Source organism: Anabrus simplex, chromosome 7 (assembly GCF_040414725.1).
Source record: "Anabrus simplex isolate iqAnaSimp1 chromosome 7, ASM4041472v1, whole genome shotgun sequence".
Lineage (NCBI taxonomy): Eukaryota > Metazoa > Arthropoda > Insecta > Orthoptera > Tettigoniidae > Anabrus > Anabrus simplex.
Window position 1 is genome coordinate 108,587,592 of NC_090271.1, and position 72,089 is coordinate 108,659,680.

Here is a 72,089-nt window from a genome sequence, read left to right on the forward strand (position 1 = left end):
CTGGTGTGACGAGGAAGAATAATGAGGAGGTACAGTACGACAGCAGGACAAACACTCCCTGATCGAAAACTGCGACATTTGACGGGTCTGTACATAAATTCATTGCCTAAGCATTAAATTTCCTATTTTTGAGTAGTACGGACTTCTGCGAACTTGCCCATTGCTTTGTAAAAATTTACAGTTTTTCCTTTCATCCATATACCATTTACATGAACGGGGCCATCTATTTTCCTAAGAATTTTTCGTTCTTGTTTTTCAATTTCATCATTTTAGAGTGGCCTCCTAGAGATGTGGTTTCTGAGGCATAAGAAGCTTCCGAAAGAACGAAAGTTTTGTAATGCCGAAGTTTTGCATTTCGTGACGTCACTCTTTTATTGTAGTGGTTCTATGTTATTCGGCATGTTTCGGGAGTTTGGTGGCTTCTTCTAAATTAGCTTTCCTGTCCAATCCGGATGGTACAATGATTTCTCTACTACTTTTATGGTTTTCGGAGGCGCAAAGGTGCCGTAATTTCGCCACAAAGGAGTTCTTTAACGTGCCAATAAATCTACCGACATGATGTTGACTTATCTGAACACTTTCAAATACCACCGAACCGTGCCAAGATAGAACCTGCCAAGTTGGACCCAGAAGGCCAGCGCTTTATCGTCTGAGCTACTCGGCCCGGCGACAGAAATATTAACTAAAAAGGCACTGGAAAATCAATGCATTATATGAAATTAAGATACGGAAGTTTCACACCTAATAAAAGACTGCAAAGCAACAAGAAAAAGTAAATACAATACATAGATGGGAGATAAACAGGTAAAATTTTATTTAAACTTCCCATTATTATTATTATTATTATTATTATTATTATTATTATTATTATTATTAATATTATTATTATTATTATTATTATTATTATTATTATTATTATTATTATTATTATTATTATTGAGCAGAGAGTGGAAGAAATCAGATGAAGTTGCAAATGTATATCATATTATAGGGGGGATGTTGTTGAAAAGAAATCTACGGAAGTTTAAAACAGAGCAGCTAATAGTAATGGTACACAAGTACATCAGGAGGTATCCTAGACTGAGTTAAAACTAGTAAATATCTCAAAACAGCGCGCAGATACGAGTTTTTCTTGAGGGGAGATAATAATAATAATAATAATAATAATAATAATAATAATAATAATAATAATAATAATAAAACACATTTTAAATGAACAGGGGACCATTTAAATACAATTTACGGGGTGAAGGGAAAATTAAAATCCACAGTCTGTTTCCAGTCATTCAACCGGGTCAGGAATGTAATGAATGAAGCCCCCATCTAGCAGCGAGGATAGGAGCTGTGCTGGCTGCCGAACCCTGACGAACTCCTCTGAGGCAATGATTAATGACTGATAGATGAAATGAAATTATAGTGGAGAGTGTTGCTAGAATTAAAGATGAGAGGGAAAACCGGAGTACCTGGAGAAAAACCTGTCTCGCTTCCGCTTTGCGCAGCACAAATCTCACATGCAGTGACCGGGATTTGAACCACGGAACCCAGTGGTGAGAGGTCAGCGTACTGTCACCTGAGCCAGGGAGGTTCTTACGGGGGTATACGAATAGTAAAACACGTGTTTAATGTTTATTTAATACCAGGAGTACAAGGGCCTATGCCACAGTCTCAAAATACCATGTCTAATTATTAAGGATACATCTAAGGAGGTCTCATGGGACAACATTCTGTTGTTTGGAATATATTTCACATTTTATGTTATAAAAGTAACGTAATGTTTTAGTAGTGGTTACAATAAATGTATATTCTCTCTCCAGTTGCTCCCCCTCCGTGCCTGAGAGAGTATCCTATTCATTCGTTCGAACTACTATCACTATTATGATGGAGGCAATGTCGTGATTCGATTTTCAGGTGCCGGGCTGAGTGGCTCAGACGGTTGAGACGCTGGCCTTTTGACCCCAACTTGGCATGTTCGATCCTGGCTCAGTCCGGTGGCCTTTGAAGGTGCTCAAATACGTCAGCCTCACGTCGGTATATTTACTAGCACGTTAAAAAACTTCTGCGGGACAAAATTTTGGCACCTCAGCGTCTCGGAAAACCGTTAGAAACTAGTCAGTGGGATGTAAAACGAATAGCATTATTATTATTATTATCATCGATTTTCAGGTCTTCGCACTCAGCTGGACTAGGAGCTGATATTTTTAAAAGAATTATTTTCAAAATTCTTATGCAGATCGTAACAGGTTGTTGCTCGCGGCAAGTGCGAACGGAAGCAGATTTGGTGAGCGCGGGGAGCCGGGCCAGGCCGAGCACTATTGATTTAGACGCCTCTCCAGGTCGCGTCGGACCAGAAACGTTTCCTTTCAAAACCTCCTTTTTTTTTTCCCTTGCACACCCCGCTACACCAGCTAACCGCTCGCCCGCACAAGTCTAGGGGAAAACGAAACACGGAAGTGATTTCTTTCATTAAAATGTCTCTTCTGTCTACTAGCTTACCCATCCATGTAAATCCCAGTAAATCAACAGTTCGGAGATGTCTCTTAACTCAAGAAAACCTTGGAACTAGAGGAAAACGTTGCAAGGGGGATTATACAGAAGTCGTCTCGCTAATGTTTGTGACAGACATAGGGGATGAGAATACTACATGGGGTTAAACCCTTGTTAACCACTTGTTGAAGCTCGCTGTGCTTGCAGCGCTGAAACGTATCGTGCGGTTCTCGTCATTTTGTTGTGACGACACTACCGCCAAAACAAACGAAGAACGCTACTCGTGCGTATTAACATTCAGCATATGGAGTGTATATTTCCTGCAGCTACACAGCGCTTCGAATTTTCATAAATCCTAATAGGCCTACAATAATGTGTGCAATTACGTACAGTAAATGTTACCAATTACACAACCCAGCATTTTCAAACTTTCTTTTTGCGACAAGAGGTGTGAAAGGTGATCTTCACTAATTTTGGGTCGCTGAACACGAATCCGTTGTCCGTTTCTACGTATCACGTCACATTCTCTCGCAATAGGTATATCAAAATAAGAGATAGACCCGAATATTGCATATGAAAAGTACTAAAAAATGTTGATAATTTTGTAAATATTTATAATTTTTGTATTATTATATATATTTTGAAATAGTTGAATATTGTCTTGAATTATTATATACAATGAATAATTATTGAGTATAAAATTACAATGAACTATTTAGCGTTAATTGTAATATAATACTGATTTACACAAAACACGTAAACAAACAACTCTGAGGCAATGAAAGCAATTTATTTTGACAATTAAACGTGATTTACAAGCAAACAATGTAACTTTTATTCAGTATATTTATGAATTCATAAATGTGAACAAAATAAACGTTAACAGTCCTAGATGTCCCCTTGGAATGACGCTTGGCTGCCCATCGTCTGACTGCATCAAGTTTGTCTTCTCTTTTCAAACACCAACCGTAGTCGCCCATCATTGGTTCATCCCACCTTCCCTGGTATCTTCTTTCTGCCTCCTTGGAACCTCTCTCCCATCTCTTTGCTAACAGCCCCAAGATTTTCCGGAAAGTGATCGAGATGAGAATGAAGAAAGTGCAGCTTCAGACTCATTCTACATCCCAACTCTTTCATATCATCCGACATCGTTTTCACCATCGTTGTGTGTTGTTCATCCTTTACATTTCCTAGGAACTTCATTATGACGTCTCTTATTGAATTTCATGCAGCGAGTTCCACGGCATTCATCGTCTATTCAAAGTTTCTGTCTTTCTAATTTGTGTTTTACTTTACAAAAAACAATATAAATATAAGTCACCACCTTATCAATACAAAATTATTCACAGTCAGCTAGTAAATATGGTCAAGACCGGTTTCGACCCCTAGGGGGTCATCTTCAGTTGACATGCATAAAAGATATATTTTACAAAAAACATCACATATAATGATTAAAACTTAAATTAAATCGAACTGATCATAAATGTTGGTATGTATGTCTTGGTACATTTGAGCTATTGTATAAAAGATAAAACAACTTATAAACAACAGTTTCTAATTTGTGGTCCATTAAAAATGCCTTCCTTGACTTTTGCATCAGATAAACGTGGAAATTTGCTTGCAGTGTACTTGAAACAGGGGCTACTTTTGTCCAAGGCCTTAACGAACTGCTTCATGATTACCAGTTTGATGTGTAGTGGTGGTGAAATATTCTTTTATGGCTCAACTAAGGCATCATTTGTAACATTTTTCACACCAGGTGTTAAAACTTGTCTCTTGGGCCAGGAAGGTGTAGACCAGTGTTCGTTCCTAGCTCTGCTGTCCCATTCACAAGGGAATTTAGTGTAGCCTGCTTATTGTTCTAATAGGATACCACATACCTTCAAGTCACTACACACATCCCACTGGTGCTCATGATATTTGATTTTATCTAAAACAGTTGCATTGTGATATAATTTTCTTTTAGTGAAACGGTATGTGCCACAGGAATCGAAGCTAGAATGTTTCTGTTATGAAGTAGTACAGCCTTTAAGCTAACAACAGCCGATTCGTTGTTATCATAAAACAGCACTGTGCCACAATGACACATTTTCAGACAGTAAATGGCAAATAACACGAAAACTAGATGTGATACAACAGAACCAATGACATTTCTGAAATCAAGAGACCTTATTTAGTTAAAATAACGTATCAGATGCTTTGCCGCAAAAATCATGCTGGGTAGTGTTATTAGACGTGCTGATAATGTGAAATGTTGGACATTTGCAGATGGACGGCTTGTGGAGTAACTACTTTGCCGTGTTACCAAATAATCAGGTATACATTCTTAATAACAGGTAAATGGATTGTTATTCCTTTGAATAAATGCAAGTGGTTCAAATGGCAGCCTCTCCCCGCTGGGTTTCGTGTTTCAAATCCCGGTCACTCCATGTGAGATTTTTGCTGGACAAAGAGGAGGCGGGACAGGTTTTTCTCGGGGTACTCCAGGTTTCCCTGTCATATTTCATTCCAGCGACACTCTCCAATTTCATATCATTTGATCTGTCAGTCACTAATCACTGCCCCAGAGGAGTGCGAGAGGCTTCGGCAGCCAGCACAGATCGTATCCTCGCCACTAGATGGGGCTTCATTCATTCCATTCCTGACGCGGTCGAATGACTGGAAATAGTCTGTGGATTTTCATTTTCGCACGCAAGTTGTCCATTTCTAAGTGAGAGTCATTAGAACAGATAGTGGATAATAACTTCAGTAAAGAGTACGTAATTGTGTTCATTAGTTCCTCTAAATGTTGTACGTTCGTATTTACTTAATTTTTTGTACTCTAGGTAGTGTAATCTGCAGTAGTTGATGGAATATAGCGATCCAACGGAAATAGAAACAACTTGAGATGGGCTGATAGTCCAGCCACCACCTTGGATAAACGGTCAGGGAAGTGATCTTCGGTTCGAAGTGATTTTGAGTTCGATTCCTGGTCAGGCGAGGTAATTTTAACTGCATCTACTTAATTACTCCAGATCAAAGACCACATTAATAAATATCTTCATTCGCATACATTTACATGCAACAAACCATACTACCAACCACAAAACAAACACGCTATGGCACATACTTCCTCCACGTAGGAGTGTCGTCGGGAGGGACATCCGGCCTTAAAACGGTGCCACATGTAGTGCTGGTCCCAAGTAATTGTGAAGAGGTCAGGAAGTAGAAGAAGAAAAAGAATAATAATGAAGTGCTGATGGCTTTCCACCCAAAAGGCCCAGGACCGAATTCCGATAGACCATAAGGTGAAATCTTCATTTTGATAATCACTTGAGCGTCAGGAAGAGCATTGAACCAAAACGCAAAATGAGGGTGGCTATACTGACAATATAACCACCTCAGTTAAACTGTGAAATGATTTCTTTAATAGGAATAATTAGACCTATAATAATTTTCGATAAGGAACAGAAAACTTTACGTAAGCTTGTCAGCTGATATTTTGAAGTGGTGATAGCAACAATGTCAAAACGCTAGTACAGAATAATCAACACATCACGTAGCTAAAAATGATACATAGTGCATTTCTAGTGCATATGAAACACAACAATTTAGTGCAGCCTGTATAACACTTAGATTCTTACATGTTATTTGTTTAGCCAGGCTGTGTAGCTCGGATGGTAGAGCGATGGCCAACTTATCAGGTTCGATTTGGCTCAGTCCGGTGGTATTTAAAGGTGCTCACATACGCCAGCCTCGAGCCGGTAGATTCACTGGCACGTTAAAGATGATGATGATGATGATGATGATGATGCTTGTTGTTTAAAGGGGTGCAAAATCCACGTCCAAGGCCCCACAGAATGGTACATGTCGCGAGTAAAGTAGAACCATGGTATTTGTCATTTTGGGGTACTAATCAAAAGTAGCGAAACTCACGGTGTTCCACACAAGATGGTACTACTCACAAGTATTGTACTTAGTACAGGTAACGCAGACCTATGGTGTTTCTCAACACAGTGGCGCCACTCATAGCCAATGCAAACCGATGAGTTTCCCCACCTAGGTGTACTAGTCACGGGTGCCGGTCCCACGGGCCCCGTGGTGTTCCTCACATAGGGGGTACTAATCACAGGCAACGCAGACCCACAGTGTCGCTCATATAGTGGTACAACTCACAGGCTACGCCCAGACCCGCGGTGTTGCTCACATGGGTACGACGCACGGGTACTGGAATCCACCAGGCCAAGCTCATGACTACTACTAAACACAAACCCATTTCGTACCGAATATAGTGGTACTACTCGCAAGTACAGGCAACCCATGGTGTTCCCCGCGTAATGGTACGAATCAAAAGTAGTTTCATGGTTCTAATTCAATCATCCCTTGGTCGCCCCTTTTAGTCGCCTCTCACGACAGGCAGGGGATACCGTGGGTGTATTATTCGTCAGACTCCCCCACCCAGAGGGGGTGTGTGTGTGGTCCGCGAGAGGTATTTTATTTCCCTCAAGTCCGCCCTATCCGCCACCTGGGGCGCGCCACGTGGGAGTATCACTTCTCCCCCTGCTACGCCTGCGTAGTAGGTTCGTGGCACGTTAAAAAACTCATGTGGAATGAATTTTCGGCACCTCGGCGCCTCCGAAAACCGTCAAACAGTTAGTAGGACGTAAAGTAAATAACATAACTCTTATTTATTTTGTTGCTAATGATTAATTTCAAAGGCTAGCTATATTTGGTCTAAAGCCATATGCACTTGTGTAGTAGAGCCTAGATTTATAGGTATTAACCCTGAAATTATTACAATTGCTTGGTTAAAAATTTAGCTAAGATTATTAAGGTCATATAGCTCACTAGGAAGTATGCAAAATTTCATGCAATAATCTTGAAAACTGCAGACGTTATGATGTAGCCTAAATGGAAATGCAGTTTTGAGAAAGCAAGCATTAAAAAATGTTGGAGTGATAGGCTGGAGTTGATGTAAATGTTTACCAACTGTGATCACATGGCAGTACATTTTAATTTACAACTCGGTCAGTTTTACAGTTGTCTGGAAAAAATCACAGATACGAAGATGCCCATTTAAGTTTAAGATGGCAAATAGGAGTAATTGCTGGAAAGTGTATATCACCCTGTAAGATGAAAATCGTTTGGTAAACTACATTTTATAACGTTGACATGTAATACACCTCTATCAACAGGAAGATACCTCGTTTAGTTGTTTCACAAGATTGACAACTGAGGTGTGATACCTATTAGAAGTCAACATGGCATCCCAGCGTAGTGAGATTACAACAAACGGGTATATGTGAAGTCTTCTTGGAAAATGAAGGAAGACATCCTATTTCCGGCATACATAGCCCATCTTCGGTGTCTCAGATGGGGACCTGGACAAATTTCGTGTCCCTACATCCTTCCTATCATCACTTTTTTAAATTATTTTTACAATTTGCTTTACGTCGCACCGACACACACAGATCTTATGGCGACGATGGGATAGGAAAGGCCTAAGAATGGTAAGTAAGTGGCCGCGGCCTTAATTGAGGTGCAGCCCCAGCAGTTTCCTAGTGTAAAATGGGAAACCACGGAAAGCCATCTTCAGGACTGCTGACAGTGGGATTCGAATCCATTATCTCCCGAATGCAAGCTGATAGCTACGTAACCTCTTCGTTAATTAAATAACGTGTTAATCTTATTGATTTTCCATCCCACTAACTACTTCTACGGTTTTCAGAGACGCCGAAGTGCCAGAATTTTCCCCCCCAAGAGATATTTTGCATACCAGTAAATCTACCGACACGAGGCTGACGTATTTGAGCACCTTCAAATACCACCGGACTGAGCCATGAACGAATATGCGAAATTGGAGTCAGAAGGCCGGCACTCTACTGCCCGAGCTATTCAGTCCGGTTTGCCTCCTTCGTACCAGGGCTGGTGAAAGTATATAAGTTTCGTTAATAACATGGCTTTTGTATAAAACTTGTTTATAAAGCATATTGATAATCGCTTTTAAAGCAACTTTTCATTTAAAGCACCTTTTCACTATTAGTGATGAGTGTAGCTCGTTAACTGAAGTGGTGGTGGTGGCATGAGCCAGGCCAGGCTATATCGGGCGCAGTAATAGTAAGGGATATCGTTATAAGCCATTTTTGCACGGTGCACGTGACGATCGCTATGGCAACGTATTGATTGTGACGTCAGTGACGGGGAGAAGTCCTTGAATGCACTCTGATCGAAATGTACCCTCATTACTGGCAGGAAGAGGGTGAGATGTGCAATCTTTCCACAAGGGAGGGAGAACTTTCGCACGAATATGGCCATCACGCACAACACTGTAAGGCATATCGCAATTGTTGTGTGTATGGTGAGTCCTCAGCCGTAAGGCTAGTTGGATCAGCTGTCAGATGGCCTAGGCATCACTGAAGAGGAGTAACAAACAATAATAAATGATAATATATTTAAAATAATTATAATAATCGTCTGGCCTCAGCTACCGTGTGCGGACATTTCAATTTGACGCCATCTGGCTGTCTGCTCGTCAACTTCGAAGTTCTGTTTTACTCTAGGCCTACTAGATGGCAGACCGAGTAAACCGAAGCTCTCTTGGGCGTCTATAGCTGAGATTTAATGAATTTTGTCGGGTAAACACCAAATGTGTCACCAGAAATCTTTTACATGCCGACATCGTACGGCATGGAGTTTCGAATGGACTTTTTTCCACCCTTCAAAAATCCAACTACCTCTGCCGGGTTTTAACCCGCTATCTTGGGATCCGGGGGCCAACATTCTACCACTGATCCGCAGAGGCAGCTAATTACAATCAAACACGCCTCATCTCCATAGATTAGATGAAATTGTTCGGCATTATATTTACGCCACCTTTTATTTTTTCACAACAGGCATCGCTAATTTGTACAGAAATCGTGATCATAATTCCCACATTGTAGAAATGCTAATTTCTTAGGTCATTTTTGGTCAGTTTTTGCCCTTTATGTACTTTTAGGTCATTTTCTAAAGTTGTACGGCATTATTTAGTCATTTTATGGAATTTATTAGACTATTTTATACTCTTTGAGTCATTTTCCTGTCCGCCTCTGTGGTGTAGTGGTTAGCCTGATTAGTTGACACTCCCGGAGGTTCGGGTTAGATTCCCGGCTCTGCCACGAAATTTGAAAAGTGGTACGAGGGCTGTAACGAGGTCCACTCAGCCTCTGGAGGTCAACTGAGTAGAGGGGGGTTCGATTCCCACCTCAGCCATCCTAGAAGTGGTTTTCCGTGGTTTCCCACTTCTCCTCCAGGCAAATGTTCGGCTCCATGGCTAAATGGTTAGCGTGCTGGCCTTTGGTCACAGGGGTCCCGGGTTCGATTCTCGGCAGGGTCGGGAATTTTAACTACAATTGGTTAATTTCGCTGGCACGGGGGCTGGGTGTATGTGTTGTCTTCATCATCATTTCATCCTCATCATGACGCGCAGGTCGCCTACAGGTGTCAAATCAAAAGAACTGTATCTGGCGAGCCGAACTTGTCCTCGGACACTCTCGGCACTAAAAGCCATACGCCATTTCATTTTTCCAGGCAAATGCCGGTATGGTACCTAACTTAAGGCCACGGCCGCTTCCTTCCCTCTTCCTTCTCTATCCCTTCCAATCTTTCCACCCCCCTCCAAAACCCCTGTTCAGCATAACAGGTGAGGGAGCCTGGGAGAAGTACTGGTCATACTCCCCAGTTGTATCCACCGATCCAATGTCTAACGCTCCAGGACACTGCCTTTGTGGCGGTAGAGGTGGGATCCCTCGCTGAGTCCGAGGGAAAAACCAACCCTGGAGAGTAAGCAGATTAAGAAAGAAAGAAAGAAGAGAATTTTTCTACATGGTTGAGGATTTTGAAGTATTTACGCGTGTGGTATTGTATATTATTGCAACATTCAGTGAGGATGAATACGGAGACATGAGAATCTTCACAACGCTTTGTCAGTCTGGGAACTAAAGACACTTTGCTCACTTCTTATGTCGGGGAAATGTCCACATTCCAGGAAAGACACCCCCAATTCGTCCAGCTCCATGGCTAAATGGTTAGCGTGCTGGGCTTTAGTCCAGAAGGTCCCGAGTTCGATTCGCGGTCGGGTCGGGGATTTTAACTTTCATTGGTTAATTTCAATGGATCGGGAGCTGGCTGTGTGTGCCGTCTTCAGCATTAGAATTCATCATAGGTAGGGCCCTATCCTCACACAAGCGCAGGTCGCCTATAAGGCGTCAACTCGAAAGACCTGCACCAGGCCTCTCCGGAGGCCACACCCCATTATTATCACCTCCAACTTAAGAAGTCTTCCTCGTGAACAGACGAGATTTTCTTCTGAAGAAGCGGATTAAAGTTCTCTGCGAAACGTAAAGAATTTTTCTTTTTTGCTAGTGGATTTACGTCGCACCGACACAGATAGGTCTGATGGCGACGATGGGATAGGAAAGGCCTAGGAGTTGGAAGGAAGCGGCCGTGGCCTTAATTAAGGTACAGTCCCAGCATTTTCCTGGTGTGAAAATGGGAAACCACGATAAACCATCTTCAGGGCTGCCGACAGTGGGATTCGAACCCACTATCTCCCGGAGGCAAGCTTTCAGCCGCGCGCCCCTGACCGCACGGCCAACTCGCCCGGTAGGTAAAGAATTTCACCTTGTTTTCTTGTCATGGCAAACGCCCAAAAGCTTATTTTAATGTCTACAACATAAATAGGCCTACAAGCTATACCAACTCGAGAATAAACTGATTGTAAAATTTGAATTTATGCAATTTGTTTAACTTTTCGGATCATTTTGCTGAATTTTTGCCGTCATTTTATAGATCACATTTAAACATGTTCAGGTCATCCAAATCCTGGCCCTGATCAGAACGAATATTTCTTGGATAATTCACTGTGTTTACTTTCAAACTTCTGATTCCATACACAATATTCTGTATAAAATAGCATTTAAATACAACGTAGTTCAGTTTCAAGTATATTTGTAAAATATAATGTTACGCATTAAAGAGGTTTTGCGATATTTTTCGGAATATATTATATTCACGGAAGTTCAGAAAAGATGCAGGGGATTATGAATAAAATTCATGAAATGATTATTCAAGTAAAGGAAAATAATACGTAGATGGAGAACCGACACTGAAGCTGGAACTTTACAGCCACAGCGACCCGGTGTCACTTTTAATATGTAAACTGCTATGAGTACGCTGAAGAGTTTTATTTCCGTACCAACTGACCAGTGTGCCCTCATATTTTGATGATGATGTTTTTTGTTTAAAAGAGCCTAACAGCTAGGCCATCGGCTCTTAATTGTGCGAGATGCAAGGAATGAAATTTAAAACTTAAAAATATATTCACTGCATAGAATCTAAAAAGAATGATGATGAAAAAAGATCGTGAAACAGAAACAATAAGTGGATCCAATTCAAAATGCCTTTATTACTGGTATAATGCTTATTATCCAAAGCGGTCTGAAATCGAGGTCACCTGACCCTCATAATGGTATTAATTACTCCCGGCACTAAAAGCCATACGCCATTTCATTACTAATCACACGTTACGTAGACTCATGGTGTTTCTCGCATGGTGGTACTAATCACACGGTATGTCAAACACAATGACACCACTCACAGGAAACACAAACCCGTGGTGTTTCCCACATAATGGCACTACTCACAAGCAACGCAGGCCCATGGTGTTCTTCACATGCACGTAGTGGTGCTAATCACGGGCCAGGTATACTCATAGTGTTGCTCACATAGTGGTACTAATCATAGGCAATGTAGACTCACGGTGTATGACACATTATAGCAACGCCCACAGCGCAACACAAAACCATAGTGTTCCTGACTTAATGGTACTACTCTCAGGTAACCAGACCCACGGCTCTCCTCACATAGTGGTACTAATCAACCGGGCAACGTAGAGCCATGGTATTTCTCATAAAGTGATACTACTCATAGGTACAGCAGACCCATTCTGAACCCAGGGCACCTTTTCTCGCATGCATTAGTCCGCGCAGCCGAGAGCCGCTCCCCCGGTCTCGGTGGGATACACACGATGGTACTAACTACAGGTAACTCCCAAACCCGTGGTGTTCCTCACATTACGGTTCTACTCCTAGGTAACGTAGATCCATGGTGCTCCTCACAATGTGGTACTAATCGCGAGTAACGTCGACCCATGGTGTTTCTCACGTAATGATACTAATAACAAGTAGTCTCATGGTTCTAATTTCATTATCCCTTGGTCGCCCCTTTTAGACACCTCTTACGACAGGCAGGGGATAGTGTGGGTGTATTCTTCGTCTGCGTCCCCTAATATTTTATGAGGGTACACTAGCACTTCACTAATCCTGCTCTCCAAGTTGATTTCCCAGGCATTGCATCCTTGTCAGTAATACTGTTCAGTGCTTTCTCACCACAGTGCATGTACCTTGAGGCAGGTTATGGTAGCGAAATCTCTTATTTACTCAGATTGGCTTGGTTAACAATGCATGCAATTACTCTCTCCATTTCTTTCTTACAAATTGGTCGATACGAAAGCAGGTCTCTGACAGAAGAAAATCCGTCACAAATTTCTCCCTTATTTAACTGTGTCGACCAATTTCCCGCATGCATGCAAAAAGAGGTGCATGTCCTTGAAGTAGCCTCTGAGGGAATGTTACGACATAGTAATGGCCATTCGTACAGTGCTCCTAATGCGTTTCTTCACGTTACGAAAGAACTTGAGTTAGGTCAGGTAGACAGAATGATACAGAGTTCCTTGATCCCAAAAGTTCTCCTGATGTCTCCAACACTGATTGCATTATCACACTGCCTTTTAGACAGGAATTGTGTACGGTTAGGACAACTGATATTAGCGAATTGTCGTTGTTTTACGTACAAGCTAAGGCCTAATCTAGGCTATTTGCAGAAGCAAAGTTCTAGGATCACCAATAGTGATAAAGCTATAGCTAGTAGAGTCGAACCTCCCTTCTGCGGACACCGTTCCGAGGAAAAATGTCCGTTACGAGAGGTGTCCGCTAAAACAAGTTTGTAAAAATAATCGAACATTTGAACGGCAAAGAGCACCCACCTTAAATATAAGCATACATATCTTTATTTTTATTATTCTAAGTCATTTCTGTGTTAGTATTTCATAAAGAGTTATTATAAGTGATTTTACATCATTTACAAGCAGTACAGCTTCGTGAAGTAATAGTGAAGCTTCGTCTGTGTAAATTTAGCACATGTTTTTTTAACTGCGATATTCAGTTCTATTCTTCACAATAGTATTTGAGTTTTCCCGCAGTTGAATTTTTCGGCAAGCTTTCTCACCGAAAGTTCCTTGTCACTTTCTGTAATTACATTTCTTCTTGCCTCGAGATCTAAACACGATCGTCCCTTGTTACTCATGTTTAACAGACAACTGAACTGCTACGGTATTTCTGTCTCACTAATTAGCGCCTATACTGTACTGTGTTGTCCTTCTCAAGTTGACTACCTCAGCTCGACCTTATCACAGACAATCCGAGTTATGAATGGAATGATATAAGAGGGACGAAAATCCCCAGGTAACTTGTGAGTCAACAGACTCTGGCAACATTTCTGGGCAATTAGAATTCTCGGAATAGGCCTATACACCACTACGTAGAACTGGATTCCGATGTGCACTATCTCCCCTTGCACTCGAAATAGTGCAAACATTCAAAAGGGATTTCCTTCTGTCTGAAGAATAGTTTTGAAAGAAAGGATGACATGTGGTCCGGCGTAATAAGTTGTCCTGCAACGTGTAAAGTGTCCGCTTAAGTCAAGTGGACGGGACAAATGGCGATGTCCGCTGTCCGGAGTTCGAGGTGTCCGCTTAAATGAGGCCAATTTAACACTTGTCTTATGTAAAATAAAATCGATTCCGAGGGAAATTGTCCGTATAGGCAGATGTCCGCTAAATAAGGGTGTCCGTTAGGACAGGTTCGACTGTAGTTATATTTTTTTAAGTAGGGCATTCTTTTACATGTAAAACGGGGCCAGTCAGCATTGCTTCGCATACAATGGGTCTGCATATAAGCTTATTTTACTACCCTTTTTCAAATTAGCACCATTCAATTATCCCTGTGTTCATACAGAAAGTAGTTCATACAGTCACAGTGATGAGTTCGTAGCTTCTTTTTCCATTGCAGATAACATGTACTCAGAATCCCCTACTACTTTGAGGAACACAATCTTGAAACCCTCAGATATCGCACGACCAATTGATTCCAGCTGCTCCATTAACAGAATATCGACACCTTAGAAGGACTAAAATAAGTTTTTACTTTAACCAGAGAAGTTTAAACGAGAGGACTTTTCACCTCAATATTAATACGTGTGTTTTAAGAAACAATCATGACCATTGTTATTTTAATTGTACACAATTTTCTCGGTGTTTTATTTGTTACTTTATATATGTAATAGTTTTTCAAATGAAGATGGATTTTAGATAAGCCGAAACAAGTCTAGTTACAAATTGTTCCATCTAAAACAGATGGACACTTTTGTATTGAAAGGGATGATAACAAAGATTTTTCCATTGTAAAGTTGTTATTACTGCTATGCAAAAAAGAGAAACACAAAATAAAAGCAAATAAAACAATAAATTTATTTTCCCAGATTATCAATTTTTACATTCAAACAGGGCTATCTCGACAATTGTCTCATAAGGACCCCATGTTCATATGAACTGTTTTTATCGCAATGACCAGTACTATCACATCCTAGAATATTGCCCTTTCCTCCCGGGTCACCCTATATAGGGACTTGAGACAAAATATAAAACAATATCCTGGAGCAAATATATATTTTATATTTAGCTTTATTGTAAGATATTTAACTTATCAGTAAGCTATGCATCAATGGATTTCCTCACTTTATTTCTGAATAAGATAGTTTCTCCCTAAATAAAATTATACTTCGTTTTCTATCTCGGACCAGGTAGAGCCTACATAATTTAAAAGTAGGTTCAGTTCAATTTGTTTATTTGTGTCGTCGTGAAGCGAAAACAACTTAACAGAAATTCGGTTTCGTATTTAAGTTCAGGGATATCTGGGGTGTACACTGGACTTATAATGTTGAGTGCTCAGCCCGGCGGCTGGTTTGATCCCCAATAGCTCCACCATAAGTTGTCATAGATGGTCTAGGTTTCACTGAAGAGGCATATTAGGAAAATGAGGAGCGAGGTAGTGTCCAGTTGCTTTCCACACCAAGCCAGAAGTTGATATTGCTTAATAGTCTGCCAAGACCACTGAAATGCACGCACCAACCGACCCGATGAGCGACATTTTCACACCATTTATAACAGTGACTGGCTGCATAACGAATAGTGTTAATACCATCAATCATATCTCGGTCACTTTCATATTGGCAAAGCTAAGGATGAGACTGAGACAGGTCAATGAACGGAACGAATGTGTTGTAGCCCATACCAGAAGACATAGTGCTCTGTAAAAACTGGCTCCCGCCTGCAAAAGCATGTAAACCGTTAGGTGGAACTAATGATTCCGTAGTTATTTAGAAGTTTGTGAAAAATGTAATAATTGAGAATATCTCAGTTTTGTTCCTCGTAAGATAAAAACGAACTAAACATTAAGTTTGCAAATTATATTTTGCACAACTATTATTTACAATTATTCAATACAGCTAGTATTATCAGAGTGATTTGGCATTTCCTGTGTTGGTCCTCATAATATTGTTACGCCACAGTCTACTAATCAAATACGATATGGCATAAGCCGGATAACCCTGAAGATACATAGCTTCGGGAATTTCTGTTCAGCCGTCTTTGATGTCGACACAAACAAACAAACAAACAAACAAACAAAACTTGAACCGAATCAACGTTTAACTTTTGTATACGTAATCCAAAAACGAACTATGAGATAAAACTTAAATTGTGCAGGCTAAAATTGTAATATTATTTATATACAGTACTAGCATGTACCCACGGCTTTGCCCGCGTTTATTAATTCAACCGTTAGATGTTTCTTGTTACGGGAATACCCGTGGAGCAGAAAGAGGTTAAAGAAGGTCGCGGGGTGAATGGGTCTATCTACAATATCACGATTAATTTAAAACTTGAACTGAATGTTACATTTCTTTTAGAACTTCAAACTTAACAATTATTCATAACAATGAAACATCAGGTACTATGACAATTTCATAAATTAGAAAATTCAAGACTCAAACATTGACAATTCTGGGCTACAAGCCCCTAGGTTACAAATTTACAATTGGAAGTGGTATTATTTAGTTAAGGGCAGAAATCCCCTAATTCAAGAGCACTTGCTCTCTAAATCACAATATCTAACCTCCCAAAGGCACACTTTACTGTTACAAAACTTTGAAAAAGAGCTAACAGGCCCTCAGTTTTCCCAGCCTACTCAAGGCAACATTACATGAAAATCTGACAATCACTGGCCTCTCAAGGCACTATTTAAAAATTGAAATATGATTACACAGAGGTATCTCGTACCCAACCTACAGGGCCTTTGCAAAAAAAAAAAAAAAAAAAAAAAAAAAGAACAGGATAAATAAACGTCCCGAACACAAACTGAATTGAGGCGAACCCTGCACTCCAGATAATGAAATATTAAAACCTATAGGGCTCTCGGCCAATGAAACAGGGGCTATTCCCAAACTACTGAGGTGGGTCGCATGGAAATTACTTTAACACATTACAGGAGAACACAGTTACCAAAACGTAGTCACCTCAAACCAAGATGAAGGGGAGCTCGAGATGGTAATTCACTCTCTATCTCCGATTTACAGTTAAAGACTTTATGAAGTTTTACATTAGCTGAAAGAAAATTTACATTTTACAAAAGTAGGTTACATAGTTAAAAACTGGGACCTTTCCCTCGAATAAAGCTGCGGAGATAGCAATAAAGATAGAATTTACGTGGCCATTATCTTATAGATGTTCTGCTGACCCAAGAAAGAGGCGGCCCCGCCTCCTGCCTTAACACACACACATAAAGACGATGATCAGTTGACAAGGAAACATGAAAAGTCGCTGTTTATATACCCTCAGGGAAAGTTGGAGAGGATTCTGGGCTAATCTGAATACACCCTCTCAATTTTATTGGTTAAGTTCAAAAGTTACTCTCAAAATCGAACAAGGAGCCTATGATAGGTTGAAAATTAATTGCAGAAATTTTTCATTGGCCAGATTCAAAACTGGCGGAAAGAAAAAGAAGCGTTGCCAACCTAAAAATAAATGAACATAGATTCAGTTATGGACAACCTAGAAATACAAAACTTCTTTAAGTTATGAGTTCTTCCACCTTGCACCAGAGTGCATGATCAGAGTGTTTTGGTAGTGACATCTGTGGAAAAATATCCAAACTTCTTGATGTATAGTAAACAAAACCAGGATAAATTCAAACAGTTTAGGAAACTTCACAATAACACTATTCCTTAATTTTTTAGTGGTGGCTTCTTCCGATTAAAGTTCCAAGTTCGTGTAGTATCAGTTTCACCTTTTGATCAATAGATGAGTTTATTAGGGCAGTTATTCTAAAGGAGCGGTGTTGAGGTGTACCTCCCGGTACATTTCTAAACAATTTATTTAAATGCAAATTAAAACATTATATTTATTAACTCACATCGTTTTGACGTAAATTGCATGAAACGTTATTTTACTTTTATTATGTTGTTACTTTCAATGCTTAAGGTACCAGGTTGTTGGATATGAAACTTAGCTTTGTCAAGACTTAAGTTATGTCGATAGGTAAGAGACCTACAAAACAAAAACGGAACAGATAATTCATTTCAGGTATTTTGGATGTGTTTTCTCTTAGTATAGTACAGGTAGTACTGTGAGACTGAATCAAGACGCAATAAAGTTAATGCAGTGAACTCGCAATTGCGATCAACAGTATTCTCTAAGAAAGAGATCAGCTTCCGGACAAAACTGTCTTTACACCAGTCTGTTTCGAAGCAACTTTGCTGTACGGGAGAGAAATCTGGGTGGATATCTTTTTCATAAGTTAGAAGTAACAGACATAAAAGTAGCGAGAATGTTCGCTAGCACGGACAGGTGGGAACAATGCCATGAGGGTACTCGGAATGAGGAGATAAAGGCTAAGGTAGGAATGAAGTATATTGATAAAGCTGTACGCAGAAACAGGATCCGGTGGTGGGGTGATTTAATTTAATGGCGTGTGGCCTCCGAAGAAGCCGGGTGCAGGTCTTTCTAGTTGACGCCGTATCGGCGACCTGCGCCTCTACGAGAATGGGGCACTGACTGTGATGAAGTCTAATGATGAAGACGGCACACACTCGCAGCCCTCGAGCCACTGGAATTAACTAATCAAGGTTAAAATCCTCGACCCTGACGGGAATCGAAACCGGGACCCTTTGGACCAAAGGCCAGCACGCTAACCATTTAACCATGGAGCCGGACGGTGGTGGGGTCATTTGAGGCGAATGGAGAATAGGTTAACCTAACCTAACCCCATGGCACTATAGCACTGAAGGGCCTTGGTCTACCAAGCTACCGCTGCTCAGCCCGAAGGCCTGCATATTACGAGGTGTCGTGTGGTCAGCACGACGAATCCTCTCGGCCGTTATTCTTGGATTTCTAGACCGGGGCCGCTATCTTTCCGTCAGATAGCTCCTCAGTTCTAAACACGTAGGCTGAGTGGACCTCGAGCCAGCCACAGATCCAGTTAAAAATCCCTGATCTGGCCGGAAATCGAACCCTGGGACTCCGGATAAGACGCAGGCACACTACCCTCATACCACGGGGCCGGCTTTGGAATATATGTTACCCAGCAGAATAATGGACTCTGTCATGGAGGGTAAGAGAAGTAGAGGGGGACCAAGGCGACGAAGGTTAGACTCGGTTTCTAGTGAAAGAGCTATGGAGTTAAACGGGGCTACATAGCTAGTTACAAATAGAGGATTGTGGAGGCGACTAGTAAGTTCCCAAAGGCTTGCAGACTGAATGCAGATAAGTCATATGGCGACGATGCGATAGGAAAGGCCTAGGAGTGGAAAGGAAGCGGCCGTGGCCTTAATTAAGGTGGCCTGGTGTGAAAATGGCGAAACCACGGAATACCATCTTCAGGGCTGCCGGCAGTGCCACTATATCCCGGATGCAAGCTCACAGCTTCGCGCCTCTAACCACACGGCCAAATATGTATCTAGATGATTAGTGTGTTAGACAAGGGCCATGAAGGGCGGGAAAATAAAAGACTTCCTAGGCCTCGAATACTCTAATACCGTCGGGGTTGGAAAAGAACAAGCGTTGACCAAGGGTGGGCGGATATGATAGATGAAAGTGAGGAGCCTGGCACAAGTGGAAGCAATGCCAGGATTCAGCTAAGTGTCCCGTGGTTGCCTACCCAGATTCTCAAGTTAAAAACCCTAGGGGCCACTTTTAGTCGCATTTTATGACAAGTAGAGGATACCGTAAATGTTATTCTATCCAGGGTAAAGATGGTGCACATGGAACTAACCATGGAAAATGGAAAACGTTGATTCCACTCCTCCAGGGGCCTTCATGGCTTGAGCGGAGGGAGGCTTTATTTTTAACTTCGTGAGGTCAAAGCCATCTAATTAATTATTCTTCATCTCTTACGCATGTTATGTGGTGCTGGTTGTATAAACAGAATAATATGTATACTGTTTTTCCCTTTATGTTCCGTTAATGAGCAGCTGTACCGACACAGACGAGGCCGGGCTGGCCGCATTACGGTCGACATCTTTCTGGTTGCGGTAGGTCAGAGATTATCAGACCATTACGTCGTAACCCACACACACACATCCACAACACATGCGGGCGAAAGTAAAGCCAGCCTACTGCTTTCTACAAATCTAACTTGCTTGTGCAGTTTAAGGAATCGCAATTACAGTACATGCTCCGCAGAGTTGTCGGAAGTAGGTCTTAGCCAAATGTGCCGCCAGGCCGTTGAACTCAACAGCGATTTCACCGAGGTCAGGCGCTACCGGCGAATTAGTCGCCCAGGTATTTCCTTCTCCTCTCTCTCCTACGTGTTGTCAAATCTCTAACGTCGCGGCTTTCGGTTCAGAGAGCCATGGATTCAATTCCCGGCTTGTTCCAGAAATTTAGCCGCGTCTGGTTAATTCCTCTCGCTTGGGAACAGCGTGCTAGTGTTTGTCTTAATACCCACCACTTCATATACACAAAACACACCACTCTATCAACTAAAACAGAAACACCCAATAGAGTTACCGTCGTGAAGGGTAATCAGCCGTAAAACAGGGCCATGTCCAATGTGTTATAGAGTTTGTATCTCTTATGAAATCGCGTATGGGTTTTAGTGCCGGGATGTGTCCGAGGACTTTGGCTCGCCAGGTGCAGGTCTTTCCATTTGACGCCCGTAGGCAACATGCGCGTCGTGATGAGGATGAAATGTTGATGAAGACGACACATAGACCCAGTCCGCGTGTCAGAGGAATTAACCAATTATGGTTAAAATTCCCGACCCTGCCGGGACCCCTGTGACCTAAGGTCAGCACGCTAACCATTTAGCCACGGAGGCGGACTGTATCTCCTATGCCACCTTGTAGGAAAGCTAGACGCCGAAGAAGAATTGTAGTTTCTATCAAATTATCCACGGTTCTAGCTCAGTCCCATGGTATTAGAAGACGCTCAAATACATCAAACCCGTATCGGTAGATTTATTGGCACGCAAAAAAATTGTCGTGGCGCAAACATTCTGGCACCGCAGCATCTTCCAAAAACCGTAAATGAAGTTAATGGGACGTAAAACTAAATTATTATTATTATTATTATTATTATTATTATTATTATTATTATTATTATTATTATTATTATTATTATTATTATTATTATTATTATTATCTTTCTCTTTGCCTTTGGCTAGTTCAACTGTTAACAAAAGTTTGCATTTGCTAAGATTTTGTCTGTCAAATTATCGGCCATTAATTTCTTCTTCTTCTTCTTCTTCATTTATCCCGTAATTCCCCTCTTTATACAGCGTCGGTGTTTACTTCTAATCCTTATAGATTAGTGGCTAAGTATGTATTTACCACTTTTTTCTGTGTATGATCAAATTAATTTTTCTTCAGATAGTATAGTTTGTGTGGGTGGTAATTTTCATTAGACAAGTGTGTTTTCACACCTTGTTATTACAGTTTTCTCGGTATTAGGTGTCTAAATATTTAGCCACTGTTCATCTAGGTTCAGCATGAGGAATCTCAAATATAGCCTATGTGCACAAAGTGACCATATACATAAAGAAAGGCAGACAAAGACACCTCCATACAGGCCATGAAGGCCCTTAGAAAAGTGGACGGTAAAGGCTTTCACCATTGTTAACCGCGGCACGTGATGGGCTAGAGTGGTTAGTTCTACACTCGGCCGCCTTTGCCCCCAGAAATTAAACTGGTACTCATTTTGGTGTAGGCTGAGTGAACCTCAGGGCCATGTGCACCTCCGGAAGTGGAAATCTCGTTTCTTAAGTTTTACGACTTTCTGACGGGGATTCGAACCCACGTACTTCCGGGGTCCATATATATAGCCATCGGCTAATCCATGTAAAAGGGACATGAACGAATGTGAGCCTTAAGGGGTATCTCCAAAATATGAACCTGGGGTTTCCTTTTTTTGCCCATCCTTTCTCTATCAGATCCTCATCTACTTTGTCGTTCCGCCTCAGCTTGGGTTTTTCTTCACCTTCTGTTCCACATGTTGTTCGTCCTTGTCACACATCACACATCACACAGCCTGTTCCGGAATCTTCTTGCTGTAAGGTCCCACTTTACCGTATCTCTGACTATCTTCTGTTTTCAATGTGTGTGAAATTATCATTGTGTCTGTGCATTTCAAAACTACGTCTATTTTTTTCCTCAGATAAATTGCAAAACGATCAATTCCACCACCAGTTTCATTTTCGCCTGTTTGATGGTCGGTTCGTTCATCAACTTTCGTAACTATCTGAGTAAAATATATATACAGGAAAGAAAACTAGACCACAAATTATTAGAATGTTCCTCGGTAGAGGGAAGAAGAGAATTTGAGAAGGCTCCAAAGTATTTCTGCACGTATTTCCATAAAATTGAACGTCCTTGTTCAAATTATTTTCTGGTATGAAGAAACATCTGTAAAAAACGTTTCTGATAATTATCACATTAAAAAGTGCAAATGATATTCTTTAATAATATGGTGAGTGTAGTTTTCTTCCTGCATATTCCACACTTTCCAGGACGGTACAATTATTATTATTATTATTATTATTATTATTATTATTATTATTATTATTATTATTATACATTAGACATTATTTCATTTACGGGTCGAGTTGGCCATGCGGCCAGGGGCGCGCAGCTGTGAGTTTCCATCCGGGAGACAGTGGGTTCGAATCCCACTGTCGGCAGCCCTGAAGATGGTTTTCCGTGGAAAATGCTGGAGCTGTACCTTAATTAAGGCAACGGCCGCTTCCTTGCAACTTCTAGCCCTTTCCTATCCCATCGTCGCCATAAGACCTATCTGTGTCAGAGCGACGTCAAGCCATTAGCAAAGAAAACTATTGCATTTCTTCTAATTATTCTTCTTCTTATTTTTTATTATTATCATCATACGGTTGGTTTTACGTCTCACTAACTATTGTACTTTTAACGTTTTCAGGGACGCTGGAGTGTCGGAATTTTGTTCCGCAGGAGTTTATTTTATGTGCCGGTAAATCTACCGACAGGAGGCTGACGTATTAACCCGTCAACACGAGCTCAGAAAGTCAAGACTCTACCGTCTGAGTCAGACAGCTCGGCAATAAATTAGTCACAGTATTCACACATTGCTACAGCCTCCACAATAACACCAGTTACCAGACACGTTTCCACACACTTAGCTGTTCAACAACAATAACATCACACTGCTCAGTTATTGTCAGCAGAGATGTGCTCTGTCTCTTTAGCCTCCACTCGTCTCCGCTAGATGACATAACTACTAAAAGGTAAGAAGTTAGTCTATATTTTTTGCAATTGTAAAGAAAAAAGAAGATGAGAAAAGAAATCCTACTCCATCAATGAAGAGTGGCCTTTCCCCTAATTCCCCTAATGTATATTGGGGTCGGCACTTAAATGCAGCTTTGGTCCAGTTTTACGGTCGTATGCCCCTCCTGATGCCAACCCTGTGTGGAGGGATATATTCAGTATTGCGTGCTTCTGTGGTGGTTGGTTGTGTGATATGTTGTGTGATACCATGACTGCGGGTTATAATGCGCCCTTTCGTCTTTTAATGCAGAGTGAATGGATGAGCGAGTATCTAACACGTCACCTCCAAGATAGAAAGGTCTTGAAATAATTAAAATGGAAGAAGAGTGTATAGTAATAAAATCAAGAAATATAATGTGAAAAGTGGTATATTAAGATCAACAAAAACACCTAGTCCCTGTGTTAGAAGAATTACGCAGAAATATGCAGTTAAAATCCACGGTCCAGTCGGGAATCGAACCCGAGATCTTCTGAACCGATAGCCGCTACTCTGAACATTCAGCCTAGGAGCCATACTGTGACGAGTATAATATAAAGGAAAGCAATGTTGTAGATTTGCATGTTAATAACAATAAGTAATGCTATTTGTTTTACATCCCACAAAATATCTTTATGGTTTTCGGTGACGCCAAGGTGCCGGAATTTGGTCCCGCCGGAGATCTTTCACGTGCCAGTAAATCTACCGACAGGAGGCTGACGTATTTCAGCACCTACAAATACCACCGGACTGAGCCAGGATCGAATCTGCCAAGTTGGCTTCAGAAGGCCAGCGCCTCAACCGTCTGAGCCACTCAGCCCGGCTACTTGTTAATATTGTGGTCATAACCACGGGACCTCCAAGTTTAGATGGAATCTGATGCACTAGATCGTGGTTAAATATTTTGATTCCCGGGGAATTTAACTTTCATTGGTTAATTTCGATGACTCGGGGGCTGGGTGTGCGTACCATCTTCAGCATACCGGGTGAGTTGGCCGTGCGGTTAGGGGCGCGCAACTGTGAGCTCCGGTAGATAGCCTAGTTGGTTCAAATCCTACTGTCGGCAGCCCTGAAGATGGTTTTCCGTGGTTTCCCATTTTCACACCAGACAAATGCTGGCGCTGTGTCTTGATTAAGGCCACGGCCGCTTCCTTCCCATTCCTAGGACTTTCCTTTCCCATCGTCGCCATAAGACATATCTGTGTCGGTGCGACGTAAATAAAATAGCTGGCTTCAACTCGAAAGACCTGCGCCAGGCCCCTCCGAAGACCACTTCAGAAATCAACATGTATTTGTCGGGATTCGAATTGCGGCCACTTCGGTGAAAAGCCAATGACTATCACGTATTACGTTCCCTTCAATGAGCTCAGGGACTGGGCTGTACTAACTGTTACATGCCACTTTACCGTACGGTTCCTCAAACACTGTGTGTCAACAAAGAGGTCAATCAACTGAGCTCTAGTATAATCTGGTGACGATGAAAAATTGAGTACGCGCATATTTACGGTATTCGGTTGGTCTCATAATTTCCGTAACGAACGACGGAATAAACGACACACTTTATAATTTCCTAGCAAAGCAAGAAAATCGTATAGTGTCTACAGTCCGTGCCAAATGGCAAGCGTTTTGGCTACGAGGGGATACTCTAAATTATCCAGTGAAGCGGCTGTTATGTTGTCACGTTATCCCACCCACTCTGTGTGTTATGCTCAACGGAAATGTCACTCCGTTAAATATTACAAGCGACTGGCCAAAACTTTTAATTGATAAAAACCACCGCAAGCCCGCCTCTGTGGTGTAGCGGTTACTATGATTAGCTGCTATCCCCGAAGGCCCGGGTTCGATTCCCGCCTCTGCCATGAAATTTGAAAAGTGGTACGAGGGATGGAACCGGGTCCACTCAGCCTCGGGAGGTAAACTGAGTAGCGGTGGGTTCGATTCCCACCTCAGCTATCCTGGAACTGGTTTTCCGTGGTTTCCCACTTCTCCTTCAGGCAAATGCCGGGATGGTACCTAACTTAAGGCCACGGGCGCTTCCTTGTCTATCCCTTCCAATATTCCCATCCCCCCGCAAGGTCCCTGTTTAACATAGCAGGTGAGGCTTCCTGGGTGAGGTACTGGTCATCCTCCTCAGTTGTATCCCCGACCCAGAGTGTGAAGCTCCAGGACACTGCCCTTGAGGCGGTAGAGGTGGAATCCCTCGCTGAGTCCGAGGGAAAATCCAACCCTGGACGGTAAGCAGATTAAGAAGTAGAAGAAAAACCACCGCAACGGAAACAGCTTCATTTGATACATTAGTTCGTTTGTTGGCGAAGATCGGTAAGGCATCAAGCCTTTATCGCGTAATACCGAGTCCTGTTGGTGGAAATTAATTTCACCATGAGAACGTTGGTCGTCAGGGTAGGAGAGGTGGTGGTATACAATTTCTAATCACTAAAAGCCTGGATTCATTTCAAAGTCTCGCCATGTTGTTCACATGGAGTGAGGGCATATAACGCTGTTCATGGTGATTAGTCCGTCAGATGGCGACGTTAAGTCTTGAGCAGACCCCTTGGGGTTATTCGATAGGAGTAGACTATGTGCCGACACCGGGCTTCACCCTTTCTCTTCCTCCTCCTCCTCCTTCTTATCATCATCATCATCATCATCATCATCATCATCGTAACATACCCAGACGCGCAGGTCACCACCCTTGAGTCAACTAGAAAGACCTCCGGATGTCACACATCACATCACTACTGTATTATTCATTCGCATATTTTTAAATGCTAAAATGTTAACATGTCCATCTCTGTGGTGTAGTGGTTAGTGTGATTACTGTAGCTGGCACCCACCGAGGCCCGGGTTCGATTTCCGGCTCTGCCGCGAAAGTTCAAAAGTGGGGCGAGGACTGAAATGGGTCCACTCAGCCTCGGGAGGTCATCTGAGTAGATAGGGGTTCGATCCCCAACTCAGCCATCCTCGAAGTGTTTTTCCGTGGTTTCCCACTTATTCTCCAGGCAAATGCCGGGATGGTACCTAAATTAAGACCTGGGCCGCTTCCTCCCGTCTTCCTTTTCTATCCCTTCCAATCTTCCCATCCCCCAACAAGGCCCCTGTTCAGCATATCAGATGAGGCCGCCTGGGCGAGGCACTTGTCCTCCTCCATATTTGTATCCCCGACCAAATATCTCACGTTCCAGGACACTGGCTTGAATTGGTAGAGTTGGAATCCCTCACTGAATCTGAGGAAAAAACCAACCCTGGACGGTAACTTGACTAAGAAAGGAAGAAAGTGTTAACATTCCTTGTCAAACTTTTCGGTTTCGCGATGCTATGTTAGAGGTTGCACGAAAATGCACAAAATATTTTTAATAACAGTGTTAAGTCAATTCCTGTCTCTCTGCAGTGGACGCTGAACTCGAACTCGTTTGCCCACTCCTATACCTGTGTTTCAGGTCAGTGCGTGCTAATTTTCATAACGACATCATAGTAAATAATGTTATAGAATGTATTTCCTGTTAAACTGAGAGTGAACCATTAAAAAAAATACAGAAACAGTATTAATATTTATTTATAAAATCAATATTATTCTTTCTAAATTAAAATAATTAATCTGGATTTCATCAAGTATTAATATTTGTCTATTTTTAAATTATTTCGTACATTTATAAAATAATGGTTCCTTTAAATACAGTTCTGTAGAATTAAAATGAATGCCTTTCTACAACCTCTCCAACCCATGTCGGTGCAGCCCTGATAGGCTTTGGTCTACCAAGCGATGACTCCTGAGCCCGCAGGCCACGAGGTGACGCGGGTCGGTAGATGCAAAATGGGTCTCGGCCCATAAGTGACCACGGATGGTCTGTGGTCCAACAGGTCTGCACTCTGACCGGCCAACCGAGCAGATGAGGGGTGGCCACGGCTCTACCGTGCTCTAAGGCGAATGCCGGGGCAGTTCCTATTATAGGCCACGGCCGCCAACCCCTTCACCTTCTCCGAGAATCTCCTTCACCGTAACAAATCTCCCCGCCTGAGAGGCGGCGTCACCACCTAAGGCACCCGCCTCCCCCTTCAGAGGAGAAATGAAAACATTTTAGTAGTAGTAGGTGACACGTGGTCAGTGCGACTGATCCCGTCACCATTGTTCATTGCTTTCTAAACCGGGCTTGCTATATCACCATCAGATAGCTCCTCAATTACTGTTCCTACATCACCGAAGTGGTCTCGAATCAGCTCTCAGATCCAGGTAAATAAAAAGCAGGAATCGAACCCAGAACCTCCGGATAAGAGTCAGGGTTGCTATGCCCATACAGTGGGGCCAAGCTATTAAATAAATATTCTTGTACATTTTTATTGAAAATATACGCATTGCAATACAATGTAGGTTAAAACTTTGGCTATGCCAGGCAGACTGCGTTCCCCAAGGTTTAGTTAAACAGCTCTAAGGCTCTAAATTTTTATTAAAACTATGTGTATTGCAACCCAATGTTATATTTTTTTCCTACAGTATGTTAAAATGTAGGCTATGTCAGGGAGTCTAAGACTCTCCGAACCAAATAAAGCTGGGAAACACTGCGCTAGAGTGTCAGAATTTGCCTCTCAGGAGTACTTTTATGTGCCGGAAGCCAGCGACATGGAACTGACGCGTTTATACACTTCTTAATGTCAACGACCTCGGCCAGGATCGAACTTACTACAGGAGGACAACGACTAGTTCACTGCACCACTCAGGTTGTCATTCAATAATTTACGACAATGTTTTAAGATATGACGTTTATCGCTAAAAACAAGGCAGAGGCGAAGCCATTTCCATACAGGCCATGAAGGCCGTTGGAGGAGCGGAACGTTGAGACTTCCTTTATCCGTAACCTCGGCACTAGGTGCGATGGTGGCTAATCTATGTCCGGCCCCATTTGCCCCCAGGAAATAACTTTTTGTGAAGACTGTGTGAACCCCAGGACCATGTACAGCTCCAGAAATGGAAATCAGATTTCACTTTCCACTTCGTAATGGTGAATCGAACCCACAACTTTCAGCGTGAACCGAGCATGCCCTTATCTCCTCAGATAGGCAGAACCTACTAGAGAAAAATTGTAATAATAATAATAATAATAATAATAATAATAATAATAATAATAATAATAATAATAATAATAATAATAATAATAATAATAATAATAATTGCTTTAAGTCCCACTAACTACTTTTACAATGGGTGAGTTGGCCGCAGGGTTAGGGAGCTGTGAGCTTGTATCCGGGATATAGTGGGTTCGAATTCCACTGTCGATAGCCCTGAAGATGGTTTTCCGTGGTTTCTCATTTTCACACCAGGCAAAGGCTGGGGCTGTACCTTAATTAAGGCCACGGCCGTTTCCTTCCCACTCCCACCCCTAACCTATCTCATCGTCGTCATAAGACCTATCTCTGTCGGAGCGACGTAAATCTAAGAAAACCACCTTTTCAGCTTTCGGAGACGCCAGGATGCTGGAATTTAGTCCCGCAGGAGTTCTTTTACGTGCCAGTAAATCTACTGACACGAGGCTGACGTATTTTAGCACCTTCAAATGCCACCGGATTGAGCCAGGATCTAACCTGCTAAGTTGAGATCTAAAGGCCAGCGCTTCAACCGTCTGAGCCACTCAGTCCGGCGTAATAAAAATATATAATAAGCACATTTCACTGATAAACATAGAATCAAGGATATGTTTTGGGGCTTAGAAGACGAGAGAGCGAATACAGAATTTTTGGTGGTTCCCCTCTTAGTGGCCTCCCACGATATGCAGGAGGTATAGATAATGAATGCATCCTTCCACTCCACCCACAGGGATGATAAAGGTTTCCGACAAATCGAAAGAAAAATAGAGTACTTATCTGATGGTTCGGTCAGCTTCCGCTTCGAGCGCTAGTGCTGTGTCACGTCCGGGGAGCCATCTGGTGACTAATGAACATACCATGTCCACTTCATTATAAGGTCTTAATTTCAAAAAGTTTTTGTTTAAGAATCCTTTCTCGTGGACAGTCGATATTTTCGTCTGATTTCACCTTATTTTCTTGACACGGCATAAGTCCAAAAGAATATACAGTATCATGTCTAAGAGTACTTATCGCTTTCCTCCCCAGTGATCAGAATTTTAATTAACGTTTCGCCTTTAAAATTATTCTCCATTGCTTTGTTTACAGCCTCCCTTTAAAGTTCCAATACATTCAACATCTTCGGAAAACATGCCTTTCCGTCCATCAAAATGGCGGCGTTGTTCCATCCATATGACGTATACTGGTTGCGTGGGTAAGGTGACGGCTTTTTGTTGACGCAGCATTGTCTACGCAAAATTGCTTACGCTAACTCGCAGAACGGACTTTTGTGAAAAATATTTTTTTATTGCTGGCATGTGAGAAGTCGCGCTGCGACGCCCGAATGCGCGAATTTTGGTTCATCCTGTATATCAAGAGGGCAGCAGTTCCCAGGCGAAGGCGCAGGGCTATCCGTACCAAACAGCACATACTAAGGAACTTGAGATGGTACAGCGAAAGGCTGCAAGATTCGTGCTTAACGATTTCAATCCTAGAAGTAGTGTGACAAGTATGATAGAGAAACTCGGGTGGGAGACGCTGGGGGCTAGAAAGAAACGAACACGGTTATATGCCATGTATAATGCCTACACGATTAAACAGAATTGAACAGGCGACTAGAAAAGCCCTGTTGCAGGACAGATCTACATAAAGTAAGAGGTAGATCGCAGAAAGCTAACTATGTCAAATATTCGTTTGTAATTGGGGAAATAATGATTGGAATACATTATCTAAAGCTGTCTTAGTGTATTTTCCCAAAAAATGTAAGATGCTTCAAGAATAGACTTCAGCATTCTGTAAACTGTGTGTACATTTCTATGTGTTGGTGTCATATTTTAATGTAACACTCAATTCACTGTAAATTGTAGTATTAAGGCATCTGAATTATACAATTAAGGAATGTGTGAATTTGTATATGAACGTGTTATATTTACAATGCTATGATAATAGTTAGAGCCTGCGTGGCTCAGACGGCAGCGCGTCGGCCTCTCACCGCTGGATACCGTGGTTCAAATCCCGGTGACTCCATGTAAGATTTGTGCTGGACAAAGCGGAGGCAGGACAGGTTTTTCTCCGGGTACTCCGGGTTTCCCTGTCATTTTTCATTCCAGAAACACTCTCCATTGTCATTTCATAGCATTTATCACTCATTTATAAATCACCTTGGGAGTGGCGACCCCATTGTAATAACAGCTTATATATGTTTCATTCATTACATCCCTGACCCGGTCAATGACTGGAAAACAGATTGTAGGTTTTCATTTTCAAGATAATACATAGTAATTGGACAATTCAATCTGCGCGTACAGTACATGTGAATTTGTACATGACGGTGTTGTAATGTTGAGCTAATAGTAAGCTCAAGCTATAGTACTGTAAGCCGTAGTGTTCAGCACTGGAAATAGTTAAGTTGTATGTGAATTTTAGAATGTTAGTGGTATTTCTTGTGATATTTTATTTCTATAGAATTGCTCGTTGAACTCCTGTAGTAGTAGTAGTAGTAGTACTTCTTGTGTTGGGTAATTATATAGTAACTTTACTTCAATATCATACTACTGTAAGTGGTCATTGCCACCGAGATATTTCCCAATTGCATGTATTTGATAATAATAATAATAATAATAATAATAATAATAATAATAATAATAATAATAATAATAATAATAATAAATCCTTGTAGATGTTATATTAAGCACACTGACACTTAACTTCGTATATAACTGTCCTGATGTAACTTACGACTTACTTACTTACCTACTTTCTTACTTAACTCATTGGATGTCCACCTTCGCAGTGTAACGGTTCGAGCTATTAGCTGCCGTTTCCTGGGGCCTGCATACGATGCTCGGTGCTGCCAGAAATTTAAAATTGGCTAGAGGACTGGTATGCGGTTAAACAAGTATATGCAGATCACCTCAATTGGGAGTGTGCCTGGAAAGATAGCTGCACCAACTCGGACGAAGACACAGGTTTACATACTTTCTTTCAGTGCCAGGCGATCTTGCATATTCTCGTACGCAAATTAGTTATTTTTATCGCGTACTCTGCATCCCCTTTAAGGGGAGTCATGTCAGGATCCATGGCTAAATGGTTAGCGTGCTGGCCTTTGATCACTGGGGTCCTGGGTTCGATTTCGGGCAGGGTCGGGAATTTTAACCATAATTGGTTAATTCCGCTGACACTGGGGCTGGGTGTATGTGTCGTCTTCATCATCATTTCATCCTCATCACGACGCGCAGGTCGCCTATGGGAGTCAAATCAAAAGACCTGCACCTGGCGAGCTGAACTTGTCCTCGGACACTCCTGGCACAAAAAGCCATACGCTATTTCCATTTCAAGGGGAGTTAGGACTTAAATATGGCTATTTCTTACCAAAAAATCGAATTATCAATTTTAACCTTAAAAAACTCACCCAATTCTTCCTCTTACAAATCCCGATATCACTTTTTCCCAAACGCCATTTTAAAGTTCTAAATAGCGGATTTAAAGAGTAGCGTTTTGGGATATATAGAGCAAGCGCTCGTTCGATTATTTTTATTCGATTATTCGATTATATTTCCCAATATATTACTTTTCGATTATTCATTCAAATGAATGAGGAAATCGAATTGTGAAAATTATTTCCATCCGATTACTTTTTCGATTATTCATTCGAAGCATCATTCCAGTGAATGAGGCAATCGAATACTGAAATTTTTCATTCGATTATTTTTCGATTAAGGCTATTTCTTACAAAAACTGAATAATCAACTTTATACTTTTAAAAACATCACCCAATTCTTCCTCTCACAAATCCCACTATCACTTTACCCAAACGCCATTTTTAAAGTTCTAAATAGCGGATTTAAAGAGCAGCGTATCGGGATTATGGAGATTATTCGAATATTAAGGGTATTCGATTATGATTCACTACAACTGAATGATATTTGAAACTCATTCGATTATTTATTCTATTATTTAAATAATCGGATGGAGGTTATTCGATTATTAAAGTATTTGATTTTCCCATCACTACCTCAAAGTTAGTCCGGACTACCATTTCAATAATGCCGCTGGAATACATTTACCCTGTAGTCGGCTCACGCGGTGCGTATGGTGAAAACGACGTGTGAGGGAGTTTATACAGTCCAGGGCAGTTTAAAGCAAATATGTTTCTTAACACTTCCAATTGCTTTTATATACCTTAAAAAATTTCAGCTTTTTGTCATGCATAAAATGCTCCTTGCGACAGAGTCTTTACCGGATTCAACTGAAATTTTCAGAGAATATTTGAATATGTAGAGGAGGTTCTGAATTTTACATACATACATACATACATTACCATTATAGACTGTTATGCCTTTCAGCGTTCAGTCTGCAAGCCTCTGAGAATTAACTAAACGTCGCCAAAATCCTCGATTTGCAACTAGTGTTGTGGCTTCATTTAGTTCTATACCTCTTATCTTTAAATCGTTAGAAACAGAGTCTAACCATCGTCGTCTTGGTCTCCCTCTACTTCTCTTACCCTCCATAACAGAGTCCATTATTCTCCTAGGTAACCTATCCTCCTCCATTCACCTCACATGACACCACCACCGAAGCCGGTTTATGCGTACAGCTTCATCCATCGAGTTCATTCTTAAATTAGCCTTTATCTCCTCATTCCGAGTACCCTCCTGCCATTGTTCCCACCCATTTGTACCAGCAATCATTCTTGCTACTTTCATGTCTGTTACTTCTAACTTATGAATAAGATATCCTGAGTCCACCCAGCTTTCGCTCCCGTAAACCAAAGTTGGTCTGAAAACAGACCGATGTAAAGATAGTTTCGTCTGGGAGCTGACTTCCTTCTTACAGAATACTGCTGATCGCAACTGCGAGCTCACAGCATTAGCTTTACTACACCTTGATTCAATCTCGCGTACTATATTACCATCCTGGGAAAAAACACAACCTAAATACTTGAAATTATCGACCTGTTCTAGCTTTGTATCACCAATCTGACATTCAATTCTGTTGAATTTCTTACCTACTGACATCAATTTAGTCTTCGAGAGGCTAATTTTCATACCATACTCATTGCACCTATTTTCAAGTTCTAAGATGTTAGACTGCAGGCTTTCGGCACAGTCTGCCATTAAGACCAAGTCGTCAGCATAGGCCAAACTATTTACTACATTTCCACCTAACTGAATCCCTCCCTGCCATTTTATACCTTTCAGCATATGATCCATGTAAACTACAAACAGCAAAGGTGAAAAATTACAGCCTTGTCTAACTCCTGTAAGTATCCTGAACCAAGAACTCATTCTACCATCAATTCTCACTGAAGCCCAATTGTCAGCATAAATGCCTTTGATTGATTTTAATAATCTACCTTTAATTCCATAGTCCCCCAGTATAGCGAACATCTCTTCCCTCGGTACCCTGTCATATGCTTTCTCTAGATCTACGAAACATAAACACAACTGCCTATTCCTCTCGTAGCATTTTTCAATTACCTGGCGCATACTGAAAATCTGATCCTGACAGCCTCTCTGTGGTCTGAAACCACACTGGTTTTCATCCAATTTCCTCTCAACGACTGATCGCACCCTCCCTTCCAAGATGCCAGTGAATACTTTGCCTGGTATACTAATCAATGAGATACCTCGATAGTTGTTGCAATCCTTCCTGTTCCCTTGCTTATAGATAGGTGCAATTACTGCTTTTGTCCAATCTGAAGGTACCTTACCAACACTCCACGCTAATTTTACTACTCTATGAAGCCATTTCATCCCTGCCTTCCCACTATACTTCACCATTTCAGGTCTAATTTCATCTATTCCTGCTGCCTTATGACAATGGAGTTTATTTACTATCCTTTCCACTTCCTCAAGCATAATTTCACCAACATCATTTTCCTCCTCCCCATGAGCTTGGCTGTTTGCAACACCACCATGATGATTTCCTTTTACATTGAGAAGATGTTCAAAATATTCCCTCCACCTCTCCAGTGATTCCCTGGGATCTATTATGAGTTCACGTGAATTACTCAAAACACTGTTCATTTCCTTTTTCCCTCCCTTCCTAAGATTCTTTATTACTGCCCATAAAGGTTTCCCTGCTGCTTGACCTAGCCTTTCCAGGTTATTACCAAAATCTTCCCATGACTTCTTTTTGGATTCAACAACTATTTGTTTCGCACTGTTTCTTTCATCTACGTACAAATCCCTGTCTGCCTCGGCCCTTGTTTGGAGCCATTTCTGATAAGCCTTCTTTTTACGTTTACAGGCTGCTCTCACTTCATCATTCCACCAGGATGTTCGCCTTTTCCCATCTTTACACACAGTTGTTCCTAGGCATTCCCTTGCTGTTTTTACTACAGCATCCCTGTATGCCACCCATTCACTTTCTATATCCTGAACCTGCTTACTGTCTACTGTTCGAAACTTCTCACTAATCATATCCATGTATTTCTGTCTAATTTCCTCGTCCTGGAGATTTTCTACCCTTATTCGTTTGCAGACAGATTTCACTTTCTCTACCCTAGGCCTAGAGATACTTAGTTCACTACAGATCAGATAGTGATCTGTATCATCGAAAAATCCCCGAAAAACTCGTATATTCCTAAAAGATTTCCTGAATTCAAAGTCTGTTAAGATATAGTCTATTATGGATCTGGTACCCCTATCCTCTCATGTGTAGCGGTGAATAGCCTTATGCTTGAAGAATGTATTCGTAACAGCTAAACCCATACTAGCACAGAAGCCCAGCAAACGCTTCCCATTCCCATTAGCTTCCATATCTTCCCCACATTTACCAATCACCCTTTCGTATCCTTCAGTTCTATTCCCAACTCTCGCATTGAAATCGCCAATTAGTACTATTCTATCCTTGCTGTTGACCCTGACCACAATGTCACTCAATGCTTCATAAAACTTGTCAACTTCATCCTCATCTGCACCCTCACATGGTGAATACACAGACACAATCCTTGTCCTAATTCCTCCCACTGACAAATCTACCCACATCATTCGCTCATTTACGTGCCTAACCGAAACTATGTTGCGTGCAATGGTATTCCTGATAAAGAGCCCTACCCCAGACTCTGCCCTTCCCTTTCTAACACCCGTCAAGTACACTTTATGATCTCCTCTCTCTTCCTCCTTTTCTCCCCTTACCTGAATATCACTTACGCCTAGCACATCCAGATGCATCCTCTTTGCTGACTCAGCCAGTTCTACCTTCTTTCTTCCATAAGCCCCATTAATATTGATAGCTCCCCATCGAATTCCATTTCGTTCGCCAAGTTGTTTCCAAGGAGTCCCTCGCCTGTCAAATGGGAGTGGGACTCCATTACTCCCATAGGTCCGAGGCTTGCTTAAAGTGTTCTGAGCTCGGTAAATTCATGAAGCAGGATGCTGCCCTACTTGCACATAGTCCAAGTGAGGATCTCTCCTCTAACGGGTTATGGACCACCGGTGAATTGTATAGTCCTAGCCGCCTGAGCACAAGGAGGGCCACGACTCAGAATATGTCCGAGATGCCCACTCCAATTCCATAGCAACTGGTATCCCGACTCTCAGGACCACTTACTAGGCCACTCAGCCGTTGCCCATGGTTCACGAACTAGGACGTGACTACAGTAACCCACAAACATGAATTTTAATATCAGTTCAATATTACCTTCACATTTCTACTCCTGAAATGGCAAGAAACTCGCTTTTTACCTACTGAATGAATAATGAAACTTTTAAAAAGTTATATCTGCTAAAATATAACCCAAAAATGAAAACTGTACCACACGGAGCATTTACCATGCAATATATAAATATAAAAATATTTATTAATCACTTTGCAACCAATTAACTAACCAACTCTAAAGTTTGCGTGAGACTCTATATTAATAATATTTGCTTGTGTATCAAATTTGGTTTTTATAAGTGGTAAATTATAAATTATAAATTACAATAGCTCGAAATTTCAGTCATGATTCTCCTTAATATCTTGAGAAATATTTTATGCACCTGGCCGTTCTTTTTAAAACTAAACGGTTGTTGTACAAACAAATTTTGGTCGTGAAATTCTATATTTTAAAATTGTAAATATTTCAACTGCGAACCCCAGAAATCTGGTTCGACTCTCGACTCTGCCAGGAAATTTGAAAAATGGTACGAGGACTGGAACGGGGTCCACTCAGCCTCGGGATATCAATTGAGTAGAGGTGAGTTCGATTCCCACCTCAGCCGTCTTCGAAGTGGTTTTCCGTGGTTTCCCGCTTCTCCTCCAGACAAATACCTAACTTAAGGCCACGGCCGCTTCCTTTCCTATTCCTTGTATATCCCTTCCAATCCTTCCATACCCCTCCAAGGCACCTGTTCAGCATAACAGATGAGGCCGCCTGGGCGAAGTCCTGGTCCTCCTTCCCAGTTTTATCCCCTCGACCCAAAGTCACCGGCTCCAGGCTCCAGGACACTACTCTGGAGGTGGTAGAGGTGAGTCTGAGAGAAAAACCAACCCTGGAAGGTAAACGGATTAAGAAAGAAACATGTAAACATTCTTAAAATTACATACATTTCTCCTGAAAGGTAATATGTACTTTAGCGTTTGGTGATGGCTGGAACTTCATGGCAGAACGAGTCGAAGCGTAATATCTAATATCGTGTACCGATCAAATGGTTGTGCAGCTTCCGTCAGGTAGCTATCAGCTCGTATTCAGGAGAAAGTACAGGAGGTTTGAACCCCATCGTCGGCAGCCCTGAAAATAATGGTTTTCCCTAGTTTCCCATTTTCACATGGGGAAAATGCTGGGGCTCTACCTCAATTAAGGCCGCGGTCGCTTCCTTCCGGCTCCCAACCCTTTCCTATCCCATCGTCACCATAAGACCTACCCGTGTCGAAGCTACGTAAAAAAAAAAAAGAAATGTTATATACTGAAAGGAGGTGCTGCTAAAGTGATGTCACTAGGGAAGGAACATAAGAAACACGGGCTGAGTAGGTCAGACGGTGGTGCTTTGACCGGAGCCCAGCTTGCCAGGTCGGTAGATTTACTGGCACCGGGTGATTTGGCCGTGCGGTTAGGAGCACGCAGCTGTGAGCTTGCATCGGGGAGAAAGTGGGTTCGAGCCCCACTGTCGGCAGCCCTGAAGATGGTTTTCCGTGGTTTCCCATTTTCACACCAGGCAAATGCTGGGGCTGTACCTTAATTAAGTCCAAGGCCGCTTCCTCCCCACTCCTAGCCCTTTCCTATCTCATCGTCGCCATAAGACCTATCTGTGTCGGTGCGACGTAAAACAAATTGTAACAAAAAGATTTAGTGGCGGCGAGCTGTGTGGCTCAGACGGTTGAGGCGCTGGCCTTCTGACCCAAACTTGGTAGGTTCGATCTTGGCTCAGTCCGATGGTATTTGAAGGTGCTCAAATCAGCCTCGCCTCAGTAGATTTACTTGCACGTAACAGGACTGCTGCGGGACTAAATTCCGGCACCTCGGTGTCTCCAAAAACCGTCGGAAAGTGGTAAGTGGGAATAGAAACAATAACATTATTAGATTTACTCATAAAGGAACGTGTACGAAACATCTTGGCGTCTCCAAAAATCGTAAAAAGTAGAGTAGTCAGTTGGAGGTAAAAACAATAACATTATTACATGCTGCGGGACAAAATTCCGCCATCTCGGCGTCTCCGAAAATCGTATTAGTTAGTTGGATCTAAAAGCAATGGCATTATTATTAAATCTAAAATAAATTAATATCAAATCGGGAATATGAAACTGGTAGAGGTGGATCATTTCAAATAATTAGGATGTGTGCCCTCACCGGATGGTAGTGTAATAAGTGAAATGGAATCAAGGTGCAGCAAAGCTAATGCAGAGAACTCGCAGTTGCGATAAACAGTTTTCAGTAAGAAAAACGTGAGTTCTGAGATTAAACTATCTTTATTTCGGTCTGTTTTCCGACCTACTTTCCTGTACGGGAATGGTAGCTGGGTGGAGTTAAGATATCGTATTATTCGAAAGTAAGAGATATGAAAATATCAAGAATGATTACTGGTGTAGACAGGTGAGAAAATTAGCAAGAGGGTAGTCGGAATGGGGAGAATAAATCCTAAGGTAGGAATGAACTCGATGTATGAAGCTTCGGTGGTGGAGATATTTGAGGCGAATACAGATGGATGGGATAACTAGGAAAATAATTAACTCTGTCTTGGAGGTTAAGAGAAGTAGATGGGAGACCAAGTTGGACTCGGTTACACTCAGCGCTCAATGATTTAATGATAAGAGGTGTGGAAATGATTGAGTCCAGAGAGCTAGTTGCAAAAAGAGAATTGTGTAGGTACTTAGTTCATTTACAGGCTTGCGGGGTGCTGACAGGCGTGACGGTCTATAATGAAGATGATAAATGTACCTTCCTAGAAAAAAGCATAGATTAGAAAAAATCAGTTTTTATACCTTCTGACCTCAACAATAGTTCATTATGTAAATTCTTCTTCTCGCATTGTCTACGAGTTGACGTTTTGCTTGCATTGCCATTTTTTTCAGAAAATATTCGTATTGTCTAACTCCACGGTTTGTAAAACCACCCATAGAGTCATACTAATGTGCGTGAGCCTAATAGGTGAGAGATATAGGCTAGTTGCTTTCCATTAGAATACAAGAGAACACGGTAAGGGAAACCAAAGATACGATTAGATCATATTTGGATGTACGTCCTGCAGCTGTATGCGAAAAGAATGTATACCTCTAGGCTTCAATTCCGAAAATGGTACATTTGGACTCCATTTTCGGCAGTTCTAACTATTTCCCATTTCCCGCACTAGGAACGCTAACAGGTGGTGTTCGAATAGTGTGCCTTTTCCTACCCGGGGGTCCTAGATTAGATCCACGACCAAACCAAGGATTTAAATTCTCGGCTGAAAGCTGAAATGGGATTCACATACCTTCGTGATAAAACGAAGGAACCTCTGGTACGAGAGGCAGTGGATCCGGTAATATAACCAGGGCAATGCGGCTGGGATACCATCACGCTAACCGCGTGGCACTTAGATAACTGGAGCAAGTCTAGCTGGGAAGTAGTGGTCTTGGCAATCCAATGGGTTATTTTTACCACGGGTAATTATTCGTACCTTAGTTAAGGCTACGTTTCTAGTCCTAGTTCCACCATCCCACCGTCGCCAAAGACCTGCATGTGTCAGTGCGACGTAATACTTCTGCTCATTCACTCGCAGTCCGCGCTTTATTTGGATTCACCTAGCTTTATGAATGGATGTCCTTCCTGACGACAAAGCTATTGGAGGGGTGTATTCATTAGTTCCTTACACCAACCCAATACAGAGGGATGAATTCACAAGACCTATTTGTGTCGGTACGACGTCAAGCAACTTGTAAAGAAGGGAAAAAAACGGATGTATTCATTCCTTCCTGACACCAGACCTACATAGAGGGATTTTCTGTAGTGTTTGATAATGTGGCAGATTGTATGTATGAGGCGTGTGTTGATACAAGAAAAACACCCAATCCTAGAGCCAGGAGAATTAACAAGACGCGGTTAAAATCACCACCCATCTGGGAATGGAAACTAGAACCCGAATACTACTGACAGGATGGAATTTTTTTGTTCACTAGGCTTATCTTGAGGAATATTCCTCAACACTATACTTATTTTTCTATTATATTTCTATTTATTGTATTTATTACGTCTTCTATGACTGCATGTTTAAGGTGCTAGAATACGCCTGAAAGACGAGCTACGTAAAAGAAAAGAAGATATACCAATGCATTTCCTGACCGCGCCATATTGTTAGACACTAAGGCACATGTTTTGTAAAAATTACCATAATTTCAGCAATATACATGGAATTACGAAAGGCGGATTCTTTCGAAAGAATTTACACAGTTCTTCGCGAATTACTTTACAGGACACTCGGTATGTCCATGATTAGTAACTTACATACAAGTTAAATCAATTATTTTGGTGCAACAAATTTGTTGTGTTCTCTGATCAACACGTGCAAGAACATTGGAGCAAAACATGACATCATCAAGTGCAAAAACGTATTTCAAGGATATCTTGTGTTATAAGCAAACTTTTATACAAGTTCAGTCATTATTTGTTACCTTGTACGAGTTAACATTATTCTGTAGCCGAGATGAGTGGCTCAGACGGTTGAGGCGCTGGCCTTCTGACCCCAACTTGGCAGGTTCGATCCTGGCTCAGTCCGGTGGTATTTGAAGGTGCTCAAATACGTCAGCCTCGTGTCGATAGATTTACTGGCATGTAAAAGAACTCCTGAGGGACTAAATTTCGGCACCTCGGCATCTCCTGAAACCGTAAAAGTAGTTAGTGGTACGTAAAGCAAATATTATTATTCTGTCATATTAGATAGGAAATTATTAAGCGGACCCTTCTACTATGAAGGAGAAACGCTAGGAAGATGATTATTAAATAGGAAATTATTATTAGACTTGTTATTATTTAATAATTTATAATTAATGATAATAATAGCAATAAGAAGAATTTTTTGGTAGTTTGGTGCCCTACTACGACAGGTTATAGAAGACGTTAGATTGGGAAAAGGTTGGGACTAGGAAAGAAAAGCCACAGCCATAAAACAGTGTAATTCAGAGTAAATATTAGGGTACACAAAAAGCTTATGCAACATATAAGAACTGTCTTATGACCTGAATATATTTTAATGGTAAATCTAAGTTATTAGGACCGTTATGTATTAAGAACGGTCGCAAGAGAATTCTTACTTCACTCCCTCTGGTATTGGGTTTGAAAAGCACAAAGTATAAAATAAGGAGCTATAATTTATTGTTATTTCCAAGATTTTTAGAAACAGTTTTAACCTTCAACAGCCTAATTACCTCCATAATGCAAAAGGTTAACGAGATGGTTGTGTAAAAGCAGTTACATGGGAATAACTCGTGAGTATACTTAAAGGAGAGGAATATATTCATGGTTGTTGCCTTCAAAAGCATACGATGAGGGTCGAAGTTATTGGAGCACGGTTTTACTACACGAAACTGGCTCATGTGTGAAGTTACAGTTACAAGAAAAAGGAATAACAATGACGCCCATTTACCAAGCTGACACCATGAAGGAGTGGGGAGGGGGGAGGAAATATAAAATACATATGATGGTACCTCAGGGTGCCTAAGGTATTTGAGGATATGTAACAGTTAGCCTTGAGTTTTGTCCGATCCGGCTCGAGGACTGAATGTTCAGTGTCTTGTCATTGAACACTTGGTTCCTTGTATTTATTTGAAGATCTCCCCGGAATAAGAATGTAACCAACAAATTTGAAAATGAGATGAGGTGTATCATCACGCCTCTGTGCTGTAGCGTCATCTGATGTCTTACATTTGAACTTCAAACTGGTTTACAACCATCAGAACATTGCCCTACGTAGTGTACGGATGAAACATCAGTCAGGATGGTGGACAGTGCTTGTGTTGCTTCATCACCAGGTGTAATATTATTGTTATGGTTGTTATTTTTACCATTACCTTGGCAGCTGGATTACTGAGGGCTTAAGCCCGGATTTAGAGATCCGTGTACGAATAGAAATGGTTCGTACCAGCTTTCTGAAAATGAGGAATCTACTGTGTGCCAGAAGCCTCATGTTGAAGACACATCACAAATTCGTCATGTGCTATGTATATTCAGTGCTTCTGTACGGCACTGAAACCTGGACTCTGAAAAGTAACACCATTAAGAAAATAAATGCCTTCGAGATGTGGATGTTCCGAAGGGTGTTAGGGATCTTGTCGACTGACCACGTCTCCAATGCTGGGGTGCTCAAACGCATGAGGAGGGATCGAATGTTAATCTGTACAATCAAGAAAAGAATGTCAGCCTACCTTGGGCATATTATTAGGAATAAGAAATACAACATAATAAAATTGACCATATAAGGGTAAAATTGATGGGCGCAGAAAACACTCTTGGCTGAGGAACTTAGCCGAACATCGTACAGACTTCACTGTGATTGTGGCCAATCTCCAGTTATGGAGAAGGCACTACAAGAAGACGAAGAGAATTATTTGCTATCATTTGTGTTCCAAGTGCATGTACATGATTTCTTTTCTGTTATATACAAACGTAAGACATACTTGCAGATTATTTAGTTTCTTTCTTAATTTGTTTACCCCCCAGGGTTGGTTTTTCCCTCGGACTCAGCGAGGGATCCCACCTCTACCGCCTCAAGGGCAGTGTCCTGGAGCGTGAGACTTTGGGGCGGGGGATACAACTGGGGAGAACGACCAGTACCTCGCCCAGGAGGCCTCACCTGCTCTGTTAAATAGTGGCCTAGGGGGGGATGGGAAGATTTGAAAGGATAGGCAAGGAAGGGGGAAGGAAGCGGCAGTGGCCTTAAGATAGGTACCACCCCGGCATTCGCCTGGTGGAGAAGTGGGAAACCACGGAAAAACCACTTCCAGGATGGCTGAGGTGGGAATCGAACCCACCTCTACTCAGTTGACCTCCCGAGGCTGAGTGGACCCCGTTCCAGCCCTCGTACCACTTTTCAAATTTCGTGGCAGAGCCGGGAATCGAACCCGGGCCTCCGGGGGTGGTAGCTAATCACACTAACCACTACACCACAGAGGCGGACAGCAGATTATTTTCCACTGCAAATTTCCTTGTTCATGCACTGTTTTTAAAACCTTAAGTTATAACAATAAAATACTGTGCCTTATAAATGAACACATTTGCACACTTGGATATGCATTTGATTCAAGTAATGATCATCATCTTCTGAAAAATTGCTGATTTGTTGATTGCATCCTTATTCCGGGGAGATCCTCTCTTACCCACTGAGTCGAAGGATTTTAATGTTAAAGGATTAATTCCCTTGGCTTGAAGATTGAGAATTTGTGCTGTCTAGAACATCCCTGCAGCATGCACAACAATATACTCTACAATACTAACACGCCGTTTCTCACCCACATCAGATGCCACCAATCCTCTTTGGAGAATCCGCCTCACAAGGGCTGCATTTGGCTAGTAATAGCCTCACAAAATTATTATAGTTATGTGTGAATTAATTGTAAACTTTCGTCTTTTCAGATCATCAATGTCAGCTAACGTAGAAGATGGAAAGGAATTCTGAGAAATGTTGCGATACACATAAAGCACTGTGATGTAAGATTGCACACTTCTTGAAAGTCGCCAGTCATTTTGTACACAAAGTTCAAAAGAAATTGGAAACCTCCGGCGGGGATATATTTCATCTAGCAAAGCAGAAAAAGCATTCGTAGCATTCAGGGAGTGTGAGAACTACAGTATTTATCGATGAAAACCGATAACTTCCCTCAGATTAAATTAAATTAATTAGTGTAAATGAATTAATTAAATAATAATTTATTATTATTATCATCATTATCATTATTATTATTATTTATATATGGCTACATTGAGTTTGGTATTCTTCTGAGGTTATCCACACCCTTTAGGAGCCGAGTGATTTGGCTACGTGTCATGGTAGCTGTAAGTTTACATTCGAGAGGTGATGGTTTCTAACCTCACTGCCGAAAGCCCTAAAACTATTTTTCCCATTTTCATTCCAGGGAAATGCTCGAGCTCTAGATGAAATAAAACTGCGACGACTACCTTCGCATTACCTTAAGCTTTCACCAGCCTCCAAGCGTTTCTTTAACAAATTTGCTTAACGCTGCGCCGACGTACATAGATAGGTCTTATGACAACGATGGGATAGGAAGCGGCTAGGACTTGAAACGATGCGGCCGTGACCTCAATTAAGGTACAGACTGGTATGAAAATGACAAATCACTGCTGGCGACGGTGGGGATCGAAACCACCTTCTCCCAAATGCAAGCTAACAGCTACGAGACCCAAGCCGCGCAGCCACTCTCTCAGTCAGGAAGGGCATCCTGCCGTAAAATAGAACCAAATCCACATGTGCGACGCAGTTCCACCCGCGACTCCACAGGTGTCGGAAAAGCGGTAGAAAAGAAGAAGAAAAATCTCCAGGAAAATGTGGAATAAAATTTTATTTCAAATTGACTGGTGCATATTCAGATCCTTGCACTAATCATAACAATTACAGTATACACACTTTACAGTCACCACAAAAGTAGCATTATCAGATACGTTTCGTCATGACTGTAGGAAGTGACGGACTTCAGTGTATTAATCCCCTCAAACAAATCAACGTTGACATTACACTGAGTCATTATGGTTAATTAATGTACACCTTGTCACTGTGCTTGCTACTAATCTGCGTTATAAAACATTGATGCTCCAACTGTACAAAATTGAACACATTGACTACGGGTATAAAAAGCTAGTAAAGGTATAAAAGTACTCATAGATTATCCTCAAATTCAACAGTTACATAATAATAATAATAATAATAATAATAATGTCCGGTCCCATGGCTAAATGGGTTAGCATGCTGGTATTTGGTCACAGGGGTCCCGACCGGGACGGGAATATTAAATTCCATTAATTGATTCGTATGGCTCGAGGGCTGTGTGTTTATGCCGCCTTCAGCGTCAGATTTGATTTTAGGTAGGGCCTCATCCTCACAGACGTGCAGGTCATCTATATGACGTCAAATCAAAAGACCTGCACCACACCTCACCAAAGGACACACGCAATAATAATAATAATAATAATAATAATAATAATAATAATAATAATAATAATAATAATAGAGTTGCTTTCATAGTCTGGGTGTAGCCATTCTACTTCAAACCCTCCGTCAGGGTGCTGTGCGAAGGTGTAACGAACGGGCCTCTTATCCCCGAAACATAAGAATTGTTCGTATGAGGTTATATCCCACAGTCCGCCAATAATGGAACTCGGGACTCTGTGAACCAGACGCTAGTCCCCTATCATTTAGCAAAGAAGTCAGGAAACCTTACAGTTAAACAATACAGTTATAACTGTCATCGTAAACCTAATTTTGTTGAAGGGTAAAGAACCGTTGACTTCATTCCATATGCAGCCGTAAAGTAGTTTAGCTAAATGTCATGTAAATTATTTAGTCGCTCTCAAATGTTTACGTAGGTCTTATCAATAAGTCGCATGGTTTGAGGCGTGCACGAAACACAGTATGCGAATAGGTCTATGTTTTTGTAAGGAGTATGGAGAACGCAGTCCGACCCCGCGGTGTAGGAGGCAACGCGTCTACCTGTCATCCGGCAGCCCCGGGTTTGATTCCCAGCCGGGTCAGGGTTTTTAGCTGTAAATGATCAATATCCCCGGCCTGGGATCTGGGTGTTTTCTGTAGTCCTTAACGTTCCTTTCCTCACATTCGTCCGGCTCCATGGCTAAATGGTTAGTGTGCTGGTCTTCGGCCACAGGGGTCCCGGGTTCGATTCCCGGCAGGGTCGGAAATTTTAACCTTAATTGGTTTATTTCGCTGGCACGGGGGCTAGGTGTATGTGACCTCTTCATAATCATTTCATCCTCACCATGACGCGCAGGTCGCCTACGGGAGTCAAATCGAAAGACCTGCATTTGGCGAGCCGAACTTGTCCTCGGACACTCCCGGCACTAAAAGCCATACGCCATTTCTTTTTTTTTTTCTTTTCCTCCTCACATTCAACACTTTATACTTCCGCAGGTTCCAAGTACACGCAGGTTCATAACATATGATGCAAGTAGGGGCAAAAGATCTTTCTAGGTCGACGCTCCGAACAGATAGCATTTTAAAAAAATGGACAACGCAGACGTCTGCTAGTCCGTGTTATTGCTATTCGCAGCGATTGTGTTACTGATTACGAATTAGGTAGTGCCATGTCCGGGTCTTAAAATTTAATCATAAATTTCGTTTTCTGACGTAAAATACGTCGATGTTTTCGAAACCATATTTGGGGCGGTGAGCGTTACAAAAACGCATAAGGCGGGGTGAGTAGCTCGGGTGGTATAGCGCCGGCCTTCTGAGCTCAAGTTGGCAGGATCGATCGTGTATTTCGGACGATGAATTTTACAAATTAATAGGTTATAATGCAAAGAAATATCACATATCCTCTTGCCAGCACGATGATTCTGCTTCGAGATTTGCATTTTTTATGGGGTACGACAGGTTGTAACCCCTGCTGTTTATGCAACTCTCCCTACACAACCGTACATAGGGCGAGAAGATACTGGATGTTCTTTGCGTTCTCACCTATATTGCATGGAATGTCCGACTCGTTGACTGAACAGTCAGCGTACTGGCCTTCGGTTCAGAGGGTCCCGGGTTCGATTCCCGGCCGGGTCGGGATTTTAACCTTAATTGGTTAATTCCAATGGCACGAGGGCTGGGTGTACGTGCTGTCTTCATCACCATTTCATCCTCATCACGACCCGCAGGTCGCCTACGGGAGTCAAATAGAAAGACCTGCATCTGGCGAGCCGAACCCGTCCTGAGATATCCCGACACTAAAAGCCATACGACATTTCATTTTTTCATGCATGGAATTCCTTATTCCTCTGAACACATGCTTTGACTATTAGTTTATAACTGAACAATTTCAGCACAAGAAAATAATATAATTTTGTCGCCTAAAAGTTTGTTCATAATGGAGAGTGAATGAATCAAAAATACACTTGTCTTATTAACTCTTATTACTTTTAGGTTACACAAGTAATGTCGTTTAATTTGCCCCAACACTGCTAAAATTTCATAACTCCTAGTACAATACAATTACAACAAAAGTGTACAAGTAGTGAAAGTGAATCAGTTTATTTGAGTAAAAAGGCACATGCCCATTAATGTGACCTGACTACATTAATATGTTTCTGTATTAGAACATAATATTTAGAAGAGTTTGCTATGATTAAATAAGTATTATGGAGTTAATTTGTGTACGTATTCTCAAACAAAATTGTGTAATTTTTAGCGTTCAATTTTTTTCGTTAGGAAAAAATACTGAATTCCACTAATGTCCCTTTCTCTCATTTAACAGGAATAATAACAATGTAACATATAAACTGCTTATGGGATCTTTATTATTTTTACTTCTCCTAGTCGCTTTCATCAAAGTACAAAACCTTTTATCTCGCAGACGACAACAATTGTCATAATTTGTTGTGTGACATATTTATCTAAAGTGTTTTCAATTTTTAGATTTCTTGAACATTTCATGCTGCCCCCCCCCCCATAAGAAAACACATATTTTGAGACATGTTCTTTTTTCCTATTTCCATAGATATAATCTCTGTACACTATGGATAAATATCAGCTTCTGAATGTTGTGCTGCTCATTCATATGTTGGTGAGCTCAGTTGAAACATGCTTCAGAGGATTTGGAGGTGGGAAAGGTTTCTTTGAATCTACAGTATTTTCTGTGACACTCAGTTCAATTTTGCTGCATCCACATATCCACATTTCCAGGTTCCTGTGAGACCAGAAAAGTCATCTGCCTCAAGTTATCACTTGGCCAAAAGATTAATATTCTTGCTGCTATGCTCTGAACCCAGGGAAAATCCAAGCTGAGATCTACAGGATTCAACTTGAGAGACGAGTGGTTAGACCACTATAATTCATTCAAAGGTCTACGAATTGTGCGAGTAGAAACAGTTCTCGTATTTCAGCCTAATTCTGATTTCCTCACACTTGACCTTCCCATACACAGCAAGCAGCTGATATTTAATAATGTTTATGTCCTTGTTCTCTTGATGCGGGTATGTGAAGAAGATTAAACGCTAGTTAAACTTGTTGAGTTATGCAGGTAGTACAAATAGATGAACGTTCTTAGTCCAGATAAATTGAAACAAAAAGTACAAAAAACCGTAGTAGACAGCTAAACTCATGATGAGAACAAGGTTACCAATTTATGCATAATGTGGCTAAACTTGGACATTTCGAGTATTAATTAGCCACAAATGTTCTAAAAAGCCACTAGTGACAATTTGGCCACTTTATTTTCATAATTTGGCCATTTCTTGTCACACATACCTCGGACGTTTCTATTGTAATTTTCAGTGTAGTTACGTATTTCATTATTACCAGTTTGGATATTTTGTGATACAATTTAATTTGTTGCATACAACAGAATTTTCATCCCAATTACAACAGCATCCTTTGTAACACAAAATGAAATTACAGATAATTATTACTTAATATTATCTAGCCTAACTTACTTAAATATAATTTAAAGTAATCTAATATAATTAATCGAATCCTAACTCTCAAGTTATTGCGGGTTTGGGCTTACAATTCTTTGTTCTATTATGGTTTAATATACTTAGCATACAATGTTTTATCATAACTGCTATCTTTTAATGCTAGCCGTGAATTCTTTTAAAAATATTGTCATGTTTGTGCTGAAATCAAGAGCATTATTTTTTCGAAATGCACTGTTATAGAAACTGCATAAAATGTAACATAAAGAATTTTCATAGGATTATGTTGTACAACACATTGTTCAGGCCAAAACTGTAATACGCGAGCGAGGTGTAGATCCCTAGGTGCAAAATGCATGTGTATCAACTTCAAAGGGTGCAAAAGAAATACTAGAAATATTTACATTTTAAAAGAACATCTCAATATCCGCAAGTGGTTTCTAGTCTTTCATTTTAAAATGTTAAATGAAATCTTGAATTTGTGCACGGCACATGGAAATTCAGAAGGGAAAAGGAATTCAGGATTACCAATCTGCGAACTTACTATTTTATACATGAACTTTACCGCACCTTTCTGCCTTCTAAATGTTTAAATGTAACAAAAGCTCGTTGTACAAAACCGTTTGTGGATATTGAGATGTTCTTTTAAAATGTAAATATTTCACGTATTTCTTTTGCACCCTTTCAAGTTGATACACATGCATTTTGCACCTAGGGCTCCAAACCACGCTCGCGTATTCCAGTTTTGGCCTGATCAAGGTGTTGTACAAATTAACACACGTTTTTATGTTTTTGAATGGCTTCAAATTTCTTATCACAAATACTCTAAATGAGCAGTGAAGGTCAGCTCCCGGTCTAATAATAGTCCGAGGTCTTAAATATAATACAGTGAGTTTCTCTCATCGATTGGCCGGCAGGCGCACCCAGCTTATCTCGACTCATCACTCCTGCTTTGCAGCATAGCAACAAAGACAGCACTTCGCTCACTTTATCCGAGCATGACAGAGCGTAACAATTAAAATTAAGAAAATAAGAAATAAGTAAATTAGTAATTAATAATTAAGAATATAAGCTCGTTCGAGTGCTGCAGTCTCCTTGTGTGATTTCAATTTTAACATTTCCGTAGCGCGCCATGTTGAGCTCTTCGAAACCCCGGCTTCTTGTCCAAGTGATCTTAGGGATTTTGAAGGCGCATGTTCTAATCTTTCTGCGATTTCATTTACAGTTTCCTCGTTAAGTATACGTTTTTCAACACTCCGCTTCTTATCGAGTAAACAACCAATTCCTCTCAATTCGTTTTACGAGTTTCCTCACGGTCTCCCTATGTGGAGGGCGTATAATTGGAAATTTTGTTACAAATCGCCTAACGACTTCCCTGCAAGATTCTATTTTCGCATAACTATCATACATAAATACACTTTCCTCTACCGTATACACATGTGGAGGCATTATGAGAATTATACTCCGAAGTAACACTTCACAACTCGTGAACAGTTGGAGCGATAGATCAACGCTTAATACACGTTTTAAGCACGGACGTGAACTGCGAAGTGCGGGCATTCACGTGTTGTCGCTGCATTGTATAACGGGAAGTGATGAGTCAACGGGAGGCAGATAAGCTGGGCGCGCTGCCGGCCAAGCGAAGAGAGAAACTCACTGTAGTACTTTCTTCAGCTTATCCCGGTTATTTCCGCGGTCGCTGGAGCTACTCAAGCTAATTTTGGTACCGGACAAGGGTTTAAGGATATAATTAATATAATAATGATAATAAGAGCCTCCGTGGCCCAGACGGCAGCGCGTCGGCCTCTCACCGCTGGATACCGTGGTTCAAATCCCGGTGACTCCATGTGAGATTTGTGCTGGACAAAGCGGAGGCGGGACAGGTTTTTCTCCGGGTACTCCGGTTTTCCCTGTCATCTTTCATTCCAGCAACACTCTCCAGTATCATTTCATAGCATCTATCATTCATTAATAAATCACTTTGGGAGTGGCGACCCCATCGTACTAATAGCCTATATCTGCTTCATTCATTACATCCCTGACCCGGTCAATGACTGGAAAACAGGTTGTAGGTTTTCGTTTTTTCCAATGATAATAAATGTAATTGAACATCCCTGTTTCATAAATAACCACCAAAGATTTGACTTCTCGCACATGTTGATCTTCCTTGTCCACATAGCATATTTTGGTAATTCAGTTGAGAATAAAATTGAAATTTGCAATTTGTCATATTAAACCAAGGATAATTTTAGAGAAAAGTCTGTAAATTTTAACAAAAAAATATTTACAGAAATTCAAAATAGGCTGCCTGACGTAATCGAAATCCTCCTAAACGTGTCACTACAAAGTGTGAATGAAGTCTTTTGAAAGGAGTATTGAAAAAATTGATAATCAGTGGAGGAATGTATGTTTTCGTAAGCGAGTAAATAGATACCTCATGACTGAATTCTGGCTAGAATTTCATCAGTACAAATATGATACCGTAGCAAATCCCTATTTAGAATAATTGGTCTGGTTTGTTCTTTCGGCATTACAGTAACTTTGCCTCGTTCACATACAGAAACCAAGCGTGTGTGCAGTCAAGTTAAAGCACACTAAGAAATAAAAGCGTAAGATTTAGACTACGCCGTATGGAAAAATCTTGTTTTTCATATGAGATCCCGTCAGAAATGTTTCGATTTGTTGGAATGAGTGCAGCTTACACGTCAACAGAAAATACAACGGTCACCCGAGTGTTTATTTAAGGGGTGCAGTTGAGGAAGGATATGGATGTACTTTTTTTTGGCAGGTGAGCTCAGTATCATTTGAAACCAATTGTACTTCCGATTTTTCTTTTCCATCAGATCTTAGACTTAAAAGCGTTTTGTGTGCGTGAAAATACACTGGCCATTTTGGCACTCAGTTCTAGCTACTTCTCGTCATCAAATGTTGCGAATACTAATTAAGAACGATGACGGGTGCAGTTTGAGAACGGTGAGGGGGTGGGCTCTGAAGTACATTATCTTTCGCTTTCTGTCCAAGGCACGTACGGTTTGAATAACGAACAGAAAGTCTCGATCCTATCCGGACGTAGAAAGGAGCAGAAAGAGGTTAAGTCTGCACTTGTCAAAAAACCTCTCCACCTGTGGAAAAGAAAAATGCAGCTTTATAGTTTATATCATACCGTGATCACGAAACCTCCAGTTGTACATGGTATCAGAACCACAGAGACGTAAAGAATTCAAGTACCGAGCTCGATAGCTGCAGTCGCTTAAGTCCGGCCAGTATCCAGTATTCGGGAGATAGTAGGTTCGAACCCCACTGTCGGCAGCCCTGAAAATGGTTTTCCGTGGTTTTCCATTTCCACACCAGGCAAATTCTGGGGCTGTACCTTAATTAAGGCCACGGCTGCTTCCTTCCCACTCCTAGCACTTCCCTTCCCTGTCCTATCGTCGCCATAAGACCTATCTGTGTCGGAGCGACGTAAAGCAACTTAAAAAGAAAGAATTCAAGTGGGAAAGAGAGCTGGAAGTTGCTGGGACGAGGAGGAGAGAAAGAGCCCGGCTGATGTGGAAGGATAAGATAGATCGATAAGGATTTGAGACATAAACAGTGAAACAGAAGAAACACGAGATAGGAAGGCATAGAAGAAAAGAAAGGGGATAATGCGGAATAATCACTGTGATTTTTGAAGGGTTAATATTAAATAACTACATGTTCTGTTCTTCTTCTAACTGTTCTCCTACCGAGCTCGATAGCTGCAGTCGCTTAAGTGCGACCAGTATTCAGTATTCGAACCCCACTGTCGGCAGCCTTGAAGATAGTTTTCCGTTGTATCCCATTTTCACACCAGGCAAATGCTGGAGCTGTACCTTAATTAAGCCCACTCCTAGCCCTTTCCTATCCCATCGTCGCCATAAGACCTATCTGTGTCGTTTGCGACGTAAAGCATATTGTAAAAAAAACAATATTCACCTACTTCCTTTAAAACTTCAATTTCTAATCTGATAATTGCTGCCTCACCTGACTTCGTTCGACTACACTCCATTACTTTTGTTTTGCATTTATTTATTTTCAACGTGGTATTTTCTCCAAGACTCTGTCCATACCATTCAGCAATTTCTCCAGATCTCCTGCAGACTCAGATAAAATAACAATATCATCGGAATATACTGTATCAGAGTTTTTATTTCATGTCCTTGGATTTTGTTTTCTTTTCCAAATTCCTGTTTGATTGCCTTTATCTCCTGTTCTATATAAACACTGAAAAGGAGAGGGGTCAAACTGCAACCTTGCCTCACTCCTTCTAGGACTCCTGCTTCTTTTTCATTCTTATCACTGCACACTGATTTTCGTATAGATTGTAGATAATTACTCTTTCTCGGTATCTCATCCCTATCACCTACAGAATCTCAAATAGCTTGGCACAAAATATTCATTAATAATGAAAAAATGAAATGTCGTATGGCTTTTAGTGCCGGGATATCCCAGAACGGGTTCGGCTTGCCACGTGCAGGTCTCTCTATTTGACTCCCGTAGGCAACTTGCGCGTCGTGAGGACGATGAAATGACAACACATACACCCAGCCCCCATGCCATTGGAATTAACCAATTAAGGTTAAAATCCCAGACTTGGCCGGGAATCGAACCCGGGACCCTCTGAGCCGAAGGCCTGTACGCTGACCGTTCAGCCAACGAATCGGACTTCATTAATAATGAGACCACAGAGCTAGTTGCAAATAGGGAATTGATGTGACGAATAGTTCTTCCACAGAGGCTTGTGGACTGAACGCTGAAGGGCTTAGCAGCCCATAATGCAGATGTTAATAATAATAATAATAATAATAATAATAATAATAATAATAATAATAATAATAATAATAATAATAATAGTAATAATAATAATAATAGTAATAATAATAACAGGCTCCATGGCTAAATTATGATCATGGTGGCCTTTGGTCCAAGGGGTCCCGGATTCGATTTCCGGCTGAGTCGGGGATTTCAATCTTCAATAGTTTTATTCCTCTGGCTCGGGGATTGGGATTATGTGAGGTCTTCAAAATTAGTATTCATGCTAAGAAGGACCCCGTCTCACAGACGCGCTAAACGTCAATGTGGGTATATATATTTAAGATTAATCCTTCACAAAGAACCACTCTCCTGTCTCCTGAAATGTGCAAGTCCCCATAAAAGTGGCAACTCGTTATTTCAAATTTCTCAAGTGAGAATTTAATGAGTTTAGTAAGTTAAGTATGGAACGTTAAGAAAGTGATCACGTCACAGATATGCAGGACTAAAGGACAAGGAGTTTGAGGTTGAGGTAGGTCTGGTGCTGCCGTCTGGAGGAGTGTCCTTCGCTGACATTGTGGCTGGCCTTGTTACCGGCCGGGCGGGACGCGCCAACCAACCAAATCTCACTGTCTGGACAAAGGACACGCACCGGACGTTTGGCCGCCACGCGCCTATCCTACAAAGCAGCTCTTCGCATTCCACTGCTGCTGCTGCTGCTGCTGCTGCTGCTGCTGCTGCTGCTGTTGCTATAACTTCATCCTTCTTGTACCTCGCCTTCCTTTTTTCTACCTTCCTCTTCCTCACATTTTAGTTTTCTTCCCGCTTATTCTTTATTCCGTAATCACAAATCTATTGTCTTATTCTTTCCCTTCTTCTTAAACTTTGATCGCTTCCTCTTAATTTGCTTTTTCTTCAGCATATTACCTTCCTCCTAGACATTCCTTGTTCTTTATTTTATTTATTATGTTCTACACTTCAGTACATCTCCTCGAGACATTCTCTCTCGACTTAATTTTCTCCTCCCTTCGCCTTCCGTTCTGCGTTCTGCTTTCTGCTTTCTTTCTTTCTTTCTTTCTTTCTTTCTTTCTTTCTTTCTTTCTTTCTTTCCTCTTATTCTGCTCTCTTCCTATTACTTATTTAACCATTTTTTTCCTTCTCTCAGTTTTTATTTATTCTTACTTTCTTCACATAACTTCTCTTTACGGTATGCTTATAGTTATTGTCCAGATTATCATTTTCCCCTCCCTATCTTTTCTTTTCTTCATAGTTTCCATCTTCCAAGATTCCTTCGCTTTTTATACCTTTCCTTTTTATCATTTGTCATTTCCTCCCCTTATTCCTACTGCTGGGCTGAGTGGTTCAGACGATAGAGCGCTGGTCTTCTGAGCCTAGCTTGGCAGATTTGATCTTGGCTCAGTCCGTTGGTGTTTGAAGGTGCTCAAATACATCAACCTCGTGTCGGTAGATTTATGGGCACGTAGAAGAACTCCTGTGGGACTAAATTCCGGCACGTCGGTGTCTCCCAAAACCGTAAAAATATTTAGCGGGACGTAAAGCCAATAACATTATTACTATCGTATTCCTACACTTGATCTTAACTACATTTTTACATACATAAATTCTTAGAAAGTTCTTTATCACTGAGTACTATGCCCTTCAACGTTCAGTCTGCAAGTCACTGTGAATTAACTAAGCAGCTCCACAATCTTACATTTGCAACAAGTTTTGTGTTCTCGTTTAGTTCCTTATCTCTTATGATTACATAATTAAAAACGGAGTCTAACTTTCGTCGCCTTCGTCTCCCTTGTCTTCTCTCGCCCTCCGTAGCGGAGCCCATTTTCCAAATCAATCAATCAATCAATCAATCAATCAATCAATCAATCAATCAATCAATCAAACCTGATCTGCATTTAGGGCAGTCGCCCAGGTGGCAGATTCCCTATCTGTTGTTTCTCTAACCTTTTCTTAAATGATTTCAAAGAAACTGGAAATTTATTGAACATCTCCCTTGGTAAGTTATTCCAATCCCTAACTCCCCTTCCTATAAACGAATATTTGCCCCAGTTTGTCCTCTTGAATTCCAACTTTATCTTCATATTGTGATCTTTCCTACTTTTAAAGACATCATTCAAATTTATTCGTCTACTGATGTCATTCCACGCCATCTCTCCACTGACAGCCCGGAACATACCACTTATTCGAGCAGCTCGTCTCCTTTCTCCCAAGTCTTCCCAGCCCAAATTTTGCAACATTTTTGTAACGTTACTCTTTTGTCGGAAATCACCCAGAACAAATCGAGCTGCTTTTCTTTGGATTTTTTCCAGTTCTTGAATCAAGACGTAATTTTGGCGAGGGTCCCATACACTGGAACCATACTCTAGTTGGGGTCTTATCAGAGACTTGCATGCCCTCTTCTTTACATCTTTACTATAACCCCTAAATACCTTCATAACCATGTGGGGAGATCTGTACCCTTTATTTACAATCATATTTATGTGATTACCCCAATGAAGATCTTTCCTTATATTAACGCCTACGTACTTCCAATGATCCCCAAAAGGAACTTTCACCCCATCAATGCAGTAATTAAAATTGACAGGACTTTCCCTATTTGTGAAAGTCACAACCTGACTTGTAACCCCGTTTATCATCATACCATTGACAACTGCCCATCTCACAACATTATCGAGGTCATTTTGCAGTTCCTCGCAATCTTGTCCTCCATTTGCTTTCCTTGATCTACCATCAAACCCAGTTCAAACACACAGCTTTATCCACTGGGTTTATTCTTAACATACCCTTAATATCCTCATTGCGATCTTCATTTTTATCTTTTAAAGAACTGTCTTGTACGCCTGGGTGATGAAGAGGTTAGTGTGATTAACTGCCACCTCCGGAGGCCCAGGTTCGATTCCAGGCTCTGCCATGAAATTAGAAAAGTGGTATGAGGACTGGAAAGGGATCCACTCAGCCTTGGGAGGTCAAATGATTAGAGGATTTTCGATTCCCACTTCAGCCATCCTCGAAGTGATTTTCCGTGGTTTCCCATTTCTCCTCAAGACAAATTCCGGGATGCTACCTAACTTTAGGCCATGTCCGCTTCCTTCACTCTTCCTTGTCCATTCCTTTACATCTTCCAATCCCATCACAAGGCCCCTGTTCAGCATAGCAGGTGAGGTCGCTGGTCCTCCTCCCCAGTTGAACCCCTAGAACTGAGTAAAATCAATCTCAAATAATACAATCCTACAATAATACTATCCTCAGACATCCAGAAATGGTTTTTACACATTTATTTGTTTATTTACTTTGCACTACATGATTTCTAATCCCAATTTCAGTGGCAATTGTTTACATGTGTATATTCTTCAATGTTTCGAATCAGTCTAATAATCTAATATCTCAACTAATCTAACATTATATTTACATTGAGGAAGAAGGAATATTTCATATCTGATCCTTACAAGAAGCAAGTAGATAAAAGACATAATTTCATATCTAAACTAGTCTAATATCCTAATATCGGAACTATTATATTATTATATTTACAATGAGAAAGAAATAACATTTCACATATAATCCTTACAAGAAACAAGTAGATAATAAAACACAATTTCATATCTAATGTCTGAACTATTCTAATATTATATGTACAATGAGAAGGAACAGTATATCATATCTAACCTAACTTAATCTTTACAAGAAAGAATAAAAAAAAAATAAGAAACGTAATTTCATATCTAAACTATTATTTTTTTCTAATTCTAACATTTATGATTACATTATGTGATAGAGCTTAATGTAGAATGTGTAAAATACATTTTGTGGTTCAAATCAGCATTACAAGTTACTTATAGATGTTTCATGGAGATGGTGAATTGTACAAACAAGTCTAGAGGTACACAAAAGTCTAAAGAATTATTTTTCTGAACTGCACTGTTGTAGACACTGCATAGCCTATTGAGTCGGGGAATTTTTGTGAGCGGTTGTTTCGACTTTTTTATTATGAAAAGTTACATTTGTCCTCGCATTAAAGCGGGGACGTAGAAGCTCAAGAGGCATAAAAAAGGCAAGGTTGTCAATAATATCATTAACAGTTTTGTACAGAAATTTATGTCATCTTTTTATCTCCTCAGTTCCAAGATTTCTATTTCAAAATTTACGAGAAGTTCGTTGTATGCTATGTGTGGATAGTTACCGGATTCTTTGAAATATAAGTATTTTAAATATCTTTTTGGACTTTTTCGATCTGCGCAATATATATTTTGTTTGTTGGATTCCATACAACGCTTGCGTATTCTACTTTGGGCTTCACGAGAGAGATATTGAATGTGAGTTCTCGGTCTAATAATATCCTGAGGTCTTTTACCTAATTTCAGGTCATCGTAACCTAGTTTATAGTTAAACGAAATACACGTTTTACTTCGGGTAAACGACATTGATACACATTTCTCTACATTTTGATATAGTTGATTTTCAGTCGTCAAGTGTAGTAAATTACTTAAGTCAGACTGGAAAAGTTCGCAGTCGTTAATGGTGACGATGGATTTGAATACAATAGAGTCATCGTGGTATAAGAGACAGTCCGAACATTTTATTCGCTCAGGCAAGTCATTGATTAGTGTCAGGAACATCCACGGTCGTAGATTAGAGCCCTAGACTATTAGCTCCAGACTATTACCGAGATGGTACCTAATTTATGGATCATGGGCACACGAAAATCAAAAAATCTAACTTTCCTGTTGATATCAATAAAATATTTTTATAAATGTTATAAATGTTGTTTATTTATTTATTTATTTATTTATTTATTTATTTATTTATTTATTTATTGCACACCACATGATTTCTTTGCCGCACTTACAGCGTGTCGCTCGTAGCTTACATTAATATTATTACATTAACTATAATAATATCCTAATCTATTATAATATATTAAACTTGCTTATTGTTTTAAGGGGCCTAACCTCGAAGGTCATCGGCCCAATATATTAAACTAATAATACAGATAATTAAACGTCTGAGTCGTTGGCTGAATGCTCAGCGTACTGGCCTTCGGTTCAGAGAGTGTCGGGTTCGATTCTGATTAATTCTTTTTTTTTGCTAGGGGCTTTACGTCGCACCGACACAGATAGGTCTTATGGCGACGATGGGATAGGAAAGGCCTAGGAGTTGGAAGGAAGCGGCCGTGGCCTTAATTAAGGTACAGCTCCAGCATTTGCCTGGTGTGAAAATGGGAAACCACGGAAAACCATTTTCAGGGCTGCCGATAGTGGGATTCGAACCTACTATCTCCCGGATGCAAGCTCACAGCCGCGAGCCTCTACGCGCACGGCCAACTCGCCCGGTGATTAATTCTTCTAGCTCGGGGACTGCGTATTTGTGCCCGTCCCCACATTCTCCTCTTCATATTGAGACAACGTACCACACTACCAACCAACACAGAAAAACGTAATAGCTATTACATCCCTCCATATATGGTTGGCGTCAGAAAGAGCATCCGACCGTAATACAGAGCCAAATCCACATGTGCGACGCAGCTTGCACCCGCGATCCCACAGGTGTGAGAAAAGCGGTAGGAATTAAGCAAGCAATGATGAATACGTTTCACTTTACTTTTAAATTCAATGTTGAACTGATGGAACAGTAACTTTAAAAAATAATAATTCACATTCTAAACATATCATTAGAGAAATGTAGAGGAATGGGCTGTTTTGTTCGGAAATCAAACGTGGATGAAATGTTCCTTATGATCTCTCTAGATACTGTAAAGTTTGTTATGGGGGTTTAGATTTCCGAGCTGAAGACCAGCCAGTTTTCTACAAACGAATTGCAGGCTTACGTATTTATCTTCGTAAATGACTTAACGTTCCAGTACACAACTCAGGGATATGTATGCTTCTAATCGTAGTCATGAGATCTCCCCTTTTATGTGGAATTCTAACCAAAAGTGAATTTCCTTCTCAAAATTCCATAAATATTAACAGAGACTGGAATCACTACCACTCTGCTTAAAAACCAGTGAGGATGTTACTATACTGCCACTCCCCCCGCGTACACTTCGTTCCTAATCCTAGTCCCAGTCATTTACGAGAGCACACACTATAACCTGTGTCAAATTAGAAGCTGTTTCGGTTACGATCATTAATAAGAATTTTAAAAAATACTTTTGCCTGGATTAAGTGATAACTAATTGAATGAAATTTTCCATGGAGCACAACGTGTGGACTGGATGTGGATAACGCGATAACAAAGCAGCCGCTTGCTTGCAAAACTTTAACTAGCTTCTCCAGGACAAGGTGTTTCCCATTTCACAGACTGCGGTTTTAATATCAGTTCGATTTAAGTTACTAAATGCTTCACATTCACGACCTACATGGGGCTTATGATGAGGATGTACTAGGCTATATCGTGAAACAGAAGAGTAATATTGATGGTGGTTACTGTTTGAAAGGAGGGTGCGGGATATAACCATCCTCTCTCATCTCTAATCAGAAGAGAAAAGGAAACGATGGTGAACCTTCGATGAATGATGGTATCTGCAAAAGAAAGATAAGGGTCACAAAGGACATGAAAAGAAAGGACTCCTTAGACCTTAATCTCAGATAATATATATGTTGTTGTTTGAGTTATTAGTCCATAGACTGGTTTGACGCAGCTCTCCATGACATCCTATCCTGTGCTAATCATTTCATTTCTACGGCTGCTCTAATCTGCTTGTCATATTCATCCATTGGTCTACCCCTACCGTTCTTACCGCCAACACTTCCTTCAAAAACCAACCGCACAAGTCCTGGACGTCTTAAGATTGGCCTATCATTCTCTCTCTTCTTCTCGTCAAATTTAGCCACAACAATATCCTCTCACCAATTCGATTATCTCTTCATTCGTGATTCGATCCATTCATCTCAGCTTCACCATTCTTCTGTAACACAACATTTCAAAAGCTTCTATACTCTTCCTTTCTGAGCGAGTTATCGTCCATGTCTCACTTCCATACAATGCCACGCTCCAAATGGAAGTCTTCGAAAACATCTTTCTAATTCCTATATCGATGTTCGAAGTGAGCAAATTTCTTTCCTTCCTTGTGCTAGCCTGCATGTTATGTCCTCCTCACTTCTGCCATCGTTAGTTATTTTAATACCTAAGTAACAATATTCATCCACTTCCTTTAAGACTTCATTTCCCACTCTAATATTTCCTGCATCACCTGACTTCGTACGACTGCACTCCGTTATATTTGTTTTGGACTTATTTATTTTCATCTTGTACTTCTCACCCAAGACTCCGTCTATATTCAGCAACTTCTCCAGATCTTCTGCAGTCTCAGATAAAATAATAATATCATCGGCAAATCTCAGGGTTTTGATTTTGTCTCCTTGGATTGTCTCCTTTCCAAATTCTTTGATGTACTTTACTGCCAGTTCTATATATACATTGGAAAGGAGTGGGGACAAACTGTAGTCTTGCCTCACTGCTTTCCGGAGGGCGTTCTCAAAGCCCTCAATTCTTATCACAGCAGACTGACTTTTGTACAGATTGTAGATAATTCTCATTTCTCGGTACCTGATCCCCATCACCTTCAGAATCTCAAACAGCTTGGTCCAATCAACATTAACAAATGCATTTTCTAGATCTACGAGCGCCATGTATGTGGGCTTGCCCTTCTTAATTCTGTCCTCTAAGATCAGACGTAAAGTCAGGATTGCTTCACGTGTTCCTACATTTCTTCTGAAGCCAAATTGATCTTCTCCCAACTCAGTTTTAACTTGTCTTTCCATTCGTCTGTATATAAAATGTGTCAGAATTTTTCAGGCGTAGGATACTAAACCAATGGTGCAGTAGTTTTCACACTTGTCACCACCGAATTTCTTGGGAATAGGTATAACAACATTCTGCCGAAAATCGGATGGCACTTCTCCTGTATCATACATCTTGCACACTAAACGGAATAACCTTTCCTTGGAATAACCTCGTCATGCTGGTTTCTCCTAAAGCAGTCGGTAATTTGGAGGAAATGTCATCAATTCCAGGTGCTTGGCTCCTATTTAGATCTCTCAAAGCTCTGTCAAATTCTAACCTCAAAACAGGATCACACATTTCATCAGCATCAACAGCCTCTTCTTGTTCCAGAACCATATCACCTACGTCCTTACCTCGATACAACTGTTGGATATGTTCATTCCAGCTTTCTGCCTTGTCTTATGTCTCTACAAGTGGTTGCCCATCTGAGCTCGTAATAGTCATGCACCTAGTCGTCCTTTCTCCGAATGTTTCCTTGATTTTCCTGTATGCAGCATCTACCTTTCCTAGGACCATACCACTTTCAACATCCTTGCACTTCTCCTTAAGCCATTCTTCCTTAGCTGCCATGCTCTTCATATCCACTTCATTCCTTAATCGCCTGTATTCTTTTGTGTCCTGTTCCTTTTTTGCATTCTTGTATTTTCGTCGTTCATCGATCAGGTCTAGTATCTCTTGAGTTATCCATTGATTCTTAGTAGATATTTCCTTTCTTGCTAACACCTCTTCAACAGCCCTAGAAACCTCATTCTGCATGACTGTCCATTCTTTTTCTACGGTGTTTCCTTCAGCCTTTCCATTTAGTCCTTGTTCAACATGTTCCTTGAAACAATCCTTCACACTCTTTTCTTACAACTTGTCTAGATCCCAACTCAGTGGATTCCTTCCCTTCTTCAATTTCTTCAACTTCAAACTGTAACGGTTCAAATCCCGTTACAAGCGTTCATCTGTGTTATTATTATTTTATTTGTATTACTATTATCGTTATTTGTATTATTATTATTATTATGATTCTTATTATACCTGTATTATTATTACTATTATTGTATCTGCATTATTACTATTATTCTTTGATTCAATTCTATAATCTGATTTCGCTATGTATTAATTATCGCTTGCTTTATTGTATTTAATTTATTGTGTATACATGTGTGTGTGGGTTAGCATTAACATCATGTAGAGGGAGACTAACTGCCTAATATCAGATACGGATATGTTTTGTGAAACCTTTTGACATTGCAACACATGGTGTAATACTGCTACAGTAACTGTCGAGTCATCGCTCTGTCATTGCATGCATTTAGCGATGAGATCATATTTAGGGAACTCCTAGTTCGTCTTTGGCTATTTCGCCACAATATGTAACATAATAGAATAGGTGTGAATGACTTTATAGTTATTTTGAGCGATGACGTGTGGGTGGCAACTTATGTCTATATATATGGGCAGTATCCTTTAGCGGCAGTCAATTGGATAGTTCAGTTGGTTGGAAGCAGTTGGTTGGAAGGAGATGAATGGAGAGACTTGCCATGAAGTCAATTGGAGTCAACTGGAAGGAGAAGAATGGGGAACAGTGATATGGATACGTAGTCACCAGTGACCAAATGGATTATATGTTCGTAGTGCGTTTCATGCTCGGTCAAGTTCTTGTGTCGGTTCGGTGACTGCCGAATACAGTGTCGTCGTGATGCAGACTAACTGTTATCAATAAAGATGGGAATTATAAGCACGAATAGGTTAGAATGCAAAGTATTTGAACAAGGTGCAAGTATCATCGAGCCGCTCAACAACTGTGTAAGATAAGATAGTTCAGATCGCTAATATTTATGCAAATCTGATTGCAGGACCGTCGTGCGGGTAGAAAACATTTGCGCCTAGTTCAAACACTTTGCATTCTAACCAATTCGTGCCTATAATTCCCATCTCTAGTTATCAATAATTTACTTGTAAATTTGATTGTGAAATGTGAATATAATTTCAAGCCATGCTATATCTCGTTTGTGAAACTAAAAGAATACATCACCAAATTAGGTTTGAGATACTTACAGCTGATAGCAATTCAAAGGAATACGTCGTAATAACACTCAGTGTGTTCAAGGTACAATTAAGTGAACCAGTGAGGGATAAATTTCTTGTACAACTTTAAAATGGCCGGTCAAGAGGATGTCAAATTTAATGCCTATAGTTTCCTTCAGTTATAATGTCAGAGTTTTATATTATCTTTTGAATTATCGCAGTAAATCTCACTCGTTAAATTAATCAGTATTTAAATAATATATTTTGCTTAGTATCAAATAATTAATTGTTTCATTTCAATAAGTAGATCAGATAACCTCACAATTTAATGGGGAAACCGAACGCCGTGCAGCAGTATCAACACAGCAAAACCATGCTGAGTATTATTACAAGGCCATATCAGACAATCATCTAGCTGCTGCCCTTGTAACTTCCGAAAGGTTGCTACCCCCCTTTCGATGAACCATTCGTTAGTCTGGTCTCTCGACAGATACCCATCCGATAAGGTTGCACCTCCGGCTCGGCTGTCTGCTTCATTGGGACGCGCAAGCCTCCCCACCGCGGCAAGGTCACATGGTTCGCAGGGGAGGATATATACTCTATATATATATTATAATAGAATACTCCTATCCCTTAGTTCACGATCTCCTAAAGCTGAGCATTCATTTATTGCAATCCAAATTGGGTTTGTTAAATACATTTGATTTTTATCATTACAATTCCTTTGTTTGTTACTGCAATAAACATTATAATTAAGTGTTCATATCCATTTTCCAAATTATCACATCTTTGTCCTAAAAGTTAGACACTGTTTTATATTCAAGGGAAAACATGTATCCTACCCTTCATTTCTCAAATTAGTGCTTCTTTTGTTTTCTCGTATTTTCTTCTACCACATGTTTTAAACCAAAAAATTTCCTGTAGTTCCCGGTGTTATTTACAGTTTGTTTGATAATTTTACAAGTGTATGAAATTCTTTCTCTATTTCAATTTCTGCTTTGGTTTCAGTATCCAGATATATTTCTATCTTGGATCCTTATTCCGACCGAACTCAGTAGCTGCAGTCGCTTTAAGTGCGGCCATTATCCAGAATTCTGGAGTTAGTGGGTTTGAACCCCACTGTCGGTTTTCCGTGGTTTCCCATTTTCACACCAGGCAAATGCTGGGGCTGTACCTTAATTAAGGCCACGGTCGCTTCCTTCTCACTGCTAGCCCTTTCCTGTCCCATCGTCGCCATAAGACCTATCTGTGTCGATGCTACGTAAAGCAACTTGTAAAAAAACAACCTTATTCTCATAGATACACAATAGCCACCCACCATACCTCTTACTTCCCAATTCATAATATTTTCCCTTTTTTATTGACAGCATTCGGATAATATTGCACAATTATTCTAGTAATGTTCTTTTGGTCCTACATTCTGACACGATCAACTGCTTCTCAATAGCTTCCACTCTAATGGTTACTTTCTTACTCAGCTTCTCTTTTTCGTTATGAACGCTTTTTATCTCAGCAGTCTCCCATTCCTATTGTTTCTAGCAACTTTTTAACCTTGATTTCCCGGTTACAATCGCTTAAATGTTCCATCTGATGTTGGTATGTGAAATTCAATATTTCCCTCTCCTTTCTCCTTCTTACTCTTAACCAATATTTTATTACTTTTCTATTTATCTGCTTGTATATGGCCGTACATTCTGGTCCCCATTATATTTTGCAGAATTTATGACCTATTACATCTAGTTCTTTACTGACTTCTTAATGCCCCATACTTCTGCCCTCGCGTCGTAAATCAAAAACCGTCAAGGTCAGTAGAGAACAAGAATTGCAAATAATATTAAACTTTCACGACCGCATTATGCTCGAAATAAAATTTCAACGTATGAAGTAATGTTCGGTACATATATTAGATATCGAACGGATGTTAATTACAGAACAAAGATGGCCAACCGAACACCAGTGATATCCGAACGCACAACCTTCAGATTTCGCGTTGGTGTTGTTTTCAATTGACCTATGCTGGCCTAGGTCATATTATTTGTCCTCTTTGAAGGGCTATTCGATACAGGTCTGGCACTACTGCACATCAATATGTGCCGAACACGACCTAATAATTTTTAAGTTCATTTTGATTTGGTGGCGAAAATTCAATATTCAATGAGTTGGCCCCTCACGGGCGTTTTGCAAGCACTGTACATTTGTGATAGCAGTAATGTAGCTTAGATACTTTCCAATAAAACAAATATGACTTAGGCCACCACAGGTCAACTGGAGAGACCATTCAACACGAATACGAAGGTCGTGGGTTCGGATTCCACTGGTAACCTGTTGGCCATTTTTGTTCCGTACATAACATCCCTTAGATGTCCGACTCGTTGGCTGAATGGTCAGCGTACTGGCCTTCGGTTCAGAGGGTCCCGGGTTCGATTCCCGGCCGGGTCGGGGATTTTCACCTTCATTGGTTAATTCCAATGGCCCGGGGGCTGGGTGTTTGTGCTGTCCCCAACACCCCGGCAACTCACACACCACACATAACACTATCCTCCACCACAATAACACGCAGTTACCTACAAATGGCAGATGCCGCCCACCCTCATCGGAGGGTCTGCCTTACAAGGGCTGCACTCGGCTAGAAATAGCCACACGAAATTATTATTATTATTATTATTATTATTATTATTATTATTATTATTATTATCCCTTAGATATGTACTGAACATGACCTAATCCGTTTTAAGTTATTATGTATTTATTTATTTTATTTATTTATTTATCTGCTTGTATATAGTTACACATTCTGGAATCTCTATTATATTTTGCAGAATTTATTACCTATTACATCTATTCCTTTACTGACTTCTTAATGCCCCATACATCTTCCCTAGCGTCGTAAACCAAAAACTGTCAGGTTCAGTAGAGAACATTTTTTTTTGCTAGGGGCTTTACGTCGCACCGACACAGATAGGTCTTATGGCGACGATGGGATAGGAAAGGACTAGGAGTTGGAAGTAAGTGGCCGTGGCCTTAATTAAGGTACAGCCCCAGCATTTGCCTGGTGTGAAAATGGGAAACCACGGAAAACCATTTTCAGGGCTGCCGATAGTGGGATTCAAACCTACTATCTCCCGGATGCAAGCTCACAGTCGCGCGCCTCTATGCGCACGGCCAACTCGCCCGGTCAGTAGAGAACAAGAATTGCAAATAACATTCATTTATTTATTTAATCGGTTTACTGTCTGGGGTTGGTTTCCCCCCCCCCCCCGGACTCACCATACCTTCTCAAGGGCAGTTTCCTATCGCGTAAGACATTGGGCCGGAGATACAACTGGGAAAGAGGACCAGTACCTCGCTCAGGCTGCCACATCTACTGTGCTGAACAGGAGCCTTGTGGTGGATGGGAAACTTGGAAGGGATAGGCAAGGAAGAGGAAAGGAAGTTAGGTACCATATCAGCTTTGTCTAGAGAAGAAGTGAGAAACCACGAAAAACAACTTGGAGGATGGCTAAGGCGGAAATCGAACCCCCTTTACTCAGTTGACCTCCCGAGGCTGAGTAGACCCCGTTCCAGTCCTCATACCACTTTTCAAATGTTGTGGCGGAGTCAAGAATCGAACCTGGACCTCCAGGGATGGCAGCTGATCATTCTAACCACTACATCACGTTTTAAGTTTATTTCAAGAATACTGGTGGCGGTGGTGGTGGTGGTGGTGGTGGTTTTAAGAAGAAGTGCATACAACTGGGCAACCCTCATATATTAACACTAATCAGAGGGAAATAATGAAAGGGATCCGACACTTCGAAAGATGAAGGTACCGAACAAAGGAAGACAAGGGCCACGAAGAGAGTGAAATGAATGCCTCCCTAGGCCTCAAATGCTCTCCAATCCGGTCGGAATCCAGAAAGAACGACAGTTGACCAAGGGAGATCGGATAGGATAAATGAAAGAGGAACCTGGTGCGAGTAAGCGGAAGGAATGCCGAGAGTCAGCTAAAGGACCCGTGATCGCCAACCCACGCTCACAAGTTAAGAGACCATAGAGCAACCTTTATTCACCTCTTACGACAGGCAAAGGATCCCGTGGGTGTTGTTCTACTTCCCCCACCCACCTGAGGATCCAAGTTGAGAGTCACTGGAAAGCATCACTACTATTCGCTTCTTACGACAGACAAGGGCTGCCTCTATCCTCAGGGGTTAGGGGCATAGCAACCGGATATCCTAGATTCGTTCTGGACCATTATAGATTTCTCATTCAGCACTGGAATTTATACCAAAGCCAATCATTAAATGTCTGAGTCACGCAAGAGCTTGGACAGATAATCTGTACTTACCAATTCGTCTACGCGTTGTAAACAACGTCCGTTTAGGGAGTGATGAGTTCAATATTCATGTTCAATAAAATAAATCGCCAACGTTCTTTAATTTCTTGCAATTATTTGTGAATTTGCAGGTTTATAGTTGAAGAACGCTATTTGCTATTTGCTTTACGTCGCACCGATGCAGATATATCTTATGGCGACGATGGGATAGGAAAGGTCTAGGAATGGGAAGGAATCGGCCGTGATTTTAATTAAGGTACAGCCCCAGCATTTGCCTGGTGTGAAAATGAGAAACCACTGAAAACCATCTTCAGGGCTGCCGACAGTGGGGTTCGAACCAATTATCTCCCGATTACTGGACACTGGCCGCACTTAGGCGACTGAAGCTGTCGAAGTTGAAGAACGGATGTCCTTCTAGACACCGTATGATATCTAATGTAAAATTAGGAGGTAAACCTGTAGGAAGTCAGTTCAGTCCAAATTCGAACTGCGGAAACGATTTTAGTTGTCATCGTGGACATATTTCTATAATACTGACAGCAGTTTGGTAAATTACTGGAGTGGGAATGGTTTGTTCCCATCGTGATTTCTATGGTAGTGACAATTATTGCGCGTAAAGTCTACTAAGTGTCTTATAACTCCGTCCAGTTTTTACACGTACGTCCAAAAAGGGCTTACAGGATGTGTTTGCGAAGTGTATGTATATGTAAGTACATTATATTTTAATGAGTTTTGTAACATATTGTTAGGTAAAGTATCTTTAGTATTTTGTGCTATAAACTGCCATCTGAATGTAAAGTGCTGGTCATTCGTGGTTGGGAGAGGATGGTATTCTAGTCAGTCAGTCAGTCAGTCAGTCAGACAGACAGTCAGTCAGTCATATTTAAGTGATAAATAATGGAGATTATCATCATTCGCAAAATGAAGAAAGACTAGTTCCACTCTAATCTTCCGAACAATCGCTATGTCGGCTTAATAAACTGAATAGCAATAAATGTCTTTGAAATCGTAAAACTGTCGAAGATATTATGAGAAAGTAAGAACTAATGCAAGGAAATACGACAGCAATGACGTCAAGGGTGGTCTGACACAACTAATAATGTTACTGATTTTATGTCCCACTAACTACTTTGGAAGGTTATGGAGACGCCGAAATGCTGGAATTTTGTCCTACAGGAATTATTTTATGTGCCAGTAAATATTCTGACATGAGACTAACGTCTTAGAACACTTTTAAATACCACCAGACTGAGCCAGGGTCGAACCTGCCAAGTTGGGGTTGGAAGGCCAGCACCTCAGTCGTCTGAGTCACACAGCCCGGTGGTCTGACATAACTGTGTGAAAGTAATATAGATTCAATTGGTATCCCCGCTTGCAAAATACTGTACGGCTGAAAAATTGAAAATCACTCTGAGGAACCTTCTTTTAGATAATCGTCCACCCTTGATCCCTTTAACTCTTCAATAAGGTTTTTGACTTTTACATTTTCTAGAGAAGACATTTGGCATAGAACTAAGGGACATTTATGATGGACATTGTGTGAAATTATGTTTTTTTTATTTTTTTTTGCTAGGGGCTTTACGTCGCACCGACACAGATAGGTCTTATGGCGACGATGGGATAGGAAAGGCCTAGGAGTTGGAAGGAAGCGGCCGTGGCCTTAATTGAGGTACAGCCCCAGCATTTGCCTGGTGTGAAAATGGGAAACCACGGAAAACCATTTTCAGGGCTGCCGATAGTGGGATTCGAACCTACTATCTCCCGGATGCAAGCTCACAGCCGCGCGCCTCTACACGCACGGCCAACTCGCCCGGTGAAATTATGTTATAAGGAATTTATTAGCATAGGCACTCAAAGGCTTTTATGCTGTTAATTGACCACCATGAGAATTAATGGATAAATGAATTCTTGGTTCAAAATATTACAGAGGTTAAACAAGGCTATATAATCTTTCACCCTTATTGTGTATAGTATACATGGATCACTTACTGAAAGGTGTAAAGTAGCCAGGAGGGATTACGTTGAACGGAAATGATTAAGCAGTTTGGCCCATGCCAAGGACTTGGTCTTAAAGGTAGACTGCGCTGAAAACCAGCAGTCTAATACCTTAGAGCCTGAAAAGACGTGCAGTGCGTATGATATGAAAATTAGCATTTCTAAGACTAAAGTGATGTTAGTTGGGATTAAACCCGATAGGACCGAATGCGAGATAGGGAATCCGAAACAGGGAAGAAGTTCATCAATAACTTGGGATGTGTGTTATCCCACAATGGCAGTACAGTAAATTAATTCGAATTAAAGGGTAACAAAGTTAACGCAGTGAACTCACAGTGCAATCAACGGAATTCTGTAAGAATAAAGTGAGCTTTAGTATGAGGTTTTCTTTACGTACGTCTGTTGTCAGAATGGCTTTGCTTACGGGAGTGAAATGTGGGTGGCCTGAGGATACCTTACTCATTCGGTATTTAGCAAGTCCTACTAATTTAAATTGGACATTAGAGTCTGCGAAAGTTTTCTGCTTAAAAATTAACCGTCAAGGAAAGGTAAAATGGAAGTCAGTGACAACGCCAACTATCGGTCCGTCAGCAAAGAGTACGTTTTGTTGCAATGTAACGCATTAAATCTAGGTTGTTTTAAATCTTACAGGCATGCGCTTGGTATCATTGCTTTTTTTTTCCAAATTTACCCAAGTTTATTGTGCTAAAATTAAAATTTCAAATTCCTGTTGCATTTTAAAATGATGAACTAAAAGTAGAACGAAAGTCGTAAATATTAATTTCATTTCTCGAAGAATTTTGAGTAGCTTTGTTGCTCATAACTCTCCTGAAGTTGCCCTGAGGTCAGTTAGGAAAGATAATTTATCAAGAAATATATTTGGTGTGGGAAACCTCTACATAGGCCGACGTACTTCACCGCGTTAGGCAAACAACAACAACAAACAGCAATCTATCCATGTGTCGGCCATCGCCTTCATATCAATGAACTCATGTCATGGCGATGTTGACGTTACCATGATGTCTGCTCTGGCTGTAAGCTATTAAGTGATATTCCGAAACAAATTTTGCAAATATTATAATATAATTATCATGTGAAAGATTCCTCTGACAAGGTTTGTGCAAAATTGCGTGACAAATCTGCCCAGCGGTTCAGATGTGATGTTGGTCGGAAGGCAGGCAGAGAGATATCATTTCAGATTTCATTTCATTTTTAAATTGAGAGATGCATTCTTGTGTGCCTATTCACCTGAATAGCTGTTCGGTCTATTCAAGGCTTCATGTTAAATAAATAAACAAATAAATAAATAAATAAATAAATAATTAAATAAAATAACAATGTGATTATTTTCACATACAATTTTGTCCGCCATTTCTTAAGATACGGATGATCTACAGGTCGGTTTATTGAGGTACAGATATCTACAGTACGGTACCGTAATTTATTTCAGAAAACAGGGCACCATTAATGGGAAACAAATGCTTATATTGATATATAAGTGATGAACTGTTGCAAGTAATTTATTCCTACTTGAGAAAGGGATAGAAAAGTAGAAAAAATATGCGCACGAATTAACGTCAATTCATGATGCACATTGCTCATGCGTGAAAAGAGCAGCTGCGTGAATTTACGCAGTCAGTCAATGATGTGTTAATGAATATTCTCAGCTAATTATAAAGCTGTAATTGTACCCTTCCTGACACAAAAAGTGATTGACTGAAAAATTGAACGTTTTCGTAGGACTGAAAGAAATATAATTATAAAGATTCCTTGGCTAGTAAGTGCACGGATGTTTATCTGTGCATTGTTCTTTCGAACCTGGTTGTATGGTACATTCGGTACAGATGAGTTTAAACGCTGCTTGTGCCTGTCCTAACATAACAAAACTATGCAATTATTATTATTATTATTATTATTATTATTATTATTATTATTATTATTATTATTATATAACAATTAAAAACTTATGTCATGCACTACAAATGATTGTATGTTTATCTACCCGTTAACCCCGTTTCATGATATGGGGTTGGGGATGATGAGATTATATGGCGTGTTTTACGGCCGGATGCCCTTCCTGACACATACACAGTAGTCCAGGAATACGTCAGAGCACCCAGGATTCAATGTTACAAAGTTCTTCATATGTTATCCTGGTATTTTCTATTCCTGTGTGTTTTCCATGATTGTCCGGCTCCATGGGTAAATGGTTAACGTGCTGGAATTTGGTCCCGGGTTCGATTCCCGTTGGGGCCGAGAATTTTACCATCATTGGTTAATTCCGCTGGTACGTGGGCTAGATGTATGCGTCGTCTTCATCATAATTTCATCCTGATCACAATGCCCTGGTCGCCTACGGGCGTCAAATCAAAAGACCTGCACCTGGCGAGCCGAACATGTCCTCGGTCACTCCTGGCACTAAAAGCCATATGCCACTTCATTTCATTTCTTCCACGTGTGATGAATGTGTTCTGTAATCGTGGCCGTACCTTCCTGTTACTCCCTTTATAACAACTATGAGCGGAGCTTCGCAGAATACTTACATTTGACTACTACAAAATTCGGACACTATGTTGTTTGAGTCATTAGTCCATAGACTGGTTTGATGCAGCTCTCCATGCCACCCTATCCTGTGCTAACCTTTTCATTTCTACGTACAT